Raw genomic sequence first — 68,173 nt, 5'->3', positions numbered from 1 at the left:
ATTTATATATATTATTGTATATTTATATTTGAATAGTATGTTTTATATTTTATAGTTTATATTTATATTTTATATTTTATATTTTATATTTTATATTTATATTTTATATCTATATTTTATATCTTATATTTTATATTTTATATTTTATATTTTATTTTTATTATAAAATATAAAAATAAAAGATGGCTAGTAGTTTTCGAGATTAAAGCAAACAATAAAATAAATTTTAAATTTTGTTGTAGTATGGGTCCTACCCAGCAAAATCTTTGCTTACAATGATTACCATTAAGTACTTTATTAATGACTTACTTTGTATGTAAAGTCTAAAAAAAATCAAAATAAAGAAACAAACAAACATAAAACAGTTACTTTTTCTTTTTTTTTCCTTTTTTTGTGCACACGATATCAAATATCTATTTTTAGACAAACAGAAAATAAAATAGTATTTGTGTGTGAAAACTATTATTTGACGCACAATAAAACAGCTAAGCAGTGGTGTAGTGAGTGGAGCATTCAACTGGCAGACGGAAGGTATTGAGTTCAACCCCCCAGTCTGTGTCGACTTTTTATTTTTATCTTTTCATAAATATTCTATAAATAACTCTACTAAAAAAACAACTTATTTCCAAACAAATAATATTGACTTACTTTTGGAACATCTCAAACAAAAATAAGTACTTTTTCTAGTAGAATTGTAAGCACTTTACTCGATGAATTCTGGTGATTTTTCTAGTGAATTTGTAAGCAAATATTTTGCTGGGTATGTCCAACATTCATCAAAATTTCAGAATTTTTTTATTTTTGCTTCAAACTCGGAAATTTCCAAAAAAAAAAAATTTAGAACGATTTTCCTAAGAAATTCAATTTTATCTTATATTTTCTGAAATTTCCTTTATATTTAAGGGTTCTTGTTTTGTCTATAGTAAATCATTTGCTAGTCAAGGCAAGATCAGAACCATAACAGAACTTAAACTAAACTAGAACTGAAGAGAATTGATCTAAAACTGAAGAACTAAAAATGGTAAGAAAGAATGAAGTTTTTTTCTCTGACCGATGCCACAAGCAAACCATATATTGGTTGGCACACGCAATGGCTTGGACAGTGTGACCTCTATGACCACCAAGGATCCACTGTAGAATCTGTTACATGCTCACCTTTAAGATCTAGTTTTAAAACAAACCTTGACCAAGACCAGAAAATGCCTGGGGATACAAAATCCCCCCTACTTGGGGTCAGGTAACTCACCATAAACAGGAAATATTAATTTTGATTAAAAAAAAAACGAAGATTGTGTACTGATTAAGCTCCTCAATTGTTTTAAATAAAATTCTTTAAGTTGAAATTTATGTATCTTTAATATAAAAGCTTTCTTAAAATGTTATTAAAATTTATATAAATTTAAGATAAGAATTTTTATGTAATTTGTTTATTATTTACCAGGATTTTATTTTAATTAATTAAATAAAACTACAATTAAGAATGTATAGTCGGTCATTGTCGACATTTAAAAAATAATTTATTTTAAATAATAAACCATTTAAGTTGTTTATTGCCTTAATATTAGACTCAATTCTGAAAAAATGTTCGGATTCAGAATAGGTCTTAATCTGAAATGTCAAATTTCAGCAGTTCTTGCCCTCAAAATACAAATTTTTAAGCAATAAAAATGTTGACTTTTTCTAAAGCATTTTTGCCTTTTCTGGCCCTTTTTAATGCCCGTTTTAGCCCTTAATTTCTGAAGCAACATTGCTTATTCATAACAACTTATCAAATTTTTATAGAACAAATATTATATGAAAGTTTGTCTTATAAACCGTTGATAAATTGTTATCAATAAGGACCAAAACGTTTGAAAAATTATCAATTTACAAATTCAAATATATGTATACATACTTACATTTCTATAATATTAAAATACTTATACACACAGTCATATGATGTTGTATATAAAAATACAGATTTACATATATTGCGAATAAACTAACAGATAAATAAACTTATTCAAACATAATTTCATACACATAATCTTAATACGGTTAAAGGTCAAAGTCCCTTTAATAGGCCTTATTTAGCTGACATAACTAAGCAAAGATTCACGAACTATCAAGACAAACGAGTCTAGTTAACCTATTTCTACGGAAGGAAATGTATGTACTTTGGAGGTGGTGTGTCATAATGTCCATATGCCTTATAACACACTAAATTGAGTCATAATGTCCATGGACATAATAACAATTTCAAAAGTGTCACAATGTCCAGCAATGCGACAGAAAGTCCATGGATTTCAAAGAGTCCATTTATCAAAAAAAGACTTATTTTAGCGAAGCCGGTATTCGAAATTCCCCAGAGTTAAAAACCCCTGCGCCCGGCCGAATGCCGGCTATCCAGGAAACTTTTTAAGAGGAATAATGTAAATGGACATTATGTCGCTTTAAGGTGTGTTTGTGCCACCACTTTGGATATGAAAGTAAATCTTTTCAAATGATAAATTAGAATTTTATTATAAAAAAGTGTCTTGGTCTCCTATAAAGCCTACAAACTCAATGCCTTGTCATTTTTATCGCTTTATGGATATCTGTATGTACAAAACATTGTCTGTTTACTTAAATGCATATATGCAACCGTATACATCAATATTTATAAGTTACATGTTTGTTTATGTAAATGTGTGTATGTATATTGTTGTTGTTGTTGTTGTTGATGATCATAAAGTTTATAGAATTTATTTAGCTGTTATTTTTACACATGATGGTGTTGAAAATTCATTAAAATGTTTTTAAATTTTTTGACCAACAACAACTGCATAACTACCTCAGCAATGTAAATTTACATATGTACAGACATATACATATGTATGTATGTATGTGTGTGTAGAGTCAGTGTGAAAATTAAAACAATTCAATGTTTTTGTTTGTATTTTATATCGAAAAATAAAGTAAACGAATCCTTAGAATACACATACGCTAATGTAAATAAATGATTTGAATTTGTTTTTATTGTTGTTGCTTTTCTCTATAGTACATCGAGTGTATATGGAAGTGTTATTTATTGATTTTTTTAAGGGACCAACTATTTGTATTACTTTTTAAAACTAGTCAATTTCATAAATTTTAAAGATTTTAGTTGACCTTTGGAGTTTCCAACAGACTCACGAATGAATCCTTATTTCATATACACAGAAAGAAATAAGCTTAATTAGGTTTAAAGTTGCCAACATGAAGGTTAATTACAATATAAAAAATAAAGCTTTATTGGGACAGGCAGCTTTATTAGAGCTAAATACAGATTTGTAATGCATAATTGGAACTATTGACAGACCTATGTGTTAAGCTTAATTAAGACAATACAATAATAATTATATACCACCACCGATTAGTACCGGTCATTTATTTTTTAAATTCATAAGCAGAAAGACGTTTTTAAATTTAACAGGTGTCTAATGTAGTTGGTCACAATTAGTCCTCATCCACATATATTTTTCATTTCAATATTTTTTCCAATTTTTGTGTTGTAACAATAGACGTTTATTCAATAGGAAAATTGATTGTTTAAAGCTGTAGTAGAATACACAAATACGTATGTACATACACATAAGTATATTGTATGTTGAGTACGAGTGTACGCTACAGTTAGTATATTTTACTCTCACTTAGCACACAAACTAGGAGTCATATATACGTATAATAACATCCCAGCAGTTTTAAAAAGTAACAATGTATTATTTTAAAAAAATAATGTTTTTCAAATATTAAACTAAGTAGTTGCGCCTTATTTTCATATTTACTCGTTGTAATGCAGTGAGAATTCAATTGATTATTTAATAAATTTTAGATAAACTAACTAACTAACACACAAAACTATATCATTAACAAGAGACAGATGGAAACAATAATTTAAGACATTCCCCGTCAGCTGCAGGGTTACTTATATACCTACATATATAGCAACGTTTATACAAATATATTTCGATAAATATTGTCTGATGTGGTTTTGAAACGTTTAGTAGTAATTAGTTATTTTAGCCACATTGGTCTTGTATAAAGGTTTAAAATTTAATTACTATGCATTTGAGGTTTAAATGAAAATCATTAACAAAAGATTATTCCTACATAACAAATCCATTTTGGAATTACTATTGAAAATAAAATTAGTGTTTGTAAATTTTTGGCCAAAAATTTTGCCTAAATTCACTCAAAACTTTCTAAATCTAAAAACGGATGTTATATTAGCTCTAATTGAATGCTTGTGTATAAATTTGGTCGTGTTTCTGTTCGTTTTTTTTTTCATAAAGTTAAAAACAATAATGCCATTGTAATTTGTTTAAGGCTTAATTAAATTTAAATTAGTTTTATTTTGAATATTACCAAATATTAGCATAAACAAATGTACTAGTTTTAATTCATCCCCGCTCCCCTGCATTTGCAGGAATTTAAAGTATTTATTTGTTTGAAACTTATATTTGTTTTTAATCGTTTTATATTTATTTTCCAAAAAAGCGGAAATTAAAATCGCATATTTAAATAGTACTTACACACAAACATTAAACGCGTAAATTATGAACTTGCTTGTTAGTTCTGCTGGGGTTTGGTTCGAAGGTTAAAAGAAAAAAACTAATTTTTATTAATTAAAAACGCGTTTTAACGGAAATGAAAATAATTAGCATTTGAGTAGTTGTGTGTATTTTCTAAGTTAATTTGACATACTAATAACTTTTAAAATAAAAATACTATTTTTCTTTTCATTGCAGGCTCAACACAAGATTTTAAACATACATATGTATCTGTAACCTTCCCCGTTAGAAGTAACAAAAAATTAACTACGCAGATAGATAATAAAATGACGCTGGAAGTTTTGGATTTGGAAAGTGCCGTGAAAATGTAAAATCATTATTATATTTGATATAATATACTATTTTTTCAAAAATAAATTAAAGTTTGCTTTAAATACCTTAAAAAAGTCTTCTTACTTACTTTTTGGCAAAATTAATTTACCCATCAAATGGGTTATTCTCGAGTTATAAGGTTCCAAACATTGGTCGAACAATATCAAAAATGGTCAGTTGTGGATGCATACCTTTTTTACATTTTGTTGAATATTTCGATGGTTTTTGTGAATTTTCCAATATAACTTGGCACATTTATAGAATGGATTAATGTAAATCCTACAACATTTTGCAAAATATAAAACAATTGACAACCCCACTACACGCGATTAAAAATGGGCTTAAACGTATATTTGTTATTATTAAGAACTTTAACATGCTTTTCCACAAAATTAATTTATCTACCGAATAGCAGAGATCCTGACCTTTCATTTGATATAAATTTCTTCGAAATTAATCAAGCACATCCCGAGCTTTAGAGTTCAAAACCTTAGTCGAACAATACAAAAAACGGCCAATTGTGTCTGTAAATCTTTTTTGATTTTGATCAATATTTCGATGGGTTTTTATGAATTTTCGAGCAAACCTTTTCACATTTATAAAATGGATTAATGTGATTCCTACAACACTTTGCAAAATATAAAACAATTGACACGACCACTACACGCGATGAAAAATGGGCTTAAACGTATATTTGCTACTATTAACAACTTTAACATGCCCTATCACAAAACTAATTTATCGACCTAAAAGCTGAGATCCTGACCTTTCATTTGATATAAATTTCATCGTAATTGATCAAGCACATCCCAATCTTTAGGATTCCAAAAGTTGATCGAACAATACAAAAAACTGCCAATAGTGTCTGCAAATATTTTTTGAATTTTGTTCAAAATTTCGATGGTTTTTTGGAATTTTCATATGAAATGGGAACCATTCATAAAATAAGATATTGCGATTCCTATAAGCTATCTCTTGACTTCCTATGTTCATTATAAAGTAAGATATATGCGTTTTAACTATAAATTCTATTTTTTAGTCCATTTAGTGAGAGGTCAGGCGGGCCAAAGGTTGACCATCTTGTAGCCAAGTTTCCAATCTATTACATGGTGAAACATTCACTTAAATACCTCAAGTAGTTGTCAAAATATATCTAGTTAAAGAAAATCATATGTGGAAATCCACCTACTACCAGGTTCTGGTGACCTGGTGTTGTACAAAATTTTTGAAATTTAATTTTTTCTTACTTCTGGGTTAAATGACACTTTTAGATTTTTCGTAATATCTCGATTGTTTTTGAAGATAGTTTAATGAAATTTTGCACATAGATAAATGAAGAAATGGGGAACATTTCTAAGAAAATAAAAAATTGCCACGCCCTCTTGTAGGGATGCAAAATGGGCGTAAACTTATATTTGATATTTTCATAACATTTTACTTACTTTTGGACAAAATGAATTTACTGATCAAATAGCTTAAATCATGTCCTTTCATTTGATATAACTTTCTCCGCAATTGATCAAACATATCTCGAGTTATAAGGTTCCAAACATTGGCAGAACAATACCAAAAATGGCCAGTTGTGGATGCATATCTTTTTATTATTTTGTTGAATATTTCTATGGTTTTCACGAATTTTCGAATAAAACTTGACACATTTATAAAATGGATTAATGTGATTCCTACAAATATATAAAAAAATATAATACAATTGACACGCCCACTACACGCGATGAAAAATGGGCGTAAACGTATATTTGCTATTATTAACAACTTTAACATGCTTCTCGACAAAATTAATTTATCGACCTAATAGCTGAAACCCTAACCATTCATGTGATATAAATTTATTCGTAATTGATCAAGCATATCCTGAGCTTTAGTATTTCAAACGTTTGTTCAACAATACAACAAATTACCAATTATATCTGTAAATACCTTTGAATTTGGTTCAATATTTCGATGGTTTTTATTAATTTTTGAACAAAACTTGGCACATTTATAAAATGGATTATTGTGATTCCTACAACACTTAGAAAGATATAAAACAATTGACACGACCACTACACGCGATGAAAAATGGGTGTAAATGTATATTTACTAATATAAACAACTTTAACATGCTTTTCGACAAAATTAATTTATCAACCGACTAGGTGAAATTCTAACGTTTCATTGGATATAACTAACATCGCAATAGGTCAATGGTGGATTAATGCCAAAAACTGCATTTGTGTCCTCAAATCATTTTTCGAATTTATTCAATATTTCGAAGGATTTTAAGAATTGAAACTGTGATTTTTATAATCTATCAATTCTGAAGTAAGATATACACGTCTTTACTATAAAAGACTGGCGAGCCAAATGCAATCTATGACATGGTGAAACATTCACTTTAATATCTCAAGTAGTTGTCTAGGAGTATCAAGTTGCAATGAACAATCGTTAAAACTGAAAGGCTTCTGAAATTTGGTACGTATGTATGCATCAAACTGAATAATCATGCTCTGTTATATAGCAAGTTTCCTATAATATGCTGCTTTAAGTAAAACCAATTTTTATTTTTTATATATTTTAAGTTTTTATTTTCATATATCTTTTTTATGCAATTTATTTATTTTCAGCGTTTTTTTATTTCTTAGTAATTTTAACATTTTCTTTTTCATATACAACATATACTTTATTTGTTTAGTTTTTTTAATTGTTTATAATACTTTTAGTTATCAATTATTTTATATTTTATAGTAATTTTCTTTTATTTATTATTTAGTAACTTAATATTAAATAACTATAACTTCTATGTAAATTGCGTTTATATACAGGTGTCTACATATTTCTAAATTTTATTTTTATCTTTGATACTTAAGCAATTTTTGACTTAAATTTAAACATAATTTTAATGCACCTAATTTGTTTAATGATTTCATATAAAATTATAATTGCACAAATAACTAGTTTAACTAACAACTTTACTTTTGTATTTTTATTATTCATTTTATTTAGTATGGCATTTTTTTTAGTAATTATGTTCATTTCTTTAATTTATTTTTCAATTTATACTACGGAATACTTATGATTATTATATTTAATAACTTAAAGTCAACTAATTGTTAGGTGTACGAGAGTTTGGGTTTGGTTTTTTCTACTATTTTTTTACTCTTCTTAATACGAATATTGGGAAATAATTTCATTTATTACAATAGTTGTTTGTTAGTTATGGAGAGAAATTATTTATGTTTAGTTATATGTCTTTAGTAGTAGTATTGATAATAGGTTATAATTTGTATGTCTCATTTTTTCAACAAGTAATAATTTACAATAGAATTAGAATTAGTTTTAGTTGGACATTTTAATGTCAAATAATTGTGGTGTGTTGTAATGAGTGTGTATAATTAAATGACACAATAGACAATTTTAGTATATTTTGATTAAATGTAATATTATGTAGTAAAGAATAGTATAAGAAGTGAAATTTATGTTGATGTACAAGTTTTTTTTTTTTTTGATTTAAAATACTTTTTATTGAATCAGTCTGAACTTCAAGGTGGTTTGTTTAATATTCAACTTATTTAAACATTATATTTAGAGATACACATTTATTTGTTCTCATATTTAGATATGCTTTTTATTTTTAGCCACTATTTCATGGCTAATACAGTCATTAGGTCTTAAATGTTGTAATTTTTGAATTGAATTCCAATATTGAAATAGTAAACGTTCTTGAAAAGATTAACATTCTCTAAAATTTTTAATTTTTGCCAACATCTGTTGCGTATGATTATTATTTATTTCATCGTCATAATTAATATTGCGTATACGTATATGTAACTTTATGATGAGGGTTTCTTGAGTTAATTCCTAATAGAGGAGACGATAGAATTGTCATAATAAGTAAATTGTATCATTATAGAATACAACTAATTTGACCTAAATATTAACATTAATAAGGGTAATAGATACATTTAAAATAGAAGCCCAAAAATAAAATTTTTTATCTCACAAAAATGTAAGAACAAAAAATATAACTTCAGCATATAATATAATATATATTTCGCTTCTTCGGAAGTCATTACACATCTCTTCTATAGAAGGTAAAAAGTTCACTGATTACTACTTTTGAAGTGGTGATAAATGTTATTCTTTTGGAATTATTTCGCTTTATTTTTGCTGGGAAATGATGGTTGGTTTTCATACACAAATACTATTTTCTTTTCTGTTTGTCTAGCGAAAATTATTTTCTTAATTTTTCTTGTAAGTAGAAGTAAACGGAACAGTTAAAAAGTATAAACGTTAGAAACACGTTTTCAGAAAAATGGTCTTTAAAACCCTTATTCCATTTTTCAATTATTACACGATTTTGAAATACAAATTATCAAACTGTGTTAAGAACTCGAAATGTAAGGTCACAAAACACTTATTTATAGTGCCAGACATTATTGTTATTATTATTTTTTGCATATTTGTTGTCTCAAAATGGGAAATTCGCAGTGGTGATTGCACTATAGTCCTTTAAAAATAATGTGGAACGAATAGAAATACATCAAATGCCTGACACTGCCTTTAGAAAATATATTAAATAAAATTAATTTAATACTGTTTTTTAAAATGTTTTATGGCGGTATTGGTATATCTGATGCATTAGTACTGACTCTCATTACTCAAACAATACAAAAATTATGTTAAATTTCAATAAAAATCTTAAATTTCATTAAACGTTAAAACAAAACACAAACCACTGCGTATACTTAATATTCAATACAGTTCAATCAAACAAATATTAATCATACGTCGTGTATAATTTATGAAAATTTAATTTAAATTCATACTGTGTTAAGCATGAAAAAAATTCCATAAAACATTCCTTTTAATTGTCTATTTTTGTCTCTATTTATACAACACACAAAAAACATTTAATGATTGTTTTAAAGCTAAAAAACCAGTACAAAAGAGTCAATTGTTCAATATTTAATAAATTAACAATTATTCATATACACACATATAGATTTACATACATACATAAATATAAAAAATGGCTTTAGTTTAAAATTAATAAAATATTTAATAAATATACATATGTATATAAATATATAAAATATTAAATACAAATTTATCAAAATGCATTTTGATTAGTTAAATTAGGAAACGAATAAATCAATTAAAATTTTTTTTGAAAAAAATATAGCAATAAATAAAGAGTTTTGTTTTGTATAATCCATTTTTAATCTTTTGATTAAGTACATTTTTTGTTAGTTTTTATATTAAATATTATTTTTATTAAATACTATCCCCAGTGTATAGACTATCAATACATACATTTATGTATATATATAGTGTGTATGTATGTAGTTATGTATATATTTTTTATAATTTATATATGTATAATAACACTATATTTTGCTTTTTTTTTTGTTGTTGCTTTATTTTACTTTATAAATTTATTTATAGCAATTTATTTTCATTTATTATTTTTTTTGTATTTTTTGTTTTTTATTATATAAATCATGTGTATGCGTATTTTTAAATAGTTATTTTTAAAGTTATTGTCCACCCATCCAGTTTTTTGTTTTGTTAATTTCTTTTTTGTTTGTTTGTATGTTTTATTTGTATTAATTAAAAAATTTTATATGAAAATTTATAATGAAATGAAAAGAGAAAAAAATTCTCTTTAATATGAAAATTATAGAAATTAATTTAAAAATCTGTTAAAATATTAAGGGAGATTTCATAGGGGAATTAATTATCAGTAAATTATATTTTTGTGTAAAATTTGCATAAGATTTTGGTAGAAATTAATTTCGTTATGGAAAACTATTTTTCTAAGCTTTCCTTTCAAATAGAAAGGTTTGAAAGGAATCGAATCAAATGAAATTAGTGTTGGTATTTACTAAAATAATTCTTTGGTCAAAGTCATACAATGAACAGGAAATCATTTGGTTTAATCGAGCTCTTTCGCTCAAATTAATACGACCTCCATACGAGAAGTCTTTAATGCCACCTTAGATTACTATTAAAGATTGATTATCTGCGACTATCAAAAGAGTCTACAGATTAGACTGAGATTATTGATTTCTTATATAGAAGCTTCTAATTTCTTATCTCCTTGGAATAAGAATTTTTTTCTTTGAGATTAGAATCGTCGATTAACAATTCAACAAATTGGCTAAGATACTATAGGAAATCTCTTATCGGTGCGTATTCCTCACCTTAAGAAGTCCACGAATATCAAAATTCTTTAAATGAGATGGCGATACATTCGTATATATGTATACATTAGATTTATATAGGTCAAGCGACACGGAGACAATTACGGAAATGTCATTGTCTATGGGTGAATTGTACATAGACAACCCCCGGGGGCATGTTTCCTTGGTGTTATGTTTCCATCTTGGTGTTATTGCAATACCTCTAGTCTGCCAGAACTACAAACTGGTGACGATTAAATAATTTGACATGGGGTCTAACCAGAGCACCAGATAATCTGGTACTACGGGTGGCCAGTTGCTCGCAGGACTTGTCCTGGCGTTGTATGTATCTCTTACACTTCCCGTATTATAAGTTGAGGAATTTTCAGGTTGACACTTGGTAGTTGCTTGTCATTCCGTAGATCGTTCTTTATGGTCTGAGAATGGAACTGATGTAATTAGTGAACGATCGGGAAAGACTCCCATGCCCGAGAGGAGACTAGTACTGATTTAGTAGACCTTTTACTTCAGGGAAGTTCTCGGTGCTGTTACCATCTCAACAGGATGCATATTGTTTAATGCTACGCGACTTGTAGTTGAGGTCTGACCCTCTACTTTACTACTTCGGAAATTCCTACATCTTTTGTCTCATTATCTGACATAGAGGGGGATCCTGATTTATCGGCTCTAGGTGCTGTTGCCGAATCTCAGTGGTGTGGTTGCGCGGGCTTTGAATGGTTAATGATGCAATCTTTCATGACTTCATAAGGGTGGTCACCTTCCGGTATACCGGAAGATTGATTTCACCTGATGTTGGGATAGTCTTCCCTTCTATTGGCATTGGACCAGTGATTGCTTTTTCCTTGTCGAGTTTGCATTGGGATTGATCCGCAACGGGGATACCATGGCAAGAGATTACATAGCTCGATTACTTCAGCAAAGCGCTTGTACATGGACCTGCACAACCATGTACAAAAAATTGCCACCTGAGTTCTTCAGTCTACCCAGTGCATCAAAAAGACCACCGTGAAATAAGGCGGTGTAACATCTTTTACATAGACAAGTTCTGTGTTGACTTTCTCTTAGAATTATATTTTCTCAAGACTGCTTTTTACTAAAGTAGTATTGCGTTAACACTAGGTCTTTATGGCCTGGAATAAATACGTCTTTAGTGTCAATTATAACTGGTTCCTGTAGCTTAGGAAATTATGCTAGATATACATATGTACATATAGGACTCCCATATAATCATTTTTGAAGGAGCTGTCAAAATGAATATGAAGAGGATATGTAATTGTCCTGCTCTATGAAAGAATCGTTAACAAAAACTGAGCAGTAGCTATTATACTGATCTAGCTGATGTATCAAACGTTCAATTGGAGCGTCTAATTGCATTCCTGAATGTATCTAACTTGGTACGATCATGCATAACAAGGACGTAGTACTCTTCTTTAATTCTATCTTTAACACTTTTTTCTTGTTTTCTCTACTTCTCGATTACTTCTGTTTAATGTTTTATTCATCCTTTCCTTGTTACTTGTATCATTTCTTTAGTTTTCATTTAAATTTAATTAAACCTCAAACCACTGCGTATACTTAATATGCAATACAGTTACCCAGCAAAAAAAATTTGATGTTGTTAAAGAAGAAGGGATATTTTCATGATTTCTTTAGTACGTATTCTATTTAATGCGTTTTAAATACATGCCTAAATTCTAATAAATTTGTCATCAGTGAAGGCATGAAAAATGCACCCAAATTCACTCATGTAACTCCACTATAGGAATTGTAATATTTTACTATAATTTGGTATTCTCTTAGGAGATTTAACGAAAACGTGCATTTCATACAATAAATATTAAAAATGACATTAATTTTTTATTAGATTTTTGTTTTTGTAGGTACCTACCTACCTAGTAATATTAAGTCCATTTTAACATTAATAAGAGAAGGAAAAAAACGAGACTGCTTAACGGATTTAAAACACAATGGGTATTTTTCCTCTGCATGAATTTAAATCCAATAAAAATCAGTTATGTTTTATCTTATTTTATTTTTATCAATATCACGCAAAAAAATATTTAAATATTGATAACTAAATCGAAATACCATTATTAATGCATTTTTAAATAAATATAGTGCACCAATGAAAATTCGCTTGAGAATCATCGAATATTCATTGGTTATAAGAACTCATTTAAATGACGAACTATTTTTCCAAATACGAACACATGCATGCCAATGACACGCTAATGTTAAAATCATGCATGTTTCCCCTAAATATGAACCAGTTCATTATCAGGTCAACCCATGCATTTACTACTTTTTTTGCACGTCTTTTTTTGCTGGGTAAATAGACAATTATTAATCATACGACATGTATAACTTATATACATTTCTCTCGGATGAGATGAATTTGACGAAAATGTCCTTTTCCTTTGACCAAAAGATGGCAAAAGACGCAGAAAGATTGTATCTCCAACAGATATGACAGACTTATATTTTGGTCTTGAAATCTATGCAGATAATTGAATTTTGGTAGATATAATATTTTTTATCATTTTAATATTTTATAAGGATAAATTATTTTCATTTTTATACCAAAATACAAATTTTACTGAAAGCTGAAACAATTTAATTTTTCAGAATTTAATGCCAAATGTAAACTATTCCTGGAAATATATTTTAAACTAGGCTTGATATAACTATGATATAACAACTTATTAAAATATTTTAAAAACTAAACATCTGAGAGGCACATTATGATTTAGTTTTACTGCGATGAAATCTCCCATAAATCGAAAACGGAAAATATTTATAAAATTAAATTTTTGTTTAAAGAAATTATTAATAAATAAAATATAATATTGTTTTTGTTTGTAATATTTGTTCTGTTCTGCCTTTCAATACTTATATAAAAGACCTGAGTCTATGGTAGTATAATGATTATAATTATTATTAAATTTAATACCATTATCAACATCATGGTCAACCTTTTCATACTTACTGTCATCAGCAACATTAACATGAACAACATCAACATCATTGTCACCCTTTAAGTTTGACTCTTCGTCGTCATTGTCAACATCATCATCACCATCATCATCGTCATAATGATTGTTGACATAATAATTTTTGTTGTTTTTAACCGGAAAATATAATGGTAAATTAAATTTAAATTTAACATCCGTTGTTGTCGTTGTTAATATTGTTGCTGTTGCTGCTGTTGTTATTGGTGTTTTTGCTTTAGTTGTTGTTAATGCTGCTGCAGCTATTATCATAAGACTACCGTTTCCCGATCCAATATCTTCATTATCATTGTACTGTTTTGTAATTGTAGCCAATTTTATTTTTGTTTTTTTAATATTGTTTTTTGTTTTTGTTGTCATCATCACATGACCATCATCATCATCGCCATCATTATCATAATTGTTTTTGCCATTTATATGTCGGCTTTTATCCATAATGGGTCAACGAATCAATAGTCCTGTATCAGGTGACCAACGATTCGCTCTATAATACATATCCTTATACATGGAAGGACAAGCATTTTGATTCTGTAAATAAAAAAAAAAAAAATGAAAATAAACAAACAAATATTGAAATGAACAGACAAGAATTTAATGCATTATAATGAATATTCAATTACAAGTGTTTGGTGAAGGCGAATATAAATATTTAATGATTTCAGTTGTGTGGAGAAATTAAAAGTTCTGACAAAGATTTAACACTTTTTATATGTTAAAATAATTTTGTAGAAATTTTTTTTTTATTAAATATACTCACCTTATTTTTCTTAAAATCTATATTAGTTCTAACAGTTCTATGATGTAAATTTTGCACCGGTCGTGCATTATTGCCTAAAGGAGCTTTCGGAGTATTTTCTGAGCCCTGCATTAGCCGTCTCAGTTGGTATAACTGTAAATAAAAAAAATTCAAATACATTATCGATTATTGGTTACTTGCACCATAAATCATAAAAAACAAATAACGGTAATAAAAATTAACAAATTAATTTTGCATAAAAAACTTCTCCATATAATAGTTTATATAAATCATAAATCATTATTGTATGTAATTGTTATTATTTTTTTTTTCATTTTATAAATTATTATTTTTGCAACAATTAAAAATAACAAATTATCCATACTTAACACGTAATCATGTTAAATTACGTAAAAAATCCATTCTGCAATCAGATAATAATTATAGGAAATATTGTAAAGTATGTGAAAAAATAACAATATTTATAAAAAAAATAAAACAATAATAAAAACATCAACATTATTTCAGACAGCTACAAATATCCATACAATCATTCGAGCATTTTGGTTAACAAGGCTTTATTTTTAATTGCAACCACATTTTCACGCCACTAACGCTACATTTATTTTAATTTGAAAAAAATTAAACATTTTGAAATAAAATTTCTTATTTTGGTTAAATTTCTCAACCGAGTTATAAAGTTATTAACAGAATTATTACTGGATTTTTTAAGAAGAAATTGTTAATAAACTACTTATAAATACCCGCATTAGTATACTCTAACAAATCGATGTATATATAGAAATAAACTGCATTATTTTATAACTTTAATTTACCAATTTATTTCATGTTTTTTTAATAAACATGTTTTACAAATAAACATATTTCCTTTCTATTTCTGATTTTCCTATGGGAATTGGATTACTCACATCTCTGCAAATAAATATTTATATTCTATTCTATTATAATTAAAGCATTTAAATGTAAAATGTATTAATTATAATTCATTTTAAAAATTTTTCTATATTTATGTCATGATTTTTTGTTATTGTTTAATTATCTATACATACACATATAAATACACTAAAATAAATACAAATGTAAAAATAAATACATATGTATAGATATGCAACCTGAATCCATCAGCTTGGTTATTTTTCAGTACACAGGTTTTATAAAGTATTTACCATTTAACCATAAATACCACATTTTTACATATACACATACATATGTATTTGCATTGAAATGCATGATTATGTCTATGTATATAATAATTTACGAAAACATTTCCTATTGATATGCTTATTCATAGTTGAAATAAAATATTTTTATTTTAAAAACTAATTGATTTTTTACAATTTAATTAATTGCACATAAAGAGAATTTTTTCTTCTTTTTTTTTGATATTTATTTGATAAATGTAAAATTTTTGAATTTGTTATAAGTGAATTTGTTAGCAAAGCAAAAACTTTTGATTATATTTGAATACACTGCTGGAAATTGGAATAAACCGATAATACTATATAATGTTCTTAAGATATAAGCCCTCAGACTTAAATGTCAATAATCTAAACTAATTTCTAATCCATAGAATAGATCAATGTCTAGTCGATATACATACTAGATCATTATCTCTTTTAAAGTCTACACTACTATATATAACACTGTCTGGTAAATAGATTAGACCGCTGTTTGTTTCGTCAATAGTCTAAAAACTGTCTAGTCAATGGACTGCACCACTGTCTAGTTAATAGACTATAGTAGTATTTAATTAATAGAGCAGACCACTGTCTAGGCAATTGACTAGACCACAGTCTAGTAAATATATTAATAGGCTAAACTGGTGTCTAATTAATATAGCAGATCACTGTCTAGACGAAAGACTAGACCATTGTCTAGTCATTATACCAGATTCCTGTCTAGTGAATAAACATGACTGGATTAATTAAACATGACTGGATTAATTAGACCAATATCTATTAACAACACACTGTTTAATCGATAGGCTAGTCCACAATCCAGTAAATGGAAGAGACTCCTGACTAGTCATTAAGCTAGACCAGTGAAGAAACAAGACTACTGTTTAGTCAGTAAGATATACCAATGTCTAGCCGATAGATTAGATCAGTGTCTAAAATACTAAACCACTGTCAAGTCAATAGACAGGACAACTTTCTATGCAATAGACTAGACCATTGCCTAGAAAATTTCATAGATTAGAGAGTGCTCAATAGACTAGATTACTGTACAGTTAACAGACTCATTATAATTTATTACTGTCTAGTGCATAGGCTTGATCCCATTCTGGATTACTATTTGGCCAACAGGCTAGACGTCTGTCTACTCAACAGACTAGACCACTTTATAGTTAATAGACTACTTCACTGCTTTATCAAAAGATTAGAGCACTACCTAGTCAATAGAATAGAACATTCTCTAGTCAATAGATTTCAAAACTGTTAAGTCATTAGACTATAATACTGTATTGTCAATAGACTAGACCACTGTATAGTCAACAGACTAGATTACTGTGAAGTCAATCAACTATACCACAGTCTACTCAGTAATTTTTTACTGTTTATACCCTACAACACTATAGTGGCGAGGGAATATGGGTTTGTGCTGATGTTTACAACTCACAAAAATATTGGTCATACTACCACTTTAAAGTATACTCAGAATCTAAGTCTATTAAGACATGTCCTTGTATCCGGCTGGTTGTTCATGTAAACCTTGTGCGAAAGCTACAGACCGCAATTTAAAAAATATTTTAATAAAATTTGAACCATACATGTTTTTTGGCACAAGGACAAAGCTTATTAAAAATGGTTGAAATCGGTCCATTATTTCACCTAGCCCCCATACAGCCGGACCTTCTGATTTAGGATTTTTAACTTATTACTACGTCAAATAAACAACTTTCTCTTCAAAAATTGGAACAACTGAGTTTTATATAGGCGCAAATAACCGTGACGATTTCTGTACTGATAGGCCCTTATTTGGCCCTAGCCCCCATATAAACCCCCTTTGAAAAATATCTTAAACGTCCTATATTGACTTATAACCATTTGTGTCGCGATGAAATTCAGTATAACTAACTTTTATATAAAAATACTTCCCTCCTCTCAATTTTTTGAGGATCGGCCCATATTTGACCCTAACTTCCATATAAAGCCTCTTTTAGAAATTGTCTTTTTCATCAATAAATTCCTTAAGTACACCGGAATTAAGGTAAAATTCATTATTCATAAAATTCAGTTACTTTATAAAAAATAATTAATTTTTAAAATACACATCATATCGCACACCCAGTACAAAAGTGACACAACTCAAAATTTTTTCAGAAAAGGGAACAAATTTTTTACAAATTCTGAAACATAAAGAAAGGAATGCATAACGTTTTTTCTTGAACAGTTAACAACAACAGAATACACTATTATTATAGAGATAAACAAGTATCTTGTGAATAATTTAAATCTTAAAGAATATAAACACGCAAAAATATAGTTTGGAGTTGAGTTCCTTTAGTACTGGGTGTGGGGTATAGTCGGTCATGTCCGACTATACTTTTCTACTTGTTTTTTTTTTTTTTACTTCGGGGATAATGAATAAAAACTCCCACAAAAAATTCCAAATGATTCAAAATTATATAATTAATAATGTTTCTAATTAAAATTAACATTAGCTTACCTCTTGTTTTGTAATATAAATAGGTTTATTAACTATAATCCAGACAGTACTTTCCCAGCAGCCGGGATGTGTGGTGGATCCTTCGTAGGTAATATAATGATCTGTATTTGGCAGCAGAGCACGTACAGACAAATGTCTGATGGGTGTTGAAAATCCTGAAATAAGAAAATTATATAATCGATGACTACCATTTACATATGTTTGTAATCTAGATATATTCCATTTAAATACTTATTTAAATATTTCCTCTACCTTTATGTAGATATATTTATTTATTATAGCCACTAAACTTCCTTCTACTCTTCCGAAAACATAAAAGTAATAAAAAAACTTTAAGTGTTGGTTTAAATTTTCGCGCTATTTCCGTTGCTGTGAGAATAAAACTTTTCTCGACATTTTTTCTCACTTTTCGTTTTGTTGTTTGTGTTCGTAAAATCTATAGAAATGGCAGCAACAAACTGCATGAGGCAATTGTTAGATGTCTACTAGGCTGTTGCATGAAATAATTTAAACAATTTTCAACTGCCATAAACAAGAGCAACAAACTGTTGTAGTCGCAGTAGAAGTGGGAAAGACAAACAAAGACATGAAGTGCAATAAGAGAAAATAATATTGGAAATATGTATTTATGTATGTTTTACTCAGAGGACATTGATAACGAATGTGATGGACAACTACTAGGTGGATTTGAAATAACTAAAGTTTGCCATTTATGATTAGAGTAGATGTAGAGATTATATTAAAAGGTTTTAGAAAATTTATTTGAAACCTGTTGTGCGTTTTAAAAATATATTGGATGTGGTTGTAATAAAACTCTCTATGTATATGTACAAAGCACTGAGTAAATAAGTGATTCCGATTCAATATTTCATAAAAAATTTAAATTTTCTACTAAAAACATCCCTGTAAAACTTTCATTACCATGTAAGGGGTTAAAATACTAAAATTTAATTACACACTGGAGGCAAGTACTTACCACAAATGATTACAAGTAACTAGAAAAAGTAGTCATTATAAATCGCATGAAAAAACGTATACAGGTTCTATATCCTCACTGGCAAGATGACTAATGAATTAGAAAGTATTTATATAATACATTATTAGTAAGACCTTATTAGACTACTTTATGTAATCCAGATGATATGCAGTAGTCACTGAAAAGTATGTTGTGAGGTAATCAATTATAATTGATAGACATTACCCAGTTTTTGCTGGGATGAAATGATGTAATTACTATATCGAATGAGCTTTCGTAACTAACACAAGTATGACTTTTTCTTCGATATCGAATAATTTTACGGGATCACGTATGCGGTAATTCGACTGTCATCAAAAAATGTTCAACAAAATAATAGCAATGTGGGTGCTTCCGAAGGTTAGTTCGTAGTGTTGTAGTCTGTCAGTGCAGAGATAGTCGGTTAGATTCGCAAAAGAGAGCACAATAGACCCTTTAGTGGCCTAGATCTATTTATTTAGATTTTCTTTCAAACTAAACAAGATGAAGTTGACTGTTTTAATAAATATATAAAATTATTAGGTTTAATAGACGAAAACAACTATAATGTTATAAAACGAGGAGTATACTAAACTTGACTTTTTATCTCTGCTGCAACAAGTTTCCCCCTAAAAATGAATTTAAATAAAATTCAACAAAACGCTCGTTGACATTAAAGTAAAAATATTTATGAAATTATTTAAAAAACACACTCTTTAATGAACTTATACATTAACAAATCTAATGTACCACTAAATATGCCACCCTGGCGCAAGTGAAAGTAAAGTGAAGGCAAGAAATGAAAATTATAGTTATTTTGTAGAAGGAAAAAAGCGAAAAAAAACAACTAAAAAATAAACTTGTTTAATAATATAATGGGGGGAAACCCGACATTACGTGTTAGTTATGTTGTTGTATATTATAAAATATTTTTATTGGCTTTAATGGGTGGAAAAAAAGAAAGTATGCATAATTTTATGCCATTTACTAGTTTCACTTCATACAACTTTTTCCGCGGATATTTTTCAGTTGGTGGATTTGATAGTTGGGTGCAATTTCTGTTTTTTTTTTACTATTTTTTAATGTAGTAAACGTGCATGAGGGTATGTTTATGTTATCGTTGTTGTAATAGTTGTATAACGGTATGAAAAAGGAAAAGGAAATTCACGTAACTGTAAATGTTTTGTAGGCAAAGACGGTCAACAACAGAAGCATTTTTATGATTATTATTATGATGATGATGACGATGATGTTGCCATTGTTGTTGTTCTTCATCTACTTTCAATTCACATTGTGGTAGAACGCCATAATAAAAAAAAATAAATATATTCACAACAGCACAGAACTTGCAACATTATAAACTTTACCTAATTTAGGAGAAAAAATTGTGAATGTTAAATGAGTTCATTTTTATTTTTCTTGTTTAGTGGCCTAAACAAATAAGGTCATGATATTTTAAACTATATTTATGCAATTATGTATGCTTGTATGAGTATGTATGATTTTAAATGACCGGAAATATATAAAGTCTTGTAAATGCCACAATATTTGACACCTGCTTGTACATGTCAATCATCACTACTCTCTATACGCAAAACACCCACCCACCCACTCGACATTTAGTGAAGTCAACAAATTGACATGTTGACCTATTTAAGTCATATTTTTTTTAAAGAATAATATGCAGAGTCATCGTGTTTGTACTCACCTCTAAATAGCACCTTGTTAAATGTACTTGTTATGATGCGCAATTCAGGATTTGGTGTTTCACCAATTTGTACCATTAGCGAAAGACCAACAATGCCCTGGGATTTATGTTGAGCTTCGGACATATTATGATACAATTCCTTGTTGAAGCCATAGATTTGTATCTAAAAATATGATTATTATTATTTTTTTTTTTGTTATAAAAATAAACATTTAATATTATTATTTTAAAACTTACCTCTCCTGGAAAACTATAACCCTGTATATAGTGTTCTGATCCACGTGTATTTTCCGTACCATAATGTATGTATATCTCCTCAAATTGATACTTGTATGCCAAGGGGCCACCGGATATGTTAACATGTTGCTTTGTATCTTTGTCAACGCGAAAGACAAGCGATTGACCTGTATTGTGTAGTGTACCGGAAACCTAATGATAACACAGCACATAAACACATTGAAACAAAATGCACAGAGTGACACAGACATTGTGGTTGTTGGAAAAGAGAAAGAGAGATTGGGAGAGAGAGAAAAAAAAATAGATTTTCAAACTTTTGTATTACTTGTTAATTTGTTTAGCAGTTTGTTTGACTTTTTTTTGTAATTCAGTTTCTTTTTTACCTTTTCTGTTTGATTTTTGCAATTGTGTGCAAAAATGATTTTTGTGTTTTTCTTTTATATTTTTTTGTTTAAAGCGCTTACCTTGTGTTTATCTATGTGCAATGGCCGTAGAAATGGATCAAACAATAATTTATCTGGTACTATATCGATGGGTGACTGTCGTCTACCTTTATTGCACATATTCCATTGTGGATTTATAAGGCCCCAAAAACTTGGTCCTAAAAAAGATAACAAAATAGAAATTATTGAAAAATTTAAATTTAAAAAAATGTTTATAATGTTATTGCATTTTAAAGTATTTTTCAATAAAATCATAAAAATATATCTATTGCTGTATAGTGTAAGTACTTCAGTATTTTATGATTGTTATGTAAAGTTCAATATTATGACATCAATGTATTCTGGAATTCTGCTAAAAAGAAAGTACTCAACACTAGTAGCATTTCTGATTAAACTCTGAGTTTATTTTTTATGATTGGCATTGGAAGCTTTAGAACAATACCCTAAGTGCAGAAGATTTATAATTCGAGCAGATTTAACTAAATGGTCTAGCTCTGCAGAAAATGTGATTCCTGTATAACAAAAGAATTAGCTCCCGCTATGTGAAATATGGATAGTCAAAGATTACAAAAATCACAACCATTTTCTGAGTCAGTTTAGCTATACATGTCCGTCAGTCTGTCCATCCTTTTATTCAAACTACAGGTCCCAATTCTGAAGATAATTTATGGATTCATGATCTTCAATTGTATCAGGAACAAATCCTATTGAAAATGGTTGAAATCGATCCATTATTTCACCTAGTCCCCAGACGACCTTACCGCCCGAATAAGGCTTTTGAGCTCATTATTATGTTAAATATTCTATTATATCTACAAAAATTAGCACAACTTAGTTTTATATAAGTCTAAATGATACTTTCGATTTTCGTCCTTATTTGACCCTAGCCCCCATACAAAGTTCTCTTTAGAAAATGACTTGAAGTTAAATAGGTTACTTTTAATCACTAGTATCACGATGAAATTCTGCATACATAACTTTAATGTAAACATATATGAATCCCTCTCCAAAAATGTTTGAGGATAGGCCTATGTTTACCCTTGTCCCTATATAACCCCATTTATAGTAAATCACTTTTTTCTTAACAAATTGTTAAAATATATCGGAATTAAGCTAAAAAAAAAAACAAGTTATATGTTTTATTATAAAAAATAATCCACATCTCACTGGTGTAGGGTATCATATGATCGGCCATGCCCAAAATATTAAGTGATATTTTTACTCTAATTTTTACTAAAGATATTTTTACCTAAAGAAACATAAAAAAATTGGTTCTTCACTTCTAAGTATACAAGTCAGCTCAAAATCTATGTGATCAATTAAGCAAAGTCCGTCCGTCCGTCTGTCTGTCTGTCTGTCTGTCTGTCTGTCTGTCTCTCTGTCTGTCTGTCTGCCTGTCTGTCTGTCTGTCTGTCTGTCTGTCTGTCTGTCTGTCTGTCTGTCTGTCGATCTGTCTGTCTGTACGATACTCAAGGATATTACCAAAATTAAAAAAGATCTGTTAACTTTTCCTTTTAATTTTTAACGCTTTTCTGTATAACTACGACTACGAATATAACTCAATAACTCAATGCTAAAAAAATCATTCAAATTAAATTTACTGCTTTTTAATTGATATTGTATGAAACTCTTGTTGTTGTAGTTGTTGTTTACAGTTTTATTTTTTTTTTTTCGAAAAAATATTCAGGAAATTGATTTTTACCTCTTTTTGTTAAAGAGTTAAAAAATCGACAAAAACTCAGCAACAGGAAAAACTACATCAATTGTACAATGTATAAATTTATACAAGTTTATGTGTATGATGTAAATATACGTGAGTTTGTATGTATGTAAATGGGTATGTACGGCCATAACCAAAGGATATTAATACATGTTACCAATTTACAATGTGGTTTTCATGTTTTTTTTATATAGTTTTTTTCCTTGTTTTTTATTTTCAATGTTATTGTTACTTTTCAATTCATTCATTCTGTTTTATTTTTTGAAATTTGTTTATTCATAACAACAAAACTTTGCTGATTTTTTTATTACATTGAAAAAAGTTATGTTGTTAAATATTGTTCGAATTGTAGTAGTTTTATTTAGTGATGATGAATGGTAATTATAAATTGTACCAACGAATGGACGGACAAAATTTAGTAAACTTTTTTTTTATTAGAACGATTGTTATAATTTTCATTATATATTATTTCTGATCTAGGCGACATCTGTACAAAAATTGTCCATAGATTAGACTATTTCATCAGTTAGATCAAATATTAATACAGACTAATCTATAGATTAGTTCATAAACTTATGCATATACTCCTGCGTAGAATAATTCATAGATTGGTCCAAGGAGTTAATAGATTAGTTTATAGATAAATCCATAGACTTTTGCAGAAACTAGTACAGTCCATAGACTATTCCTTACGGTAGTCCACAGTCTGGACTAGTGCATAGTCTAATACAGAGACTAGTCTATGGAGTCTATAACATCGACGAGTCCATAGTCTAATCCATAGACTAGTTCATGGGCTAGTACACAAACTAGTCCGTAGTCTATTATATAAACTGGTTTGTAAACTGGCCCAATCAGTAATCAATAGCTTAGTCTATAGACTAGTCAATAGACTGGTCAAAAAACTGGCCAATAGACTGGCCAGTAGACTGTCCAATAGACTGGTCAAGAGACTAGTCTATAATTAGTCCATAGACTGGTTTGTAGTTTAGTCCATTGACTAGACAATAGGGTATTCAACACTATAGTCTATATAGTACATAATAGATTATTAGTACATAAACTAGTCCATATATTATTAAGTCGGAAGATACAAAAATCTGAAAAGTTATTACATATGCTTAAATAATACTAAAATTATTTGTTTTTTTTTTTTTTTTTTTTTTTTGGAAATTAAAATTTTCCATGTCTAATTTCCACCCTAATGTATATTGATACCCTTTCACCTTTCACCACCTCTGTTAGTCTGGTCTGTACAATTGTAAATGTATTTTCATTAAATATTTAAAATTGTGTTGTTAAGTTACCTTAACTTAACACTCTGTTTTTCATTTATTATTTGATATAAATTTTTGCTTTATTTTCATTAAATATATGTATAAATGTTTGCGTTGTGTTGTATGAATAATATAGATTTTTTTTATTTATAAATTTGTATCTGTTAAGTTGCAATGTTCGTGTCAAACGAAATGATGGCTCTGTGACATTATGGATGACAGTGGCCGAGTTATAATTTTACTTTATTTTTATACATATTTTTTATTGTATTTTAATATTTTTGCATTTTATTTTGTTGCTACTTTATTGCACTTTCGTATAACGACAATAAATGTTTTGTTGATAAAACCATTACGGGGTTTTTATTGCAGCAGAGTGTTCTTTGTTTGCTGTCGAATTGTTTTGCTTCCGGTGGTAGTTTTAAATTGAAAATATAAATGAAAGTTATTTGTTGTGATTTTATTTTACACTCTGTATATGTACGTATGTATAAATATTTACACAATTTCCAAGTGAATAGAGAATAACTAATATTTTGATTTTGAATATTTGGAAACTAAATATGTACAAGGAAATAAGTTGACTCATGAATAAATATTTTCTTTTTTAGTTAGTTAGTTAGCTATAAGAATATTATAATTTTTAATTTGGAAATATTTCAAGTTAAAATTTGTATAGTGTCAGTGATTTTGCGAATACATACTTATGTATTTTTAAAATTATATACACATTACCAATAACATGAACATCATTTCAGCAGGAAACTTATCAAGTATCCGAGACCAAAAATACCTCTATTAATTATATAATAATTAAATATTGTGCTTTATTTTGAGTTTTTATTATTATTAATGATTTTAATTTTAATGACGCACTTCATACATTTATTTACGATTATTAGGGCGGAACTAATACCTTAAGTTGATGATAAACAGATATTAAATATTTATAAAATTTTACAAAGTTTTTTTAAAAACTTATTTTTTGTAAACATTATTAATGGCAAATAAAATTAAAAAAAAAACTATTTTGAGGAAAATTCAAATATTTATTCAAAAAATGAAATACTTATTGGAGAATCGATAATTTAGTAATAATTTAAACTTTTACAAGACTAGACTATAGACTAAACTATAGACTAAACTATAGATTAGACTATAGACTAGACTATAGACTAGACTATAGACTAGACTATAAACTAGACTATAGACTAGACTAACTATAGACTAGACTAGACTAGACTAGACTAGACTAGACTAGACTAGACTAGACTAGACTAGACTAGACTATAGACTAGACTATAGACTAGACTATAGACTAGACTAGACTATAGACTAGACTATAGACTAGACTATAGACTAGACTAGACTATAGACTAGACTATAGACTAGACTAAAGACTAGACTATAGACTAGACTATATACTAGACTATAGACTAGACTATAGACTAGACTATAGACTAGACTATAGACTAGACTATAGACTAGACTATAGACTAGACTATAGACTAGACTATAGACTAGACTATAGACTAGACTATAGACTAGACTATAGACTATACTATAGACTAGACTATAGACTAGACTATAGACTAGACTATAGACTAGACTATAGACTAGACTATAGACTAGACTATAGACTAGACTATAGACTAGACTATAGACTAGACTATAGACTAGACTATAGACTAGACTATAGACTAGACTGTAGACTAGACTGTAGACTAGACTATAGACTAGACTATAGACTAGACTATAGACTAGACTGTAGACTAGACTGTAGACTAGACTATAAACTAGACTATAGACTAGACTATAGACTACACACCTGACTATAATTTGTATTTACAAATGTGTGTAAGTAAGTATGTGATCTTAATTGATTTAATTCTATAAATGTTTTTAATTTTTTTCTTGTTAGTAGTGTTGAATAGCAAAACTATTTATTTTTTAACAACAAATATTTAATTTTTAATTGATTATTTATTATAGAAGAATATGTGTATAAAAACGGCTTTTAATTGCAAAAGGTAGAAAATATTTTCATTATTGTCGTTTTCATTAAAAACTTACCGGATATACCGTCATATGTCCACCATTCTTCCCAACTGGCTTTTATACCTGAAAAAGAATAAAATATAATATAATATAAAAAATTTTATTGCATTATTGCTGTATTTAGCACATATTTTGGCAGACGTTGCACAAAATATTTACACATTCGTATATATATAAAAACTATATATAACTGTATCTCTAATTGAGTTTGAGTGTTTGCTATTTATAGCAGTTTTTGCTAAGAAATCAATATCATGGCACCATGTAGTCTATTTAACTCTGGTAAATAACGTCTGGCATTGTGACGCCAAAGTAAACTAGAATAATATGGTTTATTTAAAGGATTTTAAGAGAAATAGTGAAAAATAACACAAAAATAAAAATATTATTTGCGTAATTTTATTTATTTGTAATTTAAAACTTTAACTATATAAAGATTAAAATATTAAACTTGATTAATACTTCTTCACTTTTTCTAATCAATCCAGATTATATATTATATTTATTTGTACAACATAGTTCGTTGTTGCATACGAATCTGCCCATATATGTAAGTCCATAAAATTCACATACAATATTTGTATATTTGATTTTAATCAGTCCAAAAATTAGTTAATCACAGTGTCATGCTTATTCGAATATTAATTTTTGCATGTTATTTACTATGTAGCAGATATGTAGATGATATCAATATTTTTATTTAATTTATTACTGTTTATGTATTTTAATTTAAAATTTAAATAATGCTTGCAGCATAAGTCATCAACTATGAGAATATTATTAATTTGATTTATGTTTTTGATTTATCAAAATTAATTTAAATTTATTAGGAAATTGAAACTAAGCAAGTGTCACAAAGATTAGAATCTATAAATAAAATGAATATAATAAAATGAAAAAGTGTTTAAAGTGTTTAAATAAAAAATTAGTTTATTGTATTCTTATGAACATACATATGGGCAATTCCATGAAAAGGTAAACCACGACTGAAAAAGTTAAAACCTAAAAACTTTTGCACTTTTGAAGATAATTCAACAAAACTAGGTGTATGATCTATATTATTACACCTAGCTACCATACAATCACACGATTTTCATATCAATAAGAATTAATTTGGCCCTAGATCCCATAGAAAGTTTAAATTCACTGAAAATCACTTAAACGTCCATACATCACTTTTAAGCAGTATTATCCCAGCAGGCATTTTTTAACATTTTTGATCACATTCAAGTCATTTACGACTCTTCTGTATGATTAAAATGATCACATATCTCATTTTCTGATCATAAATGATACTTTCATTGGGGGAAAATGTCGCGAACGATGGTATGGAATTGCCCATACGATTGTATGTGACATTCGCTTGCCTTCAGAGTGGTATAGATTTTGTAAAATTAGGAGTACTTGGAAAACCATTTCGTCATTCTGTTCCATTTAAAGAATATTATATTTGCAAAAGGAATCATCCCATTCGGGACCTTGTTTTCCAAAATATTGCGATATCATACGTGGCAAAAAACGGAAGTGTTTTTAAAGTACACGTAAATATTTACGAAAATATGCGAATTCTGTTGGTGTATTTTTTTTGTTTTAATTTCTTACATTATGGGACATATTTTTAATTAGTAATCCATAATTTTCAAATAAAAAAAAATAATATAATTTTATAATGAACATTTTTAAATATCGTACGTGACGCATCGTATGTGACAGATTTTTCTCTTGATTTTTTTTAGGTTATAAAATATATATTTTGGAAATATATGCATACACACACTTCAACAAATCAAAAAGAGTAGGAAAGTGCAGTCGGACTTGGCCGACCTATATACATGTTTAAGCAATTTATAGATAAAAATAAAAACTGGAGTTATATGGCGACTAGGGTCAAATATGGACCGATCCTCATAAAATTCTAGGGTGTAATTTTAATTCATATAAAACTTATTTGTGCCAAATTTTATCATAATACTAGTGATTAGAGGTGAGTTACGGACGTTTAAGTGTTTTCTGAAATTAAACTTTGAATGGAACTAGGGTCAAATGGGGTCCAATCATTATGAAAATCGGCATAAAGGTTAAGGCTGCCGATCTTTGAAGGGATAGTATTATAATTAACAGAATTATGAGCTAAAAAGTGATATTTTTGGGTCCGTTTGTATGGCGGCGAGGTGTAAAAATAGACTGATTTCAAAAATTTGAATTATCTTCAAAAATGCAGAAGTTATAAGGTGGTTTACCTTTTCATGGAATTGTCCATATGTAACATATTTCAAAAGAGTTTTCAAAGTCCTTTTCTTTAGATATTATACAAAAATGGTTTCATGGTTTGCAAACATCAAAAGTACTACATCAAGAGTATGTCGCTTTCTGATTCTGGCACTAAAATGGATAAGGGTAATGATTTAAAATAAAGTATCGGCCCATATAGTGTAAAAAAAACAATTAAAACGTTTATACGAAGCAAAGATTTAAGTATTTTATCTATTAAAAAATAACAATTTAAGAAAAAACAATAACTTTAAATTATTATGTTAGGTATGAATATTTGATTAAAGGAATAAGGGAATAAATTTACATACAAAAATAAACAACAACAAGATTCACACCTTTATTGAATACACTATAATATATACACATATGTATGTATGTATGTATATTTCAAATAAGTATATATATACATGTGTATGTATAAATATAGGTTTAAATAAGTACGTGAAAACTAATAACACACCTTATATCAACTAATAACCATATCCGAAGACAAGTCACTACAAAACTAATAAATACCGTATTTATATATTTATTTAAAAAGGTAGATTCTGTTGTCTGTGTGTTTATTTTGGAATTTATATGTATTTGTATTGTTTATATAGAAGTTAAGAAACTATTGACTTTATCTGTCTGTCTCATTGTCTGTCTGTTAATAGATAACTATAATCATTTCATCAAAAATAAAACCATACATATATATGTATTCACATCTTAACATTCCTCAAGTATTTAATATACATATAGTATATATTATTTACTTACACATCCTAATACATACTAACAAAATTTATATGTATATTTACATCCATCTATCATTATATGATTTGTATTATTGTCATTTCACATTCAATCGTTTAGACATATAATACCCAATAAACCAAAAAAATTAACGTCTGAAAAAATCTTTATTTTCAGAAATTCTTATGGATATCACTGTATGATAAGTGGTTTTAAACAATTTTAAAAAAAGTGAAAAAAAAAAAACAAGAAAACTCAAAAAACTGTTTAAGTGTACACCACTTAAATTCCCTATCATACAAAATTTTTATTTCGAAACTATTTTAATCTTAAAACATAACCTCAATGTTTGCTGGGTTAATAAAAACACACATACATATGCATGTAGATATCTATACGTTTGAGAAATTAATAGGCTTCTCATTTCAACGCCTAAAACAAATTTATTGTCATCATTAGTATTATGTCATCGATTTTAATTAAAAATCTATACTCAATTTGATATATTTATAACCACGAAAACAAACAATCACACAGATATATAAATGCCTTTATTTGTATGAATGTCGGTTTACTTTCATATCTGGCTATAGATGTTTATATGTATGCTTTCAAATGTGTGTAAAGGAAACTCTTTGGCTTTCATGTGTGTGTGTATCTCATTCTTGATCCAAATCAAAAAAATACCAAAACTATTATATGTCTTTGGTGATTTTTCCTTTTTAATCGCTGATAAACATCTGTCATGCTAAGACTACGATTATGAAAGAGGGAAGAAAAATGAGTGTTTGATTTTCTTAACGCTTTAATGGCAAATCTTATATTGGATTTTTGATTTGTGCACCAACCCTTAGGAAATACAGTTAATATTAAAAAAATTACGTCATTTTTGAAATCGGAGAAAGAGAAGCAATTAAGGGATTTTCTATTTATTGTTTTATGGGGAAAGTTTTGTGGACTTTTTGTAGTTTTAAATTAAGAAATAAAATATCGAAGTGTTACTAGAAATGAAAATAGTCAGCATGAAAGCCAAAGTGAATCACTTAAAGATGTCTCAGATCTTGAAATAACCCCTCGCCCACAAAAATAAAAAAAAAATCATCATATTTATGTATTTATACATATACTTTGCTTGAAAATGTGGTACTTTTCTGTGGATATTGTTAGCTAAGACTCGTCAAAGAACTGCTCATGTTTGAGGACAAGTATGAATGAATTTCCAATTGACCTGTTCTGAAAGTGAAGCGTATTACAGATATAGCATTTAACATTGAAAGAAACAAATAGATGTCTGACGGAGAAGGTCTACCTCTTTCTAAAAGGCTTCTAACAGTTATCAACTAACTACTAACTAACTAACTAACTAACTACTAACTAGACTAACTAACTAACTAACTACTAACTAACTAACTAACTAACTAACTAACTAACTAACTACTACTAACTAACTAACTAACTAACTAACTAACTAACTAACTAACTAACTAACTAACAACTAACTAACTAACTACTAACTAACTAACTAACTAACTAACTAACTAACTAACTAACTAACTAACTAACTAACTACTAACTAACTAACAACTAACTAACTAACTAACTAACTAACTAACTAACTAACTAACTAACTAACTAACTAACTACTAACTACTAACTACTAACTAACTAACTAACTACTAACTAACTAACTAACTAACTAACTAACTAACTACTAACTAACTAACTAACTAACTAACTAACTAACTACTACTAACTAACTAACTAACTAACTAACTAACTAACTAACTAACTAACTAACTAACCTAACTAACTAACTAACTAACTAACTAACTACAACTAACTAACTAACTAACTAACTAACTAACTAACTACTAACTAACTAACTACTAACTAACTAACTAACTAACTAACTAACTAACTAACTACTAACTAACTAACTAACTAACTAACTAACTAACTAACTAACTAACTAACTAACTAACTAACTAACTAACTAACTAACTAACTAACTAACTAACTAACTAACTAACTAACTAACTAACTAACTATTACGATTTCAGTTTTTATTCACCATTGGAGACCCTTATTTATGGTTTTCCCATACATACTGTAAATATTTCTAACATTTTTCAAACTGTTTAAAAATCTCTAGTTATTTTCAATGTTCTAAGGAAATGTAATAATTGCCAAACTGCCTAAAATTCCTTTCAGCAACTCTGTTACAAGCGCTTACGTTTACCATAAAACCACTTTTCTTAAGAAGTTAAATACTCATGCAAACATTAATTATGTGGTAAATGTACAAAAACACAACCTTGTGCAAAATTATTTTAAGCCAAAAATATAAAAATATATCAATTGCAAGCTAAAGGAAATTTTAACAACAACTGTCTAGAGGATGTTGGTGCCAGTTTGTCTGGCGCCATTTAAAAAAAACTCTACAGACTTTCAAAATAAACTGAAACAACATTTCTACAAAAAGGAAAGCAGAGCAAGAAAAAAACAGATTCCGCTAGTAAAAAAATAACAAGTTTAAAGGAAACCCCAAAATTTATGCGTTGTAAGAGCTACAACAAATAAAAGAGAAGAAAATTATTTTAAAATGAAACGGAAGTAGAAAAACTAACAAAAAGCGACACAGTAAAACAGTGCTGATGCCAGCCAAGCCAACATTTCAAAACAAAATGAGTTCAATTCATATAGTTAAATATAGTAGCCAAAGGAGTTTGTGTATAAAGAAGCTGTTTTCTTGAATTTTATTTTATGTATTTTTATACAAGTAAATATTTCTTATTGTCTACTTAAAGTCATCACAATAACTATTCCAGATACAGAAGTTGTGTACGAGAGTATTAACTTGGCGACTAACTGACTGCAAAGACAGACAGGGAAATAAACAAACGGAAACAAATAGTATGAATATCTATCAGAGTGCTATAGATATTAAGTAGGATGAGAAAGGGAGTTGAATTTTTATATAAAAAAAAAACCCAAAAATTTTTGGTGCGTACAAACTGCAATCAAAATATCAACAAAATAAAGTTGAAGAACAGAAAAAGAAAAAAAAAATTGATTGTCGAAATAAAACATTATCTTAAAAGCTGATATTCTTTAGTGCATTTATAATGGCAAGTATATGGAAAATTATATTGTTGGTTGCTACAATAGTTGTTTGTTTTTGCCAAACAAGGGTAAATTGAAAGAGTTTTTCTTTTTCATCTGTTTATTCTCTCATGCTGCGAATGTCAACATAAAAACTGACAAAGAAAATGTTGTTTCTTTTTCTCGGAAAAGATTATGATTTTAAATTCTTTAATAGTAAGCTGACGTAAGTCAAAAAATGCCAAAAATATACTTCATATAAGAATTATGTTATTATTAAAATTTTAGATAAAAGATCTACGTGAATAAAAAACAATTGTCAAGTTATGAAGAAATTGAGCCAAAAACGTGTTTTTCGAAAGTGGGCCTTTCTGATAAGTTCATGCAATTTAAGTGATTTTATAGATAGGGCGTTAAGTTACGTCTGTATCTTAACATAGAATGATACGAAAATTTTTTTCTTAATTGAGAAACCTCAAAATTTATATAATTTAAAATCCTTACACTAATTATCCCTTAAAGTCCCTAAAATTTAAATAAATTTCTATATTTTAACTACACCATTTAAAAACAACTAACTCACTAATCCAAAAACTACTCTAGCTTCAATTGCCGTATTTACTTGAAAATTTATTTATAAAACTATGAAAACTATAAAATTTACACAAAATAACATTTAAAATAAATATTTGCTTTTCATTATAACTTATGGTGGGAAAAAAGTCTATAAATTGAATATATAAAAACTAGTTAATCTCATCACATCATATACTATATAGTCCAAATGAACAAGCAAATAAAAAAACAACAACTAAAAACGCAAGAGTAGCTAAATTTTGTATACAAATATTTGAAAAAATTTAGAAGAAAAAAAAAAAGCACAATGATTTTATTTTCCACATTCAATTTATTTGTTAAACATTCAAAATAAAAAGTACAACTTTTCAATTGATTTCTGTAGAAAAATAAATTCAATTGATTTTGATTATAAATTAAAATAAAACTGAAATAAGAAGATAATGAAATGTTGATAACACTTAACTAACAAATTAATTATATTTAAAATAATAATAATATTTGCCATTAACAAAAAGCAGTTGGTTATATTAAATTACTCTCGAAAAAATGTTAGCTATGTAGAGTCAGCATTTCACCAGGTGTTTATTAAATCTCGAATAAAATTTAAAAAAAAAATTATTTAAACATATTTCTTGTAAATAATTTAAATCTTTTTGTAGCGACTAAATTTAGAAAAATATTATTTTTTTAAACTAAAAATAAATAATCCCAATTTTTTTTGAAAACTTATTTTTTTAAGATTTGAAATTATTTTAGTATTTATTTGCAAATATTGTTTTAAATCACAAATAAAATTAATCTTATCTTTTGTAAATAATTTAAATCATTTGATAACTTATCTTTTAAGATTTTAAATAATTTTATTATTTATTTGCAAATAATGTTTTCTTTTATTTGATTTTCAAATGTTATTTAAAATCGTAAATATTGTCCTTTAGCATATTTTCCTGTCATTTTTAATAAAAGTGGCTTTTACAAACTATTATAGACTATAGACATTGTATATAAGTGCAATTTAATATAATGTTTTAAAAGGCTATTTTTTCTAAACTTTTACATGTTAACATTTAATTGCTAAATTTTTTGTTTGACTTTCACTAATTTTTAACCCTTTTTTGGTTTTTATATTTTAAGGGTAATTTATAGATCAAAAAAGGGCAAGCAAATTTGTCACGAGCTGAAATTCTATAGAATGATCTAAAATTGCAAATGAATTTCAGTCCATTGCCTTAAGTTAATAAATGACTTATAAAACGGTAATTCTGTTCAGACTCTATTAAAAACAACTCATGAGCAATCCTCCTAAAAGTACAGGGACTTATGCCTATATAAATGTTATTGATTCCGAATTTGATCTTGATCTTGAATATCACGGACCTGCATAAGTTCTCCTTTAAGAAAAATTATAAAAGAATTGAAGTTATTAATATAGAAAACCTACATTTGCTTTTAATTTCTTTCTATCACGTTCAGTTTCTGAATCCTTGTTTCACCGACCTCACTCAAAAATATTTTTTCAAAATATATTTTTTTGATGTCATTATATCTATAACATTTAAGAGCAAGTGTAATTCCATTTGGAATTTATAAAAACTCAAAATTGAAAATTAAAAAAAAAAAAAAAATAAGATGAAAAAAATCGGTCAAGAACTGTCGGACTTAGAGGGGTTCAAAGTTGGACATTTTGGTCATACAGGGTTTTATTCAAATGAGTGTAACTTTTCACCTATTGGTCATAGCAAAAATTGTCCAAAGGAGTTCAGATGGCTATTTCTTCATTGTTTCCAAAATGTTTACACTCTACACCACTATAGTGGGGAGGTTATTACGCGTTTGTGCTGATGTTTGTAATACCAAAAAAAACCACCTTAAAGTAAACCTATCGGCTGAGAATCACTTTCTGAGTCGATTTAGTTATGTCCGTCTGACCGTCCGTCCGTCTGTGTGTCCATGTAATTCTTGTTCGAACTATACAGGTTGCAATTTTTAAGATAATTTTATGTAATTTGGAATATAATCTTATTATGACGAAGGATGAAACCTATTGAAAATGGTTAAAATCGGTCCATTATTTCGTATAGCCTCCATACAACCGTACCCACCGAATAGGGCTTTTGAGCTCATAAATATGTTAAATGTTCTTGTATCACTTCAAAAAACGGCAAAACTTTTTATTTATTTATATCTCAAGGATACTGTTGATTTTCGTAATGATCGGGCCTCATTTGACCAAATCCCCCATAAATGGTCAAAATTCACTTATCAACACTAATATCACGATGATATTCTGCATAAGTAATAGATGTAGACATAAATCCCTCTACCAAAATTTATAAGGATAGGACAATATTAACCTCTTGCCCTCATATATGCCCGACTATAAATTCGTACTTGTCTTTATAATTTGTCTTCAAAATGGGTCCTTTTTTGCTCAGAAGAAAGCTTATACAATTTCCTTTAAGGCGTTATAGTCCCATAATAGGATGTGAGTGCGATATATATCAAAAAAAATATCTTTTAGCTCAAGAACAAGATTTTTTCAAATTTCTTAAAAATAATTATCAGGATCAGCATCGTGTAAAACTCTTCGTGCTAGAAATATCTTAATCCCATTCAAGAGCACTTAAGATATCATAATCATACACAATAATTCCAGCGAAAAAATGTCAAGTGTTCAAAATATTGTCGACTTATCATGCTATTGATTAAAAGGTTTCTATTGAAGTACGGACCGACAGAAATTTTGTGCGGTGTACCAGAAGGTTCCTACTGAAAGCTACTTTTCCATCTTTTCACTTTTATTAAGCAATAATATATTCTGTATTTTTACTTCCGATAACGTTATATACATGGCGAACGAATTCAACACACGAGTCACACGTTACCCTGACATACCCTTGTGGAATCCCAACGAAAGGATCGGACCGATAAATAAGCGCCCTTATCTGCCAGATATTATACCACACTCATGTAAAGACTTTATACATTCAAATATAAGTGTTTAAAGTGTAACACAGTATTCTTTTATTATGGTTCTAGATTTTCTACACCTTGGTATGGCTTATTAAAGATTTACGAATATTACTTTATATTATTTTTTTTTAATATGTAGTTAAAATCTTATTATATGAACTTAGCAGTAATACAATTTAGGGTTAAATAAAACTTTAGCAAAAAAAAAAAAAAAAAAAAAAAAACGCTTAACTATAATTTAGCCATTAGCTGCAATATTATATAAATATTATATAATTTTTTACACAGAGCATTTTCTCATACATTTGTGTTTATTTTTACTGTTTGTTTTTAGTTAAACACAAATAAATGTGGGGTTTCCACGAAAAAAAAAATGAAAATAAAAATACCCATACACACTTCCATAAGTGTGTAAAAAATAAAAATTTTAAATGTAATGTTTCTTTTTTTGTGCAAATAAACTTTATCTTTTGCTCTATTCTGTAGTTTTTTTTCGAAATTTTATTTGTTTTTGCAAGAATGTTTTTTAACACTGCGAGTTTAAGTACAAATATGTGAATATGAATACTTGTTACTTTATTTTATTATAACTTTTTGTATAGAGTAGTAGTTGTGGGTTTTTGGACGTACATTTTTATATATTTTTGTTTTTGAGTTAAATAGTTCTTGCTGATGGTGATGATGCAAGTATTTTATATATACATGTATGTGTATGTATGTATTACAAATGTACCCTGCAGTTTAAGATGACCAATTGAAGTTTTCTCTAAGCTGCAGTACATAAAAGAGGTTGTAAGGTGTCTACTGATTGTTAAAGTGTCAAATAATCCAATAATGCACTAGTTAGAAATTTTTGCAAAAAAATACTACTTAAAATGCTATATATAGTTGTCCTAAAACTACTGGGTTTATTTTGTTTGGATGTATTTATGGTTGTGTGGGTTTGTTCATGTCTTGTCTGCATTTAAGCAATGGTCACTTAGCGGTCATTGGTTTTTGCTGTCCATGTAACAATTTGATTCTCAAGTGTGTTGTAGCGTAAAGTAAAGTAAATTCAGTTCAGTTTGTTCTTGATAAAATAAAAATATAGTTTTTTTCAGCGCTTTTGTTTTCTTTTATTTGTATAATTGCACTCTAAATGAAATATATTTTTATAACTTAAATAAAGTGTTTTCTGGAGAGTTTTTTTTCGAAAAATAATTATATGAAATTATGCAATTTTCTTTATATTGATTTAAAAATAAATAATTGCAAATGTCAATGGTGTAATGTTTTAAAGATTAAAATAAAAATTCAACAAAATTTAAGTGATACAATTTTTTTATGATTTTTAAATTAATTAATAAATTTTTACATACAAATTTTAAAGATCGTATAAAAAGTGAAATTTATTTATTTTTGGAAAAACTTACTATTACGTACATATTTATAAATTTAAATTTTGTTACATGAAATTATCTCAGAACGTATGTACATATGAGTATTATTTTATATAATTAAATAATACTCATACGCAACATATACAACATTTCCAGAACATCTATGTGCCATGAAAAGACTACTTTAATAGTCTCGATACAGTGATTTGATAGCAATATCTATATTATTATCGTTCAATGTATTTATCTCTAAAGGACTTGATGCATTTCGTGATCAATTTCTTTATTTATGAATTATTGTTAATTGCCTTTGAACCATGGAAAGACATTTTATATAAAATAAATAAATAAATAAATAAATAAATAAAGTATTTTCTGAAAAGTTTTTTTTTTTCGAAAAATAATTATATGAAATTATGCAATTTTCTTTATATTGATTTAAAAACAAATAACTGCAAAATGTTAGTGGTGAGATGTTTTAAAGATTAAAATAAAAATTCAACAAAATTTTAGTGATAAAATTTTTCATGATTTTTAAATTAATTAATGAATTTTTACAGACAAATTTTAAAGATCGTATAAAAACTGAAATTTATTTATTTTTGGAAAAACTTACTATTACGTATTTATAAATTTAAATTTTATTATATCAAAATATCTCAGAACATATGTACGTATGAGTACTATTTAATAAAATTAAATAATACTCTTACGCAACATATAACACATTTCCAGAACATCTATGTGCCATGAAAAGTCTACATTAATAGTCTCGATACAGTGATTTTATAGCAATATCTATATTAATATCGTTCAATGTATTTATCTCTAAAGGACTTGAAGCATTTCCTGATCAATTTCTTTATTTATGAATTATTTTTAATTGCCTTTGAACTATGGAGGGACATTTTATATAAAATAAATAAATAATGTGTTTTCTGAAGAGTTTTTTTTTCGAAAAATAATTATATAAAATTATGCAATCTTCTTTATATTGATTTAAAAATAAATAACTGCAAATTTTTTAAAGATTAAAATAAAAATTCAACAAAATTTAAGTGATAAAAATTTTCATGATTTTTAAATTAATTAATAAATTTTTACATACAAATTTTAAAGATCGTATAAAAAGTGAAATTTATTTATTTTTGGAAAAACTTACTATTATGTATTTATAAATTTAAATTTTATTGTATCAAATTATCTCAGAACATATGTACGTATGAGTACTATTTAATATAATTAAATAATACTCATACGCAGCGTGTACAACATATCCAGAACATCCATGCGCCATGAAAAGTCTACTTTAATAGCCTCGATACAGTGATTTTATAGCAATATCTATATTATTATCGTTCAATGTATTTATCTCTAAAGGACTTGATGCATTTCCTAATCAATTTCTTTATTTATGAATTATTGTTAATTGCCTTTGAACTATGGACGGACATTTTATATAAAATAATTTTTGGTTAAATTTAAAAATATTAAAAGAAGTTAATAAGTTCTTCTACACACACTTCCTACGTTCAACTCAGAAAAGCAATTATGTATATGCAACACAAAAAATATTTAGTTCTAACACTTTTAGCTTTGCATGTTAAATAGAAAATATGTATGAAATTTTTATTATACACATCATAAATATTATTTATACGAAATATAATTGTTAGTAAGTCTAGACATGATTACCATAATTTCTATACTATTTATGCAGGAAATAATAACAGTGTAATTTAACATCATTTAAATTATAAACAAAATGATATTGAAATTTATATGCAGTAATGTGTGTCGTGATATACATATTTATTTGAAAATCAAAAACTATTTCTATATAAGCAACTAATTTAATTTTTATATAATAATAATAATGATTTTTTATATCTATCAAAATATTGATAATTTTTCTAAAGTTCGAACCAATGCAGTCTGTTTAGTAATTTAAATAACAAACATTGTCGTACGATTTACCCTAGCCCCATTCGACTCTCCGAAATACTGCAAAAATACTCATAAATATTGTATTTATGGAGAAATTTTGTGAAATTTATTTTTTAATTTTAAGTTTAAATTGTAAAAATTATCAAATTAATCCATTGAGAATTCTTTTAATCAGACTTACAACCGGCGTAAACTATGTAAACTAATTTTTATCTTCAAGAATTCTACTGAAATAAGTTTTATATGAACCCAAATATTTATACAACATTTTTAAGGTTTTGTTTATATTTGACATAATTGTTAGTAAATATCAAATAAAGATATTGGTTCACATACATGTAGGCATTTCCAAATACAATATTCTAATGTTACTCTTTCCTGTTAAAATTAGATCTTCTTTCTTAAAGCCTTCCCCATTGACCCACGTATGTATGTAGATGACTTCAATGTTCTGTGACCAATGGTCTTTACAAACCACATAAAATACTAGTGTTGTGCCAGTAAAAGCAATAAAATAACTGCAATAGAAATATTCACACATACTGAAACAGTGTGGCTAAAAGATTAATTCAAGATTTTAGAAAAGCTAAGGAAAAAAAATGTGAAAATTGTTTAAATCGGTTTATGATTTCATGCAGATAGTTCTATTAATTACTTTACCATTTTTTAGAATTGGTTTAAAATTATGCGTTTGAACTGATATTTGTAACACCCACAAGTATTGGTTCTACACCCACCTTAACTTATACTAATCGGCTCATTTTCGATTAAGCTATGTCTATGTCCGTCTGTGTGTACATGCCAACTTTGTGCGCACGATATAGGTAGCAGTTTTCAAGATAATCGTAGAAACATAGAGTAAATGATAATGCCGATTTTCACTATGATCGGGCATCATTTAACCCTAGTCCCCATAAAAATGGCTTGAATGTCAATAATTCATTTATAAACACTAGTATCATGACACAGTTCTGCACAAATAACTTTAATAAAATATATATTCCTGAACTAATATTTTTAAGTATAGGCCCATATTTACCCCTGCCCCCTTATCGTTATAGCATATTGAACATATACATATCTGAAATTCTATTTGGAAATTAACAAAAGTAAAAGTGTTATATTCGGCTGTGCCGAAGCTTATAAACCATTTGTTTTAAGCAGTTAACTTGCACATAAAATATCAACGTTGTATTTTTTAGTATACACACAATTGGGACGAACGACAAATTTTTCGAAACGAATATTCGTCGCCTGAAATAGAACACACTTGTATATATGAAAATGTACACAATTGTAGGTAATGAACTATGCGAAACGTTTATTTGAAAAACCAATTCCCGAAGCCCGATTTGCTGTAATTTAGCAGCCGTAAGCACAGCTAATGACATTACAATATTATGATCAAATATTCGATATTAAATTCGAAAATTTAAAGTTATGTTCGAAAAATTTGTATATCTAAGGTATAAAAACTAAAAATCAAAATTTTCGAAAATTTGAACCAAAGTTCGAAAAATGTTTAAAGTCAATAAAAACATTGACCATCTGGAGTACTCTTGACAAAACAATGCTATGTTCGAAAACATTTTAATGATATTAAACATCTCTAAATTGTTTGTATTCACAAAAATATAATTTAAGTTCTTTTCTAGGCTAACTTCTTACATTTTGTGATTTCGTATGTATGAGTACTATTTAATATAATTAAATAATACTCATACGCAGCGTGTACAACATATCCAGAACATCCATGCGCCATGAAAAGTCTACTTTAATAGTCTCGATACAGTGATTTTATAGCAATATCTATATTATTATCGTTCAATGTATTTATCTCTAAAGGACTTGATGCATTTCCTAATCAATTTCTTTATTTATGAATTATTGTTAATTGCCTTTGAACTATGGACGGACATTTTATATAAAATAATTTTTGGTTAAATTTAAAAATATTAAAAGAAGTTAATAAGTTCTTCTACACACACTTCCTACGTTCAACTCAGAAAAGCAATTATGTATATGCAACACAAAAAATATTTAGTTCTAACACTTTTAGCTTTGCATGTTAAATAGAAAATATGTATGAAATTTTTATTATACACATCATAAATATTATTTATACGAAATATAATTGTTAGTAAGTCTAGACATGATTACCATAATTTCTATACTATTTATGCAGGAAATAATAACAGTGTAATTTAACATCATTTAAATTATAAACAAAATGATATTGAAATTTATATGCAGTAATGTGTGTCGTGATATACATATTTATTTGAAAATCAAAAACTATTTCTATATAAGCAACTAATTTAATTTTTATATAATAATAATAATGATTTTTTATATCTATCAAAATATTGATAATTTTTCTAAAGTTCGAACCAATGCAGTCTGTTTAGTAATTTAAATAACAAACATTGTCGTACGATTTACCCTAGCCCCATTCGACTCTCCGAAATACTGCAAAAATACTCATAAATATTGTATTTATGGAGAAATTTTGTGAAATTTATTTTTTAATTTTAAGTTTAAATTGTAAAAATTATCAAATTAATCCATTGAGAATTCTTTTAATCAGACTTACAACCGGCGTAAACTATGTAAACTAATTTTTATCTTCAAGAATTCTACTGAAATAAGTTTTATATGAACCCAAATATTTATACAACATTTTTAAGGTTTTGTTTATATTTGACATAATTGTTAGTAAATATCAAATAAAGATATTGGTTCACATACATGTAGGCATTTCCAAATACAATATTCTAATGTTACTCTTTCCTGTTAAAATTAGATCTTCTTTCTTAAAGCCTTCCCCATTGACCCACGTATGTATGTAGATGACTTCAATGTTCTGTGACCAATGGTCTTTACAAACCACATAAAATACTAGTGTTGTGCCAGTAAAAGCAATAAAATAACTGCAATAGAAATATTCACACATACTGAAACAGTGTGGCTAAAAGATTAATTCAAGATTTTAGAAAAGCTAAGGAAAAAAAATGTGAAAATTGTTTAAATCGGTTTATGATTTCATGCAGATAGTTCTATTAATTACTTTACCATTTTTTAGAATTGGTTTAAAATTATGCGTTTGAACTGATATTTGTAACACCCACAAGTATTGGTTCTACACCCACCTTAACTTATACTAATCGGCTCATTTTCGATTAAGCTATGTCTATGTCCGTCTGTGTGTACATGCCAACTTTGTGCGCACGATATAGGTAGCAGTTTTCAAGATAATCGTAGAAACATAGAGTAAATGATAATGCCGATTTTCACTATGATCGGGCATCATTTAACCCTAGTCCCCATAAAAATGGCTTGAATGTCAATAATTCATTTATAAACACTAGTATCATGACACAGTTCTGCACAAATAACTTTAATAAAATATATATTCCTGAACTAATATTTTTAAGTATAGGCCCATATTTACCCCTGCCCCCTTATCGTTATAGCATATTGAACATATACATATCTGAAATTCTATTTGGAAATTAACAAAAGTAAAAGTGTTATATTCGGCTGTGCCGAAGCTTATAAACCATTTGTTTTAAGCAGTTAACTTGCACATAAAATATCAACGTTGTATTTTTTAGTATACACACAATTGGGACGAACGACAAATTTTTCGAAACGAATATTCGTCGCCTGAAATAGAACACACTTGTATATATGAAAATGTACACAATTGTAGGTAATGAACTATGCGAAACGTTTATTTGAAAAACCAATTCCCGAAGCCCGATTTGCTGTAATTTAGCAGCCGTAAGCACAGCTAATGACATTACAATATTATGATCAAATATTCGATATTAAATTCGAAAATTTAAAGTTATGTTCGAAAAATTTGTATATCTAAGGTATAAAAACTAAAAATCAAAATTTTCGAAAATTTGAACCAAAGTTCGAAAAATGTTTAAAGTCAATAAAAACATTGACCATCTGGAGTACTCTTGACAAAACAATGCTATGTTCGAAAACATTTTAATGATATTAAACATCTCTAAATTGTTTGTATTCACAAAAATATAATTTAAGTTCTTTTCTAGGCTAACTTCTTACATTTTGTGATTTCGAAATAATGTTCAAATAAATTTTAAAGCTGTTAAAATTATCTCGAAATCGTAGGCATTGACATAAATATAATTTTAATTATTTTTTCTTACATTTTCCAATTTCGAACATAGAAATATTGAAACGAATATGCAGTATGTATGTATAATTGGATTGTGCTCCATTCGACGAGTTTACGCATCGAATTTTTGTCGAATAGTTCGTCATGCTATAGGAAATTCGTCCCAATTGTACTTTTACCTTTTTTATACCCTACACCACTATAGTGGGGAGGGTATTATACGTTTGCGCTGATGTTTGTAACACACAAAAATATTGGTCCTACACCCACCTCAAAGTATACCGATCGATTCAGAATCACTTTTTGAGTCGATTAAGACATGTCCGTCCGTCTGTCCGGCTGGCTGGCTGTTTATGTAAACCTTGTGCGCAAGGTACAGGCCGCAATTTTCAACATAATTTGGTGAAATTTGGACCAAACATGTTTTTTGGCACAGGAACGAAATCTATTGAAAATGGTTGAAATCGGTCCATTATTTCAACTAGCGCCCATACAACCGTACCTCCCGATTTGGGCTTTTTAAAATATACTATTATCTCTCCAAAAATTGGCACAAATAAGTTTTATATAAGTATAAATGATACTGCAGATTTTCGTAATGATCCGCCTTTATTTGACCCTAGCCCCCATACAAACCCCCCTTCAAACATATTTTTAAACGTCTGAAATTGACTTGTAACCATTTGTATCGCAATGACACTCAACATAACTAGTTGTTATTTAAAAATATATCCTTTTCCCAAATTTAATGAGGATCGACCCATGTTTGACCTATACTCCTATATAAAGCCTCATTTAGAAAATTAGTTTTTTATCAATAAATTGCTTAAATACTTTGGAATTAAGGTAAAATTCAACATAAAAGTTTCTTTATGAAATATAAAAATTTTTTAAATATACTCATGGTGTAGGGTATTATATGGTCGGCCATGACCGACTATACTTTCCTACTAGTTTTTCTATTCTATTTCTAATTTGTCATTATATAGAAAAATTGTAATTTTGACAATATTTTCATGGACTGTTTTGCAATTTTGCTTATATCTCCCTTATTTATGGGGATGGCAGACGAACATAGCTTAATAAATATGTTTTCAATCATTATAATAAATAAATGATTTTAACAGCATAATTGACAACACTGACATTTTCACTTGAACTAACAACTAAAGTGTTAATGTTTTTAATTTTTGTTTGTTTTTGTATTTGACATAATTTTACTTTTAAATTGAATTTAAATGAAAATTAAACTAAAATATTTACTCTATCCAGATTGTGAAAATAAAAACTGTTGTGTAAAACTAATGTACCACAAATGATTTTAATATAAAAAAAAACCAAGCAAAAAAGTAACTTCTCTAAAATCGAAAATGAAACGGAATTTACTATATGAAGTCTTCTATAGTTATGCGATTGAAGTAATTTGTATGTTCTTTTTTGGAAGTATTTTCGAGGAAGTAATTTTGCTTCAATCTATTGTGGAAGCTGAAGCAGCAGCTTGTGCACTTTTAAAAAACATTACAATTACTTCCTTGGAAGTCATTCTAACTTCTTGAAAGTTATAAAATCTACTGAAGTCATCCTTTTGGAAATACTATATTTATGTTTCGCTGGGATCTTAAATGTTTTGTTCAAATTTAAAAAAAAAATTATAATTTTATTTTAAACAAATAACATTTTTTAATAAAATAAATGGATTTTTTTTTTTTGTAAAAAAAATGCACAAGCAAAATCTTTTGGTTTAAAATATTAAATATTAAACATATTTATATATTTGTTCTCGCATATTTTTCTTAAAGAAGAAAATTTTATATTTTATAAAAATAAATTTATTTGTAAAACAAGAATTTCATTACTTCGATTTTTACGTAAATATTTATTCAATTTCATTTATTTGCTACTCTTGTATGAATGTAATGTTTATTAAAATAGAAATAGATGTAAAAATAACGTAATGTTTTTATGTAATACAATTTAGATTTCTAAAGATGGTTGTAACGAATTTTATATACCCTTTCAGCAAATACAAATTAATAAAACAGAGGCTATAGTATACCAAGTACTGTTTAATGCAAATAGTTCTTTAAACTACATATGAAAAGTAAATTAATGTTTTATTAAACAAATCGATTTGTATATGAAAATTTTGGTTTAAAATCAAAGAGCCGATTTTGTCGAATTTCAATACACAAACGTTTTTCTTATAGACAGACAGTAAGAGAAGGGTATGGCTAAAAGGATTGCAATTTTAAATAAATTACAAATGAATTGACAAACTTACTTTAGGGCACAAAAAAATGTAAACTGTATACATATGGAAATTGAAAAGTTCTTAAATTTCATTTAGAATTGAATTGATACTAAAAGTATTGCACTTGAAATACTCAAATATACTACAAATTCATGTACAATACACAGTTTTTAGTTTTATTATATAGAATTGCAATAATACAAGTGAAATCTAATACAAAAATGTTTATAAGACCTGCCCAACAAAAACCTTTAACTTGTATAGGTCCAATATTTGTTTCTTATTTTGAACAACAAACTCTTCACTATATAAATAAATAACTGACAACTAACTATATAAGTATAAAGTAATATGTAACTTTGGGTATGAACAAAGTTGCCAGTTTGGCCTTTTCAATTGTTATTTACCTGTGAACAATTAAAATATATATACATATACATACATCTGCGAGCAGGTCTAATGTTATAGATCCAAAGCGAAAGTAAAAGAAATATTTTTTGGTAGATGAAAATGCAATCGATTTCAATAAATTTCCTAGCATTTTTCTGCTAAAAATAAATATTTAAATACTAGCCCAATGAAAAACTGTTGCTTCCAAAAAATCAAGTATGCACGCAGCAAAAACTAGGTAATGGCTTTCAATTGTAATTACTTATATCGTCTGGATTACATAGAAGTAGCCTAATAAGGCCTTACTAATAATGTGTTATATAAATACTTTCTAATTCATTAGTCATCTTGCCATTGTAGATATAGAGGCTGTATACGTATTTTCATGAGATTTACTTTTTCGAATTACTTGTAATCGTTTGTGGTAAGTACTTGCCTCCAATGACATCACCATGTTAAAATAATGACTTAAAATGCTATTATGTAAGTAAATTTTAGCATTTTAACATGTTCATTACCATGTTAAAATGCTAAAAGTTTTTACTGGACAATAGTCTGAAACGTAAGGAGAAAATTTAATTTTGTAAAACCTTCAAAACATAACTTTTTGTGAAAAATACGAATATATACCCAGCAATAACCTGACTTGTACTCACTCAACAAATTACTTATCAATGGCAACTACATAATGTATAAATTACTTATAAGGTGTCAAGTTATAACTTTCTTTTGCCATTTGGTTTGCGCATTTTATTTGATTGCGAGTTAACACTGTGTTTTACACAAAAAGAAATAATATTATTTTTATGTGAAAATCGCTATTTAACCCGCAATAAATATCAACGTGTTAATATTACACCATCCGACACTCAAAATTAGACACGAACCGGATGATATACGTCTGAAACTAGAAAATTAATGCAGAAAAACTACTTTTTTAATTTTTCATTTCGTGATCCTGTATCCTTTTTAAAGGACTTCAAAGTTTTAAAAAGTGTATTTTTCAAAAAATATTTAAAAATACTTTTACTGATCAAAAAATACTAAATTTGATGTCAAGAGAACAAGAAGAGTTGAAAAATACTATGTGTTATTTTTATTTTATTCCGCCTGGATCAAAAGATGTTAAAAATGTCTTTCAAAATTAAAAAAAAAAATATTGAAAACCTTAATAGATAATAAAGGATAAACATTTTAAAAGACATTTTTGACAAATTTTTGTCCTGACAGTATAAAAGAAATTATGAAAAATATTTTCCAACTCTTCATGTTCTCTTGACATTAAATTTGGCATTGTTTGATCAGTAGAAGTATTTTAAAATATTTTTTGAAAAATGTTTTTTTTTAAAACCTTGAAGTACTTTAAAAAGGATACAGGATCACGAAATAAAAAACTAAAAACACAATTATTCTCCATTAAATTTATAGTTTCAGACGTATATCATCCGGTTCATGTCTAATGATTTTTTTCTCTTTTTGTTGGACGGTGTTACCAACGTGTTAAAATAATGACATAAGCAAATACAAATATTTAAATTTAATCAGTTCTTTTTTTATCGATGTTTTTTGGAGTTACCTCTCAACGATTTATTTTTATATTGATAAATACGGTATGAAATCGGTAAACCCCGAACATAATTCGACAAAGAAACTGAAATTAGTGGATAAAATAAAGACCGTGATCATCATTATCATGATAATCCTATTGTCATCTCCTAAACATTATTGGGTTGATTAACGAGACAGTCAGCATCAGTAGCACCAGATTTAAACGGTAATCTGGTCAGACCACAAGTCTTTAAAAATCGATGTCTTCCGATTTTGATAAAATTCGCACCAAGGATAGTACTATTGAATGGTAAACAAGACACCGCTATCGGTCCAGAACTGCCCGACTTAGAGGACAAAGTTGGACATTTTGGTCATACAGGGTTTTATTAAAATGAGTGTAACTTTTCACCTATTAGTACTAGCAAAAAATGTCCAAAGGAGTTCATAGAGCTATTTCTTGATTGCTTCCAACATTTTTATTAAAATTGTTTTTTAAATTTTTTTTTCAATAATTTTCTTTTTTTGCTCAAAAGAAAGTTTATATAATTTCCTTGAAGAGCTTTATGGGATAATAGGATACGAGTGGGATATCTATTCAAATATATATTGTTTAACTAAAGAATAAGATTATTTTCAATATTTGCCACTTAATTTTCTCCTTTTTTTAAACAGACGTTTTTGTCTTATTTTTTTACTCAAATGAAAGCTTAGACCATTTTCTGTAAGAGCTTTGTGGTTACTTAGTGGGATGCAAGGGCCATATGAGGAAAACAAAAATAATATTTTAACTCACTTTTAACTTTGCTCTAATCACAAAGCTCTTAAAGGTAATGGTTTAAGCTTTCTTTTGAGCAAAAGTTAAAAAAATGATTTTTTTGATAGTTATCCCACTCGCATCCCTCTTAAAAGAAATTGTCTAAGGTTTTTTTTTTGAGCAAAACAAATGGAGTTTTTTGAAAAAAATTTAAAAATTTATTTTTTAAATAAAATTTTTAAAAATTTCAAAAAATTTTTTTGGAAACAATGAAAAAATAGCTCTCTGAACTCCTTTCGACAATTTTCTGATATTGCCCATATATGTACAAATATTCTGGATTCTTATGCAATTTGACTTAGCTACATATGTCCGTCTGTCCGAGTTTGTTCATCTGAAAATCCAAGAAATTTGTATTGAAAATCAGCCAAATGAAATAAAAGTAAAATGTAAAATTTTATTAAATTTACAATTTTTAATTCCATAATTTATACTATCATTTAGTGATGAAGTTTCATTTTCAATACCGAAATTTTCTGATGAATGAAGGATATTTTGTTAAAATATTATTAATGTCACTAATAAATAAAAAAATCGAAACAATAATATATCTACTCTAGAACTCGATTGTAACAAAAAACTTACTCATACACCGAAAATACTAAACATTTATTAAAATTCACAAAATTATATATTTTGTAGTATTCAGTTCAAAAATCTTCCAGACGGTAATAAAAGTTTTACGCTATACTAATAGTAGTCGGGAGTGGCCATAGCAAAATCGACTTGAAAAGTCATTTTCAATTTTTAAAGTCAATTGGTTTGGTTGGCCATTGGACAAACGTCAGCACAAACCCATCAAACCCTCCCCATTGTAATAGTGTAGGGTATAAATATGCATTTTATAAAAAATATTTTGTGTCTATAAATTGTATATTCTAATAATAAATTAATTAATTATTTACTTAATTAAGAGCTTCAATGCATTCCAATTTATTTATTTATATTTTCTTTTTGAAAATAAATTTGGTTTTTTAATTAAATTAAACTCTCACTCGTCGCCCCCATAAGGCAAAACAAATTTAAATAACAAATAAAAATTCTTAAAATTTAATTGAAGTTAAATATTTAAAGTTAATAAATTGCACAAGAAAATTACTTTCAATGCAGACGGTATTCATTAGTGTTGAAAATGTATTGAGTAACGAATATTTGCATATTTATTGTAGTTTTGTGCACTATTTCTAAAAAGATCTGGATTTTCTCTAAGAACGTCGACAGCTTAATATTGTTAAAGAAAAGCAGCAGTGATAAAAGACAATATGATTTTCTAATAGAAAATTTAATTGAAAATACTCCAAAAGAATCGAATAATATTGAGTAACCAAATGAAAAAGAACTATTATTATGGAGTAACGAAAAGTAGCTGAATTTTTCTGTAGAAGTACTTATGTTGAGAAAGAAAATTTAATTAAATGAAATATATTTCTTTAATTTTTCTTTTATTGTTGTTTCTTTTCTTGTTTCTTTTGTTTTTCATCAGGAAACTGTATGTGTGTTTGTGTGAATGAATATAAATGTGGCAGTATGTTGCATGTTGCATTAATACAGTATACATTTCAAGTTTATTGAATAACATTGAAATGCAATTCAGTTCAATGAAATGCAATCTTTAAAATACAACATTTATATTCAGTCTCACACACAAACACATATACACATCCTGACGTCTACTTATACAATTACAATACCAAATCTGAATAAGCAGGACTACAATTGTATATGTATACGATAAATACAAATACATGTACAAAATACGAAAAATACAAATATACAAAAAGAGACATTTTCACTTACCGGAAGTACAAAGTAAAACGATTGCTGAATAAGCGATTAATCCTGAAGGGCACGAGGACATTATGCTGCTGCTGTTGTTTCTGTATTTTGTTGCTCTACTGTGAGTCAATGATGTTGACGATGATGATGTTGGTTAAAGTTTTTTTTTTTATTATTTGCTGTTGCACCGAACACATACAATTTTACTGATGTTATAGTAGGTAGAAAGTAAAAATAATAGTACAAACTTTAGCAATACGCAGAAAAAATAGGAAGAGTAAATAAACTGGAATGGAATTGAAAGGATGCAGCACAATTTATAAAAGACAGTTAGTTGTCGGTTGTGTGTGTGTTTGTTGGAGCAGCGTGGTTTGGTGTGAGTTGAATAAAAAATTTACGTTGTGCTCAAAAGGAAAATTTCACTATTGTTGCCGCTGTTATTTTAGTGCAGTTTTATAAAAATTTTCCGTGTTTTTCGTCGATTTTTTTCCTTTTCTTCAATTCTCTCTGTGTGTCTATTATTTTAACTCCTTCCTTTGTTTCGATTCAGTTGTAGTCCTAATGATGTTGGGTGGGTTCAGTTGCGTTTTGTATAGTTGGTTTTGAATTTAAGGTTGACTTCATTTTTGCTGGTGTTTGTTTCTACAATTTCTTGTTTTTTTTTGTTTGGTTTTTTATAAAAGCAGCCTTTAGGCTTTCTAAGGCAACAGGACTTGATTGTTTATGCTGTACATACTACGCTCATTTTAACATTGTGACATTCATGTTCTATACGGAGTAACAAACGAAACGAACATCATCATCAGCACTATTAAGTATTGTTTTCATTCTCATACTTGCACATGCATACTCATACTACATACAACCTACTGTATACACAATATAGTTTAACCGAGTTGCAAATATTTTTTTTTGTTAAATTGTGCATATTTATTAGGTTGTCCCATGAAAGTGAATTTTAAAGTAATGTTATAATGATATAATCTGATGTGGCTCTACTCCACTAAACCTCATGACATATTTAATCTACAAAAATTAAGGCTGGTGGGAAAATTATTAATGAAGGAATAGAAAAATATGAAGTTGGAGTCTTTATATTGGCTTGAGACCTTTGGTGATCGATTCTTAAAATCTTTGTTGGAGTGATAAATATTATATCAATCTGAATCAATTTCAAAAATTTTTTTCTACGACATTTAAAACTGGTTTATTGTACAATTATTTAAAAAGACATAAATATAAAATTCACTGCGAATTGTTTAAAAATTTCTCGCTTGGCATATAAGTACAATTATTACTGAAATATTTTGGAACATCTTTTTGTTGGAAAAAAATGTATGTTTTTGTAAATTATTTACAGATTATAGAAAAATGTATTTCCTACACCAACATAGTGGGGATATCTATAAAGCACAAAACATTGGTCTTATATCCTCATAATAAATTCGTGATTCAATATAACTATGTCTGTCCGTGTGTCATGTAAACGTTCTTTGCAATGTACAGGACGCAATTTTAAAGGTAATTTTATGAAATTGGATTATTAGTTCGTCATACAACCTGACCATTCGATTTCGAGGATTCTCTTAATTGTTATATGTTTACCAAAATTGGCTCAACTAATAAAAATTCAAAATAATACCGCATTCTTCTTTTTCTCTTCAGATAATTTGTGCCAAATTACAACTTATGCAATTTAACTTTCAAAGTTCTCTTTAAGCCAATTTCGGTGGATTAGATTTCTGGTATTTCAGATGATCTGTGTGCTAAAGACATAAAAATTAAGTACAGCAATTACTCTCATACCAGCACTTTCGCGGCGTACATTTCAATGAAAAATAGAATGCTCCCCTTTAAACATTTGGTTGATATTTACAATAGGGCTTAAGTTAATTATGGACACATCCCTTTCGGATTAACAACATATTAATTTTTAAAAACAAAATATTTGTGTCCAACTTTAAAACCATGAACATATATGTGCGGTAGGGTGGTTCAATTATAAAATTCGATAGAGATTTTGGCTTGTAAGAAACTTATTGCCTGGATATCGAATTTCATAGCTATACTCGCATTTTTAAGGGTCAATTATGGACCGATTCTCATAAGAGAGATTTGTGCTCGTAAGAAACTTCGTCGAATTTCAGAGCTATACTCGCTAGTAGTAAGCGTTAAAGTCATTTTCTTATATGGAGAGTAGGATAAATTATGGACCGATACTCAAAAAAAAACTTACTTATATCGAATTTCAGCGCTACACTCGTATTTTTAAGACAGTAATGGGCGTTGGAGGGGACCACATATGAGAGTTAGGGTCAATTGGGGGCCGATCCTCATACAATTTGGTATAGAGAATTGGGATCATATAAGACTTATTTATGTCGAATTTCATCGCTATACTCGCATTTTTAAAACAGTTTTGATTGTAAAAGCTGTTGTTCAGGGGGCAACTTGTAGGGAGGCTATGCGAAAACGTGGACCGATACCTATAAGAAATATTTGTGGAACATTTGAACTCTCTAGCTTTTCTGTTCGGACTCTATCGTGCTTTTAACAGACAGACAGACGGACGGACAGACGGATAGACATGGCAAGATCGTCTTAGAATTTAATAAGGGCTCAGAATATATATACTTTTGTGGGTCTATGATCAATATTTCAATATTTTTTTAAAGGGTGGGTATATTTAGCAAACTGGAAAATTAATGTTGCCATTTTTGTGAATATCTCTCTTATTATGCATCTTACTATATTTCTGTTGACAATTACATTTTATATATTTAACGATGAAAATTATGTCATAATATTTGCTTCAATATATGCTAATGTTTTGGTATATGTTTTATCTGAGAATAACTTTCTAGGCTATAGAACAATAATATGAATAAAATTTGAATAAAAGAGAAATATTTAGACAAAATTTTATCAAAATCAGACCTCAGCTTTAAATATTTTGTAGCTCTTTTTCGAAAAAAGTAAAATCACTACTATCTAAAAACTGAAAATGCGTTTCAATTATCAAAATAAGTGTATCAAAAAAGTTTTACAACTATCATCAAAAAGATTATCAAATATGAAAGAAATAAAAAAAAAGATTTTTTTTTCAATTAAAGAAATAATCAAAACAATTATTAGCAAAATTCATCCAAAATTTAAAATAAATTCAATAATTGAACAAATTACATATTTAATAAAAATAAAATTTAAAATTAATCAATTTATTAATCAAATGAATTAAAGAGTCTTTAAAACAATCAATTTATTAATTGAATTCTCACAAAATTAAATTAATACTTTGCTTTTAAGAATGCGTTGAACAGTATAAGAAACCAAAGAAGAATATTAAAATTAAATATCAGAACAAAAAAACAATATAGAAAAGTAGGCTAGAAAAATATTTTCAATTAATTTTTTAAAAAATTAATTGAATCAAATAAGTTTTTTTTCAAATTTGTAAACATAGGTTTTAAACAAAGAGATAACAAAATAAAAATAACAAATTGTTTAAATAGAAATTAAAGGAGAAATAAAAAAGTTAATTGAAATAGAGCTAGGTGAAGTCTGATTCCTGAGAAATTTAGTGAAAATAGTCACGCGACTATGTAGATTATACACACATATCTGGTATTTTTTTTTTTTTAATTTTATTGATAATTACAACCTGCGACTCTATTGGAAAAATTCGGATAGACGGACATCGCAATACAAGACAAAGTTAAACGCCGAGAAAAACTTACAATGGATTTTTAGCTATGAACAGAAAGAAAACTTATGATATAATCTATTTATATCGGCATTAAAAAGCAATCGAAAGAAAACCAAAATGATTTTGATTTTGATTGACAAAAACGGCAATATTTTCTCTATGCACTGGATTCGAAGTTCGAAAATGAAATCTAATGAAAAGAAAAAAATATATAAAAATGTTATATGGGACAACCTAATAACCACAACATACAAAAATATCAAATGAAAAATTTTACCAAAAAATTCTATCGACTTTAGAAAATGTTGCAAGGAAAATAATACACTGCCAAATACTAACATACTTAAACTTACTGAATGCTATTTAAAGGATATAAGTAATTTACATATGTATAAATACGTGTATGTGTACCCGGAATCCATATACAACGAGCTGCATGTAAACACTAACACAAATTGACACAATGTGCATTAAAAGTGGTTTTGTTGTATGCAACAGCAGCAGCAGTAGTAGTAGCAGCAGTAAGTATTAGCAATGGTTGTTAAATATAACAGTAGTATTTACTAGTGGTAATCATAGTAAGGTTAGCAGTAGAAGTAAAAGTATTTTTGCAACAATAAAAATCTCTAAGGATTTTAAAAGTTAAATAACTTTGAAATACCGCCATAGTTTATGCTATTTTTATAAAAACACTTTTTGTAGCGTTATATTTTTATAAAAACAAATAAACTCTTTTCAACAATATTTTAACCAACAAAATAAAACATACTTAAAGATGACATTAATTTCTGTTATTTTGTTCTCTTCATTATATTTTTTCTGCAAATGCAAATGCATTGGGAATACAATAAAAGTTGCAATTTGTTTGACAAAGAAATTCATTTAAATAACACATAATAAATAAATTTGATTTTATTTATTATTTTAATTTATTTACACTATTTGTGAAATTTTATTTTTTTTCTTTTTAATTATATTAACAACTTTGTGTTTTCTTTTTTATTATCATTATTTCATTTAATAAAATTTATTACTGTTTTCAACACTCGCGTTAAAGGATGTTTTGGTTTTGTATACAATTTCCGTTTCGTCCGTTTATCTGTAAATCCAACATTTAACTGAATTGTCATTTTGCCTTCGTCGCTTAAGGATACGCTGCTTCGGCATATTTACTGACTTCAAACTGTTTTTGTTGTTCTATTTTCTATTTGTCTTCCTTTGTCAGAAGTTTTGTTCGTGTGCGGTTTCGTTTGTGACATCGTTTTTTGTTAGTAGTACCATCAGTTTATAAAAAGAGCATTTGGAGTTTAAATAACAACAGAAAGAGAGGATGAGAGTGTAAAACGTCAGTTGGATTTGCATTGTGTGCCGGGACAAATTCTCTTTGGAAATGGGAAATTTTTCTGTACGGATATAATTTGATAGTGATTGAAATAGTGACAAAAACTCCTTGAAGTTCATTTATAGAACAGCTGCAAAATATGTTCGGTTTAATATTTAGTAAGTTTCCGCAGAGATTTGAAAATGTCATATGGAGACGGAGCGAAGGTTTCAAAAAATGAGTGAAGTAATGAACTAACTAACTAACTAACTAACTAACTACTACTAACTAACTAACTACTAACTACTAACTAACTAACTAACTACTAACTACTACTAACTAACTAACTACTAACTAACTACTAACTAACTAACTAACTAACTAACTAACTAACTAACTAACTAACTAACTACTACTAACTAACTAAAACTAACTAACTAACGAACTAACTAACTAACTAACTAACTAACTAACTACTAACTAGACTAACTAACTAACTACTAACTAACTAACTAACTAACTACTAACTAACTAACTAACTAACTAACTACTAACTAACTAACTAACTAAAACTAACTAACTAACTAACTAACTAACTAACTAACTAACTAACTAACTAACTAACGAACTAACTAACTAACTAACTAACTAACTAACTAACTACTACTACTAACTAACTAACTAACTAACTAACTAACTACTAACTAACTAACTAACTAACTAACTAACTAACTAACTAACTAACTAACTAACTAACTAACTAACTAACTACTAACTAACTAACTAACTAACTAACTAACTAACTAACTAACTACTAACTAACTAACTAACTAACTAACTAACTAACTAACTAACTAACTAACTAACTAACTAACTAACTAACTAACTACTAACTAACTAACTAACTAACTAACTAACTAACTAACTAACTAACTAACTAACTAACTAACTAACTAACTACTAACTAACTAACTACTAACTAACTAACTAACTAACTAACTAACTAACTAACTAACTAACTAACTAACTAACTAACTAACTAACTAACTAACTAACTAACTAACTAACTAACTAACTAACTAACTAACTAACTAACTAACTAACTAACTAACTAACTAACTAACTAACTAACTAACTAACTAACTAACTAACTAACTAACTAACTAACTAACTAACTAACTAACTAACTAACTAACTAACTAACTAACTAACTAACTAACTAACTAACTAACTAACTAACTAACTAACTAACTAACTAACTAACTAACTAACTAACTAACTAACTAACTAACTAACTAACTAACTAACTAACTAACTAACTAACTAACTAACTAACTAACTAACTAACTAACTAACTAACTAACTAACTAACTAACTAACTAACTAACTAACTAACTAACTAACTACTAACTAACTAACTAACTAACTAACTAACTAACTAACTAACTAACTAACTAACTAACTAACTAACTAACTAACTAACTAACTAACTAACTAACTAACTAACTAACTAACTAACTAACTAACTAACTAACTAACTAACTAACTAACTAACTAACTAACTAACTAACTAACTAACTAACTAACTAACTAACTAACTAACTAACTAACTAACTAACTAACTAACTAACTAACTAACTAACTAACTAACTAACTACTAACTAACTACTAACTAACTACTAACTAACTAACTAACTAACTAACTAACTAACTAACTAACTAACTAACTAACTACTAACTAACTAACTAACTAACTAACTAACTAACTAACTAACTAACTAACTAACTAACTAACTAACTAACTAACTAACTAACTAACTAACTAACTAACTAACTAACTAACTAACTAACTAACTAACCCCAACAAAAGCAAAATGAACTAGTCTGAGGTTAGTATGATGGTTCGTATTCTGAGTGGACATTCAAGATTACGGGCAGAGCTATACAAAATTCGAGGTGCGGATTCCGGCGAATGTAGAGCATGTGGAGAAGACAGGGAAGCTCTGGAGCACTCTCTTTGCCAATATCACTCCATTGGGACTGATATTATTCCGTATATATGATCCCTCACGGACATTGATTGGAAAATTCTTAGTAATTACTTCCAGGAAATTGCATTTCTGAGCATCGGACGATAATACATTCAGTGCATACTGTAAATTGTTTTTTGTTGTTACCTACAAACACTTTCCATGAAAAGAAGCGCACAAGAGGCCCGAAATTTGCCTAGGTGTATTTCTTCGGATTTGATGATATGTATCATCCTAACTAACTATCTAACCAACAAAATAACTAAAAGTGCAATAGTACTGATTAATATATCCACCAAATTAAACTTACTCACCCTAAGTCTGCTGTTGCTAAACCTTGTTTATATCATATTTTACTTAATACTTAGTTTCTTAAATATTACTTTCCTTATATTTCCCTTTATTTATCGTTACGATAACTACTCTTATACTTCTAATAACAACCAATATCTACTCTTCGAAAAGTATAGATTCTGCGCATTATATTATTACATTATTAACGAATAATATTCCTTGATTTACACGTGCTTTTTGTGTTGAACATATGAGGGCTGTCCTGTCTGTTTCATTGTAAATAATGTTGTTATTGTCATCAACATTATTATTATTTTTGTTGTTATTGTAGTCGTTGTTGTTGGTGTTATTATTATCAATCAACTTACATTAAGATTTGATGGATTTGATTTTATTTAAACACAATGATTTTATTTTCCATTAGATAATAAGTAATTGATTACAATTTAATATAGAAAGCAAACTAAATCAATAATACATTTACTTTAACATTAGCACAAACTAATAGCTGTAAATGTAAATAAAAATGAATTCTTTTGTCTATAATTTTTTTTAAGTCAAAAAAGTCAGTAAATTAAATTAAGCTATAACATAGTACTTCATGAAAAGTTAAAATTAATAGTTGTCTGGCAAAATTAAGTAAATATTTTAGTTGGGGAAATTGCTGTTTGTTTTATTTAGGACAGTATTATAAATAAGAGGAATAGATTTGAGTTTTTAGTTTTTTGGAAAATTTATTTCAAGTGGTTTCCTGTAGATTTATTATATGTATTTCTAAACTATGTATTTATATGTGATGTAGTTGTTAATAAACAAATAAGAATCTTATAAACCCAACGTTATAAGTGGTTATTTTAGAAAAAATTGCGATTTTTTAAAAGAGGGGTTATACTGGGCAAGGGTAAATATCCTTATAACTGTCGGTAGATCAATTGACCTTTACAGTAAAGTTATTTATGGAGAATTTTATCGTAGTACTAGAGTTTATAAGAGAATTATTGTATATAGGGGCCAGGGTCAAATGATGACCTATCATTACGAAAATTGGCAGTACCATTGACACTAATACAAAACGAAGTTGTGTCGATTTTATGGAAATATTAAAAAAAGTTAAGATATCTCAATGATAAATAGAGTATTAAGCCTGAAAGCTACTATTCTCTTCCAGAATATAGCTGATAAAAATGCTTTATTAAAGCTGCCTACACAGTATGAGAGAAGTCGTTAGATTTTTATTTCAAACTGCCAAAACAAAATAAAATGAGAATTGATATGATTATCAAAAAAAACAAATAGAAAATATATTTGGTTTTTACACTATCAGTACCGCAATTCAGTAACTTTTTAACTACAATATTTTGTCGTTAAATAGTAAAAATTCGTAAGTTAACAATAATTGTCGTTATGTGGTATTCTGAATTTTATTTCACCGATTTTTTTCGTTAAACATAATCATTAGTTAACGAAAAGTATCGGCAATGTAACGACAAATAAAAAGTTCACGTTAATAATTTTATATTTGGAAAATATTTCAATACAAAATTTTTGACATTCTTATATTTTTCCGATCTTTGTCGTTAAAATATTCCAAGGTCGTTAAAAAGTTACAGAATTGGAAATTCGTTAATGCAACCGATATTTGTCGTTACTTTACGATATCGGTAGTTAAAATTAAAAAATTACAGAATTGCGGTACAGATTCGAAATAAAATGAAACTTCAATTTGAAAAAATTCAAAGAAAAAACATAAATTTTCATTTTGCTTCTGTTTTTATTTGAAAGTTGTTTCTGTTTTTATGTTTTTCTTTGTTTAAATAAAATTAAAACTCAAAAAAAAAGGAAAAAATCCAATCGTTTTGAAATTTTTCAAAAAATTTAAAAAAATCATACGATTTTAAATTTTCCATCCGTATTTTCAGTAAGTTTTATTACATTTTGTATCTACACTATAATATTTTTAATTTTATTTGAAAATTTTGACATGTCGTTTTACTGTTTTCAAATGAGTTTCAAATGAGTAGAAAAGTGTAGAGGTTTGTCTGGAAATAAGCAATTATAACCAATACCCAAAAAATATACGTTTTTTACCGAATTCAATAATAATAAGAATGTATTTATCATATCGAGCCCTTTTCGCACAAAAGACGTAACCGACAAAAACTAAATTTTACAGGAGAGCAATTTTTTAATTATCTTCGAAGTAGGACATAGTATTACTCCAAAACTCCGTTAATAAATATTATTACATCTAAAATATGGTATGCAGTTTGTTTCGATTTTATATTGACGCTATATCCGATTTTTTTGTCACTTACGTCTTTTTTGCCTAGACAAATTTTTATGATATAAACAATGTTGAATCGGTTCATGATTTCACTTAGCCCCCATACAAGTATCTCCCGAATTATAGTTAAAACGTTAATAAATATGTTGCTTATGTACCAACCGCTATAAAATATTGCAGAAGTCAGTTATATATACCTGTGAATTATGTTGGGAAGTATGACAGATGTCAGGGTATATTTGACCGTAGCCTCCATATATGGACCCTTTAAGAAATGATTTTATGGCCATAGCTGTCTTAAAAATATCAGTATAGCAACGAAATTTGTTGTATGATGATGTTTTAGGATGGGTTCCTATGCCCCTCATACAGAAAATAAGTTTACAGTTAATAAATCTTTCAAAAATGAAGAAAGTATGATGAAATTCTGCAAAAGAACATTTGTTTTCAAAACTAATCACGCGTTTAAATTCTATAGACTTCGGTCCACAATTAACCAAATCCCTCATTAAAGGCCGTATTCTGAAAATCACCCTGAAGTCCACATTAATATCCATACATGGTAGTACAATTCGCCATATATCGAATAAATAAGTAAATTCTGGTACTATTGATTCATTAAGAGTCCATATACAGGCCCGCCTTCCGAAATCCACAAATTTACAACCAAATATAAGAGTTGGTTAAATGGTAATAATATAAATGCAATGTAATTAGTAATTACTACTAAATAAATTCATTAAAAGTTATAGAAAATTATAAATTTTAGCACATAAATTGCAATGGCATAGTGATAATTACATGAATTTATTACAATTATACTCAGATATGTAGCATTTCATTCACAAACAAATTAAATACGTTAATTTGTTCAAAATTTTTCTATAAATTTAGTATATTTTAAAAGAAAATTTAGACGTAACCGACACCTTGCTGTTACAAAATTCATAAACGGAAAATAAATGTGTACTTACGTCTTTTTTCTTTTTCTTCTAAATTTGAAACCATTGGATCTATAGCTATGAAATTTTCAGAGATGATGCTAATAGACCTAAATTATCGATTTCTATACAAAAACGAAAATCGAAAATCAAGTCGCTTACGTCCATTTTGCAAAAAGGGATCGATATGATATAAATATAAGAAGTCAGAGCTCTATGTTCGGCTGTGTCCTTCACCAAGTAGGTTTTAAAAAACAGATTTTATTTATTATTTAGTTTTTATACCCACCATGAAAAAAGATGGGGGTATATTGATTTTGTCATTCCGTATGCAACACATCGAAATGTTGGTATTTATATTCTGGGTATTAAATTAAATTCTAAGACGATCTAGCCATTTCCATCCGTCTGTCTGTATGTTGAAAACATGATATACAGTTATGAAATTTAATATAAGAAACTTTTATAGGAACTTAAATCTTCCTACCGAATTTCATACGGAAAGTGTCGGTAACTTACCCTACCCACCCATATAAGCCTGCCTCCAGAAAATTACTTTAACGCTAATTACTAACATGAAAATACGAGTACAGCGATGATATTCGATGTAAACATGTCTATATAAACCAAAATTGGTCTAAAAAAAATTATGAAAGACGGTCAGTTAATTTGATTACTGATCATGATGTTAGGGGAGCATTTTTTATGGCATACGGTTTGATGGTGTGTATATGACATTCGGTACAGCCGACTATAACACTCTGACTTGTTAGGAATTTAATTTAATTTTATAAAATTGCCATTTATTTTATGTATTTTTGTATTTTTCTTACAATGTTACATTTTATATCTGCATCAAAGTAAAAAAACAATAACAAATAAATGCATCATTTCTAGCACAAGCCGAAGATATCTGGGGTCTTTAGAAAATTTATTTCAACAAACAGACAGACGGACATGACTTACTCGACTCCGCTATCTATAAGGATCCAGAATACTTTATAGGGTCGGACAATTATATTGTGGAAATTACAAACGGAATGACAAATTTATATACATATACCCTTTTCACGAAGGAGATGGTTATAAAAACGATGTGTTTGTAAATATTACACAATTCCAATACACTGAAATTAAACAAATTCTTCTTATATTAATTTTTATTTGTAAAACACCAATGAAATAATTCATTTTAAAATGACATTACAATAACCATTTCAATCCAATCATATTTCCGTTATTTATTTTCATTTTAACTGTAAATACATTTAGTATAAAGATCATTAAATATTTTTTCCATTAATTTTTCATACACATCAATGCATTTCGATAATAAATTTCATCGTTTAAATAATAATAAAAAAAAATAAAATAAAGTACACATAAGAAATAAATAACACCTTGTGCTTTTTGCCCTTTTTATCTTTAAATGTCACACTGTCAACAATCATGTAGAATTGTTTAAACTTTCCAATAATTCATAAGACATATTTACCACATTTGTCGTTTATAACCGAGCAATATTTATATGGTTCTGTAATATTTGACTCCTACACCACCACCTATCTCGTGCGATATTTTTATTGTAGTGCATTGTTTATTGTGAAATACTTTAACAATTGTGGGTGTAAATAAGGGGGTCCCTTTAAGGTTTTGTTTTTGTTAAAAAATTTTATTTTATAAAATAAAGTACATTTTAAAAGAATGTACTTTAAAATGGGGTGATATTAATTATGTATAATCTATTAAACTACTATATTATGTCTTCTATGCAAAAATGGTTCTTCAGTGCCAGAAGTAAAGGAAATTGTGGAAACAGTAATAAGTTGAGGGACTACAAGGAAATTTTCGATTTCAAATTACTTTAATACTTTTAAATTCTAAGCAAATTTTTTTAAGGTTCATCCTAAAAAATACCTACAAATTATTAACACACCCACACACCTTTAAAAATTTTAAAAGCTTTACACACATTTACACATTACGTATGAATGAATGTATATGAACATGACATACATTTTATAAATGAAAATACATATAGCGGTAAATACTTCCTTCAGTTTATAAATGTCACTTAAAGTGACAAATGTGTTGTATTTTTTCTTTTTTTTCAAAAAAGAAAAATCAAATAATGTATGCGTTACAACTAAATTTACTTTCATGGGGGAATTATTGAGTGAAAAAAAAATGAAGTCATGCAAAATGAAATTAAATCAAATTGATTTTTAAAACTCAAATTGTCTTTTTTAATGTATACATACTTATTAATTTGTGAAAAAATAAGGAAAAACAGTCATTCAAAATCGACTTTATAAAGCCGTACAACAAAGCGAATCTTAAGATCAACATTAACAGATGGACGGACATCGTAAATCAACTCAGAACTAAATTCTTAGCAGAATGATTTATCTTAAGTTAGATGTGGGACAATTATTTTGGGCGAATTAGGATATAAATACATATAAATATCATATACATATTATGTACAGATAGTCTTCTTTTTGAAAAATTGTTTTCTATTTTATCCATATACAACCCAGCAAAAACTAATAACTTGTACTATTATACTATTTTGGGTTTTACCCTATTATGTAGGTAGAATAAAAGTAGTATTTTTGTATGAAATACTATTTTCAGTGGTGTGGTGATTATGGAATAACGAACACGGTTCGAATTCTGTGTCGGTAATTTCGTTGTGCGTAAAACTAAACAACTTTTTAACTTCCTATTTGTAATGACTTATATAGGCACTTATATGTAAGCGAGCATAATAAGTTAGTATTTGTCTTCAATGATATCGCGGTGTTAAAAAATTTATTTAAAATGACAATGAATAAGTTGTGAAAGTTTTTTAGCTCATTACTTTTCAATATAGGTTTTTGCTGGGAATATATTTTTTGTTTTCTTTTCAAACCAACAAAAATATAACATTTTTTAAAATATTTTTCATACTCACCCTGAACTGCAGTCAATGTGTAGCATTTGGAAAAATGTTAAAAGCCTAAAAAGAAAAACAAACAATATTATTATTTTTTTTTTGTTTTGTAAGTGTGTCAAATATAAAATAGTATTAGATTTCATACAAGTATTGCATAAGTAGTTCACCATGTGCTTCTATATGTATTTGGGTGAATGGATGAAATTGTCTAAAATGACAAATAACTAAAGTAATAGTATGACCTTCGATCGCAAATACACTTATATGTGATATTTTATTACAAATTTTTATGTTCTGTTTTTCTTAACATATAAAAACAGCTTTATAGTTTATACAGGTATACATATGTATGTATATGAATATAAATGCTTTCTAATGCTTACTTTAAGAGATTAAAATATGAAACAAAATAGGAAATAAAAATACATCGAAGTTAAATAACAACGTGAATGGAAGAACTACATAGCTCCTCTTTAAGAATTTTAAATTATTAAATATAATTTCGAATGCAAAAAATAATGTCGTTAGTTTATAAAAAGTACCACATTTTTTTTGCAGGTTACACGCTCAGCAAAAGAAAAGAACTTCCAAAGAAGCGAAAAACTAGAATTTACTCCAAGGAAGTACTGAAAAAGAGCTGAAGAAGTCATTATTTCAATACAGGCTTGTCATAGGAGGGATGTCCCTTTTATTTGATTCCACTACTTCTGAAGACTATAGACTAGACTATAGACTAGACTATAGACTAGACTAATAGACTAGACGATAGACTAGACTATAGACTGCACTATAGACTAGACTATAGACTAGTCCTCTAGACTAGACTATAGACTAGACTATCAGACTAGACTATAGACTAGTACTATAGACTAGACTATAGACTAGACTATAGACTAGACTATAGACTAGACTATAGACTAGACTATAGACTAGACTATAGACTAGACTATAGACTAGACTATAGACTAGACTATAGACTAGACTATAGACTAGACTATAGACTAGACTATAGACTAGACTATAGACTAGACTATAGACTAGACTATAGACTAGACTATAGACTAGACTATAGACTAGACTATATACTAGACTATAGACTAGACTATAGACTAGACTATAGACTAGACTATAGACTAGACTATAGACTAGACTATAGACTAGACGCTATAGATCTAGACTATGACTATAGACTAGACGATAGACTAGGACTATAGACATAGAAGACTATAGACTAGACTATAGGACTAGATCTATGAGACTAGAATAGACTATAGACTAGGACTATAGACTCGACTATAGACTAGACTATAGACTAGACTATAGACTAGACCTATAGTACTAGACTATAGACTAAGACTATAGACTATAGACTAGACTATAGACTAGACTATAGACTATAGGACTAGACGATAGACTAGACCTATAGACTAGGACTATAGACTAGACCTATAGACTTAGATCATAGATAGACTATAGACTAGACTATAGACTAGACTATTACTAGACTATAAAGACTAGACTATAGACTGATATAGACTAGACTATAGACTAGACATAGACTAGACTATAGCCTAGACTATAGACTAGACTATAGCCTAGACTATAGACTAGACTATAGACTAGACTATAGACTAGACTATAGACTAGACTATAGACTAGACTATAGACTAGACTATAGACTAGACTATAGACTAGACTATAGACTAGACTATAGACTAGACTATAGACTAGACTAGACTAGACTATAGACTAGACTATAGACTAGACTATAGACTAGACTATAGACTAGACTATAGACTAGACTATAGACTAGATTATAGACTAGACTATAGACTAGACTATAGACTAGACTATAGACTAGACTATAGACTAGACTATAGACTAAACTATGGACTAGACATTAAACATCATCTTTCAATTAGAAAATCTTTAATTGCCCTTTTTTATTCTATGTATATATACAACATATTTTGCTTATTTCAAACTCCATATTAAAGTCAAAAGGTTATGCAAAAATACTTTAAGCCTTTAAATGAAAACTAATGCTAATGACTTTATAGTCATATGTTAAACATGAAATAGACTTAAAATAAATAAGTATTAAAATATTTTCATTTCTATAAACATAAACATAGAACTTTTCTCTATAGACTAATTTAAATAAATTTTAATGTGTTTCCAGTAAAAGGATTTAAACTTTACACATATGAACTCACACAGAGAAAAAGACATTTTATTTTCATGGTAAATAAGCAACAAGAAGCAATTTTATAAAAAAGGCTTAAACTCTTAAAGCAAATAAGGATGTATGTGTAAAATATTAGTACTTGTAAAATGTTTACTAATGTGTTTTATGTTGTCATAAAAAAATCTTTAAAAAGGAAACTTAGAAATTTGTATGTTTTTGTATATTTTTATATAAAAAATATGTTTTACTTAGTGTCTCTATCTTTGGATTTTTATGACATGAAAAATGTCACCTGTCATAATATTCATTTACTGCTAAAGTCGTAGACAACATCAAGATCTTTGCTGGAGAAGGAAAAAAAGTATAAATGTGAACAGGTGTTAATGTTTAACAGCCTGAAAAATTATAGCACAAACTTCATATTAAGCCAACAAAATGACAAGATATAGAACTGGGGGAAATACATATTCACACACCAGCTAACTTTCACATCACGCACACACATCAACATCATCAACAGAAAAAAAACTGGCAACAAGTTCAAAAGTCACAAATGTGTTTGATAAAGAAATGGCAGCAACAACAAACAAAAAGTTAGTTAAAGAAGATGATATGCCATCAAAATATCATTAAATTGTGGGTTGTTTTAAAAAGAAGGTGCAGAAGAAATCTGAGACATACTTACAAACTGTAGCAGACAAAAAGTACTACAGTAACAAAAAATACTACAACTTTTAATTAATTTTGTTAAGACATACGGACGAGCACGTTTTTTGTGGCTAAGAACTCTTGCTAAACTTACCTTATGCTAATTAATAAGTGTCTGTGTGAATTTTCAACAGCTTCAACAAAAGTTTCGTTTAGTTTGAAATAAATTTTGTGCCAAGCTTATGTTAAATTCATAGACCAGAGGCTAATATTTATATTTTTTTATTAACTATTTAAAGAAGCTGAGGCTTCTTAATAGAAAATTTAGTAATTATCCTTAGGGTTCATAAAGTACACGGATTTAAACTTTTTCTATTAGAATACTGTTTATTTCTTCTTTTAGGGAAATTTTTCTACAGCCAACACCGAAAGCTATAGAGTAACATTTTTCATCTAATACTTCGCTAATGATCACACATATTTGGACCTTAGAACGAAATGTCCGCCCTTTAGCTATCCAAAATCAAGCAAAAACACTATAAGCAATTAGTAAAAAGAGTTCATATAACCTTGTAATACTTTAAATTTCCTTTAAACCTTAAATATATTCTTTATAATCAGTTTGTAATTCAAAAATACGTTTCATGTAATGTTATTATTTTCTCTTAACTCGAACTTAAAGAAGGACACTAAAACAAAGTGGTAAATATTTTCAATATTTCTCTATCTGTTTCCTATTTAACTTGATGTTTTTGCCTTTTTTATAACTTAATTCTTATTTAGCCTTTTTTCTCTTTTTATAAATAAAACAATATTGTCTTAAGCCACCAATAAACAATTTCATCATCGAGAAGAAATTCTAGTCAAAACTGTAAGTTTGTATGAGAGACAGATTGAACCCTTTTTTTGTTTTTATTTCTATCTTGGCTTTTAAACAAA

At 27.7% G+C, this 68,173-nt stretch overlaps 1 protein-coding gene across 1 annotated transcript; it reads right to left on the bottom strand.

Annotated features, from left to right (window-relative positions):
• Nucleotides 1-13,396: 13,396 nt before the first annotated feature.
• LOC119610141 (carbonic anhydrase-related protein 10) lies at nucleotides 13,397-55,676 on the bottom strand. The gene is made up of 9 exons (XM_037965251.1): nucleotides 55,360-55,676; nucleotides 50,906-51,692; nucleotides 26,973-27,020; nucleotides 21,924-22,060; nucleotides 21,460-21,651; nucleotides 21,223-21,385; nucleotides 18,521-18,675; nucleotides 14,852-14,983; nucleotides 13,397-14,622 (listed from the first exon to the last, which is right to left on the bottom strand). Exons 2-9 carry the CDS (start codon nucleotides 50,964-50,966, stop codon nucleotides 14,536-14,538), a joined length of 975 nt encoding a protein of 324 aa, XP_037821179.1. The 5' UTR covers nucleotides 50,967-51,692; nucleotides 55,360-55,676; the 3' UTR covers nucleotides 13,397-14,535.
• Nucleotides 55,677-68,173: the final 12,497 nt, after the last annotated feature.

This window comes from Lucilia sericata, unplaced genomic scaffold (assembly GCF_015586225.1).
Source record: "Lucilia sericata isolate MDLA Ls3-8-SP2 unplaced genomic scaffold, ASM1558622v1 Contig001126F_arrow, whole genome shotgun sequence".
NCBI lineage: Eukaryota > Metazoa > Arthropoda > Insecta > Diptera > Calliphoridae > Lucilia > Lucilia sericata.
This window is presented reverse-complemented; position numbering and strand designations above follow the sequence as displayed.

Bases quoted from the DNA above. Each gene is read 5' to 3' on its own strand.
- LOC119610141 (XM_037965251.1), bottom strand. From the start codon at position 50,966: ATGTCCTCGTGCCCTTCAGGATTAATCGCTTATTCAGCAATCGTTTTA. The intron at 27,021-50,905 runs GTAAGTGAAAAT...ATTCTTTTTCAG, and splicing joins CGTTTTACTTTGTACTTCCG to GTATAAAAGCCAGTTGGGAA. The intron at 14,623-14,851 runs GTGAGTATATTT...TTTTATTTACAG, and splicing joins TAGATTTTAAGAAAAATAAG to AATCAAAATGCTTGTCCTTC.